At 45.8% G+C, this 72,089-nt stretch overlaps 2 long non-coding RNA genes across 2 annotated transcripts; both read left to right on the plus strand.

The window, feature by feature from the left end:
* The first annotated feature begins 1,922 nt into the window (after positions 1-1,922).
* On the plus strand, positions 1,923-13,942 carry LOC130295968 (uncharacterized). The gene is made up of 3 exons (XR_008849078.1): positions 1,923-2,093; positions 5,710-5,757; positions 13,814-13,942. It is a non-coding gene; the product is annotated as an uncharacterized LOC130295968 (long non-coding RNA).
* A 2,356-nt stretch (positions 13,943-16,298) lies between these two features.
* On the plus strand, positions 16,299-44,676 carry LOC130295500 (uncharacterized). The gene is made up of 3 exons (XR_008848856.1): positions 16,299-16,432; positions 40,883-40,996; positions 43,683-44,676. It is a non-coding gene; the product is annotated as an uncharacterized LOC130295500 (long non-coding RNA).
* The last annotated feature ends 27,413 nt before the right edge of the window (positions 44,677-72,089 follow it).

A 72,089-nucleotide genomic window follows, 5' to 3' on the forward strand; every position in this document is an offset into this window, starting at 1 on the left:
ATATTCAATAGCCCTTCTTGCTGTCAAAGAAAAACCACCATCAGACATACCTTGTTCTGTTACTTTCAGAGAACTGATACGGGTGCACGGTTTTTATACATTGTAACAAGTCCTGCAACGATGTCAGCTGATTGGGGCTAAACAACAGAGTACTAAAGGGGTATTCCAGTAAAAAAAAATCATTTTTTTTTTCATATCAACTGGTTCCAGAAAGTTAAACAAACAAATAAATAAATAAATAAACAAATTATATGCCAAATTCCAAGATAGAAATGTAGGGAGAGCACACATAGAGAACTATATCACCTAATGATGCGTATAGCAAGGTCCTCGGCGACCTCCGGTGGGAGTCTCCTGCGGGGTGCACGAACACAGATATAAAGCATCAAATACAACAACCAAAGAACATGTAGGTGCAGAGCTGAGACTATCGCGTCTGGATGTCCGGTAATGGGTAGCCGGGTCACGGCATAGGCGCTGGTATCGTGTGGTGCTCAGAGGCTACGGCGGCAGTTTCGCACGTGAGTGCATGCTTCTTCCGGCCTCCGATAGTCTCAGCTCTGCGGTGAGTGCACCTTCGTTTTCTTTGGTTGTTAGATTTGTAAATTACTTCTATGGAAAAAAAAAAAAGCTTAATCCTTCAAGTACTTGTTAGTTGCAAAAGTTGAGTTGTTCTTTTCTGTCTGACAACAGTGCTCTCTGCTGACACCTCTGTCTGTCTCAGGAACTGTCCAGAGTAGGAGCAAATCCCCATAACCAACCTCTCCTGCTCTGGACAGTTCCTGAAACAGACAGAGGTGTCAGCAGAGAGCACTGTGGTCAGACAGAAAAGAACAACTCAACTTTAGCAGCTGATAAGTACAGAAAGGATTACGATGTCTTAATAGAAGTAATTTACAAATCTGTTTAATTTTCTGGAATATCCCTTTAAGTCTATTTTATTGCCTGAACCAAGCTAAACTGCTTGCACAATGTCAATAGTGTTTATTAATAGTTATTTTAAGAGTCAAGTGAGCTTTTCAAAATTTCAGCTATCCCCGAAAAAGTGTTTGTGAAAACGGCTGTGCAAGAATTAAGTTGTGCTGCTATGCAGTGCAACTTGACTATTTTGATACATTAACCCCAGCTAATCCGCTGGTTTACTGTAACATCTTGCTAGACTGAGCACTATGTGCTGGCCCAGCAAGGAAGGGGTTAAGTAGTGCTGCTGAGAAGCGCTAGTTAATTCCTTTGTAATTCCTTTAGTGTGAGGAGTATACATTATACAGCCATCTTTATGGTTTATAATGTATACAGTAAAGAGAGTGATATTTACTATCTCGTCACTGGTCCGGGCCTCTTTTTGTGTTGCCCCGCCTACAGCTTTGATGTAACGAAGGAGGGTGGGGGCAGCATTAGTTAATTCCTTCCTTTCTGGGCTGAGCTGTTCCCGCGGCTGTCAGCTGCGAGCAGATCAGCCTATACATTGACAAGCAACATTCGAAAGTTCAACAAGCAGGGAACCCCCTTGAAGTTCAGAATGAATCTGGGATTGGGGGGCTTGGCTCGTTCAACTCTGCAAGGGTATTTTGGCAAGACTTGTGATATCACAGAGTAAAGGTGAAGGGTTATATAGGAAAGGCTGACAATGTCACAGGGTGAGGGGGTGGAGTTCTATGGGAAATGTTGGTGATGTCACAGAGGGAAGGGGCAGGGTTATATAAATAAGGCTGGTGATGTCAGAGAGTGAAGGGGCAGGGTTATATGAGAAAGGCTGGTGATGTCACAGAGTGAAGGGTGGGGTTATATAGGTAAGGCTGGTGATGTCACAGAGTGAAGGGGCGGGATTATATAGGGAAGGCTGGTGATGTCATAGAGTGAAGGGGCAGGGTTAGGAAATGCTATAATGTAGCATAGTGTAAAGTGACTCATATAGAGAAGATTGATGATGTCACAGTGAGGGGGCAAAATTATTTAGAAGTTCTAGAAGTTTCTTCATACAACCTGGCTGGGAAGCATCATGTGACCACGTTATGGAGGCGTGATTAAAGCCCAAGTAGACTGCAATAGCAGATGATGGCTTCTCGCCCAGAGGACTACATATGGGCAGATTGGTATGTTTTTCAAACTTCATATCTTCACCATTGATGCTGGTCAAGGTAATGAAGAAGATTTTAACGTAGATAACACGTTACGAATGGTAAGATCTGATGTCAGGTCCCTTTAAGGACAGAAAAAATCTTTATTAAAAGTCCAAGTGTAATGTGTTTCTGCTAGACAATACCCCTTCCTCAGACACAAGGACATGCTCTTGATGTCATTGTGTCCTTGATGTCCTCGTGTCTGAGAAAGGGGTATTGTCTAGCTGGAAACATGGAACACTTGGATTTTTTATAAAGATTTTTTTTTTTAAATGTTAAATGGTCAGCATAGAGGGATTATTTTCATTTCTTATGAACTAATAGTTTTCCCTGAAGGTTATTTAGTTATATTCAATGCTTGGGACCTAATGCAAAATCTGCAATAGGGACCTAAATCTATCATACAACAGTTCTAGCATCAGTATCTTTAAAGGGGCATTCCAACCAAATACATCTTATCCCCTATCCAAAGTATAGGGGATAAGATGTCTTATCGCGGGGGGCCCACCACTGGGACCCCACGCAATCTCCGTGCAGCCCCTGAATTCAGGGCCGGCTCTGCCTAAAGGCAAAATAGGCAGCCGCCTAGGGCACCCCCTTGATGGGGGGCGGCGCTCTGCCTGCCCCAAGGAAGTTAAACAACCAGCATCCGAACTACTCACTCAGCCAGCAGCATGAGGAGGTTTGTTACAGTGTGTCAGCCCAGTAGGAAATTGGGGCGTGCCAAAGGGTTGGAAAATGGGCGGAGTCAAGGGGCGGCAAAATTAGCTTTTGCCTAGGGTGGCAAAAATGTTTGCACCAGCCCTGCCCGCATTATATGCTGGGATGCTTCTCCAGTCTCAGAAACTTCTGTGGTTCTGGGACTGGAGACTTGACATCACGCCACGCCGCCTCGTGATGTCACACCACGCCCCCTCCATTCATGTCTATGGGAGGGGGCGTGACTGTGTCCAGTCCAGATGTTATGCCTCCAGTCACGGAAACACGGGGGATAAGATGTATTTGGCCAGTATACCCCTTTAGATGTGGCATGATAGACCTACTGGGTATTCCAAGTCCAGATGTGAGACTGACCTCTGCACCTGCTATAGTCAGGACTCTGACATGCAAAATGGTGGCCTCCAAAAGACCATTCTATGTCCTACATTTGTCAAGGCAGCCGGTTGTTCTGGAAGGTGGGTTTATCATACACAGGGTCTCTTCTCTGCACAGGATTTCTTCTCTGTACAAGGTTTTTTCTCTGTACAGGGTTTCTTCTCTGCAAAGGGTCTCATCTCTGCACAGGGATTCTTCTCTGCACAAGGTCTCTTATCTGCACAAGGTCTCTTCTCTGCACATGGTCTCTTCTCTGCACAGGGTCTCTTCTCTGCACAGGGTCTCTTCTCTGCACAGGGTCTCTTCTCTGCACAAGGTCTCTTCTCTGTACAGGGTTTCTTCTCTGCACAGGGTTTCTTCTCTGCACAGGGTCTCTTCTCTGCACAGGGTATTTTCTCTGCACAGGGTCTCTTCTCTGCACAGGGTCTCTTCTCTGTACAGGGTCTCTTCTCTGCACATTGTCTCTTCTCTGTACAGGGTCTCTTCTCTGCACATTGTCTCTTCTCTGCACAGGGTCTCTTCTCTGCACAGGGTTTCTTCTCTGTACAGGGTCTCTTCTCTGCCCATGGTCTTTTCTCTGCACAGGGTCTCTTCTCTGTACAGGGATTCTTCTCTGCACATGGTCTCTTCTCTGCACAGGGTCTCTTCTCTACAGGGTCTCTTCTCTGCACATTGTCTCTTCTCTGCAGAGGGTCTCTTCTCTGCAAAGGGTCTCTTCTCTGTACAGGGTTTCTTCTCTGCACATGGTCTCTTCTCTGCACAGGGTTTCTTCTCTGCACAGGGTCTCTTCTCTGCACAGGGTCTGTTCTCTGCACAGGGTCTCTTCTCTGCACAGGGTCTTTTCTCTGCACAGGGTCTCTTCTCTGCACAATGTCTCTTCTCTGTACAGGGTTTCTTCTCTGCACAGGGTTTCTTCTCTGCACAGGGTCTCTTCTCTGCACAGGGTTTCTTCTCTGCACAGGGTCTCTTCTCTGTACAGGGTCTCTTCTCTGTACAGGGTTTCTTCTCTGCACAGGGTTTCTTCTCTGCACAGGGTCTCTTCTCTGCACAGGGTATTTTCTCTGCACAGGGTCTCTTCTCTGCACAGGGTCTCTTCTCTGTACAGGGTCTCTTCTCTGCACATTGTCTCTTCTCTGTACAGGGTCTCTTCTCTGCACATTGTCTCTTCTCTGCACAGGGTCTCTTCTCTGCACAGGGTTTCTTCTCTGTACAGGGTCTCTTCTCTGCCCATGGTCTTTTCTCTGCACAGGGTCTCTTCTCTGTACAGGGATTCTTCTCTGCACATGGTCTCTTCTATGCACAGGGTCTCTTCTCTACAGGGTCTCTTCTCTGCACATTGTCTCTTCTCTGCAGAGGGTCTCTTCTCTGCAAAGGGTCTCTTCTCTGTACAGGGTTTCTTCTCTGCACATGGTCTCTTCTCTGCACAGGGTTTCTTCTCTGCACAGGGTCTCTTCTCTGCACAGGGTCTGTTCTCTGCACAGGGTCTCTTCTCTGCACAGGGTCTTTTCTCTGCACAGGGTCTCTTCTCTGCACAATGTCTCTTCTCTGTACAGGGTTTCTTCTCTGCACAGGGTTTCTTCTCTGCACAGGGTCTCTTCTCTGCACAGGGTTTCTTCTCTGCACAGGGTCTCTTCTCTGTACAGGGTCTCTTCTCTGTACAGGGTTTCTTCTCTGCACAGGGTTTCTTCTCTGCACAGGGTCTCTTCTCTGTACAGGGTATTTTCTCTGCACAGGGTCTCTTCTCTGCACAGGGTCTCTTCTCTGTACAGGGTCTCTTCTCTGCACATTGTCTCTTCTCTGTACAGGGTCTCTTCTCTGCACATTGTCTCTTCTCTGCACAGGGTCTCTTCTCTGCACAGGGTTTCTTCTCTGTACAGGGTCTCTTCTCTGCCCATGGTCTTTTCTCTGCACAGGGTCTCTTCTCTGTACAGGGATTCTTCTCTGCACATGGTCTCTTCTCTGCACAGGGTCTCTTCTCTACAGGGTCTCTTCTCTGCACATTGTCTCTTCTCTGCAGAGGGTCTCTTCTCTGCAAAGGGTCTCTTCTCTGTACAGGGTTTCTTCTCTGCACATGGTCTCTTCTCTGCACAGGGTTTCTTCTCTGCACAGGGTCTCTTCTCTGCACAGGGTCTGTTCTCTGCACAGGGTCTCTTCTCTGCACAGGGTCTTTTCTCTGCACAGGGTCTCTTCTCTGCACAATGTCTCTTCTCTGTACAGGGTTTCTTCTCTGCACAGGGTTTCTTCTCTGCACAGGGTCTCTTCTCTGCACAGAGACCCTTCTCTGAACATGATCTCTTCTCTGCACATTGTCTCTTCTCTGCACAGGGTCACTTCTCTGCACAGGGTCTCTTCTCTGCACAGGGTCTCTTCTCTGCACAGGGTCACTTCTCTGCACAGGGTCTCTTCTCTGCACAGTCCTCCAGGATATTATTGATACAGGAAAGGAAACAATGGAGCTGATTATATACCGCCCCTCCTGCTTCTGTATTCACAGCACCGGTACATCTGCCACATCGAACTCTATGGAATTCTTTATTGCTCGGTAAGTAAAACATCATTCATTTTTAAACTGCAATTTCTGGAACGTGTTTGAAAAGTCTGAATGCTTTGTCAGAACAGAGGCCGAGATCATAAGTGAAATGTGTTTTCCCAAGTGGATTACGCCACAATTTAATTTCATCGCGCCGCTCTTGTCATCTTCATTTTTCGTACCAATCAGTGAGTCTGACACTTCTATTCCAGGATATCAAGTGGAGTTTACCAGGAGTTTTACCATTTACATTCTTTGTGCCTGCCCTACTTTTTTGCTTGGAGCAAAGGAGCAGTAAAAAAACATAGAAAATAACGGACTCCAAACTGACTTGAAATGTAAAAATGTTGACATGACCCGCTAAAATAAGTCAACCTGAAAGTCCAATGCATTAAAGGGGTACCCCGGTGGAAAAGAAAATGTTTTCAAATCCACTTGTGCTAGAAAGTAATACAGATTTGTAGATTACTTATATTAAAAAATCTTAATCCTTCCAGTACTTATCTGCTGCTGTATGCTCCACAGGAAGTTGTATAGTTCTTTCCAGTTTGACCATAGTGCTCTCTGCTGCCACCTCTGTTTTTGTCAGGAGCCGTCCAGAGCAGGAGAGGTTTGCTATTGGGATCTGCTCCTGCTCTGGACAGTTCCTGACATGGACAGAGGTGTCAGCGGAGAGCACTGTGTCAGACTGGAAAGAACTACACAACTTTCCTTGGAGCATACAGCAGCTGATAAGTACTGGAAGGTTTAAAATTTTTATATAGAAGTAATTTACAAATCTGTATAACTTTACGGCACCAGTTGATTTAAAACTTTATTTTCCCCTCCGGAGTATTGCTTTAAGTCAGTTGTCTTCAAACTGTGGCCCTCCAGATGTTGCAAAACTACAATTCCCAGAATGCCCGGACAGCTGTTGGTGTCAAAGTGATCCCAAGAACGGTGGGCAAAAATCCCAGAACCACACAGGGGACCTAGTGAATGACCTGCAGAGAGCTGGGACCAAAATAACAAAGGCTACCATCAGTAACACACTACGCCACCAGGGACTCAAATCATGCAGTGCCAGACGTGTCCCCCTGCTTAATCCAGTACATGTTCGGGCCCGTCTGAAGTTTGCTAGAGAGCATTTAGATGACCCAGAAGAGTATTGGGAGAATGTCATATGGTCAGATGAAATCAAAGTAGAACTTTTTGGTAAAAACTCAACTCATCGTGTTTGGAGGAGAAAGAATGCTGAGTTGCATCCAAAGAACACCGTACCTACTGTGAAGCTTGGGGGGGGGGGGGGGGGGCGCAAACATCATGCTTTGGGGCTATTTTTCTGCAAAGGGACCAGGACGGCTGATCCATGTAAAGGAAAGAACGACAGGGGCCATGTATTGTGAGATTTGGAGTGAAAATCTCCTTCCATTAGCAAGGGCATTGAGGATGAAACATGGCTGGGTCTTTCAGCATGACAATGATCCCAAACACACTGCCCGGGCAACAAAGGAGTGGCTTCGTAAGACACATTTCAAGGTCCTGGAGTGGCTAGCCAGTCTTCAGATCTCAACTCCAAAGAAAACCTTTGGAGGGAGTTGAAAGTCCGTGTTGCCCAGCAACAGCCCCAAAACATCACTGCTCTAGAGGAGATCTGCATGGAGGAATGGGCCAAAATACCAGCAACAGTGTGTGAAAACCTTGTGAAGACTTACAGAAAACGTTTGACCTCTGTCATTGGTTAAAGGGGATATAACAAAGTATTGAGATGAACTTTTATTATTGATCAAATACTTATTTTCCACCATAATTTGCAAATAAATTCTTTAGAAATCAGACAATGTGATTTTATGGATTTTTTTTCTCATTCTGTCTCTCATAGTTCAGGTTATAACCTATGATGGAAATTACAGCCTTATCTTTATAAGTGGGAGAACTTGCACAATCTGTGGCTGACTAAATACTTCCCCCCCCACTGTGTGTGTGTGTGTATATATATATATATATATATATATATATATATATATATATATATATACAATTTTGGGAAGTCACTAATCCTCAAGGGTGTTAATATCTTTACTGTCCCCTGTCAATATTTCCCAGCATTTATATTGAAAATGAAGATGATGAATATACAAAGGGACCCAAATGTCTATTAAACATGATAAAGACGTCTATGGCTCATTGAAAAAAATACATTGAAAGAACATCTCAGTTGGATGCCACAAAGGGACATGAGTCTCGCTCAGATCTGACGGTTCTATACAGCACTAGTTAATACCTGTAAAACTATCAAAGAATCATAAATGTTAACCATAGGAGCCATTTACTTTTCACTAACTGTTTTGTTATAAACCTTCCCGATCCCCCAGGGAAATTATTCTACATCAAAAACATAATTACATTTTGTATTCCTGCCGAGCAGGTCACTTGGCAATGAGCAATTCCACCGACGCCGTAAAGTTTAGAGAACTATAACAATCGGCTCCACAAGCAGTTTAATTAATTGGAACAGCACTTATGGGGTTAAATGGGATCTTCATCATGTTTTACTTTGTTTATAATTAACAAGTTTTAATTGCTTCAAATTTTTTCAGTTCTTTCCTTCTATTTTTCATAACAAATTGGCTTAAAATGTTTATGATTAAGAAAAGATTAGTGTGAAAACTTTTGCGCTTTAGGCTGAAGTCGTATATATAGCAAGAGTATTTATTGTGATCAAGGCAAGTGGGAGTCCATTGTACACAGCCCATACATGGTCCACTTACTAAAATATATCACTTCATGGCTGAAGATTATTACTATAATATCATTACCATGTACAAGAATACAATAATACTGTCCCTATGTACAAAAATGTTACTACTATAATACTGCTCCTATGTACAAGAATATAACTACTATAATGTGGAGGGGAGATAGAGAGATAGGACCGCACCGCGGTCACCCACAATATCCGGGAGTGTGTACACTGTGACAGGGGAAGTCGGAGGTATGGAGCGGGGTGGTGCAAAAAAGCAGGAGAGAACAATGTCCAAAATAGCAAAGTGAGAAAAAAAGGTTGCTTCTGCACTCACCCTTCTTGCGCTGTGTCACTGAGTTAGTCCATGTACGGCCGGCCGCTGTACGGGAGATGATACGGAGAGATCGCTGCAGCCGGAGCTGAGCGGTGACAGCTACGAGCTCGTTTCGCGGTTAAAACCGCTTCTTCGGGCCTCACCTCGTGTCTGTCTAAGCGCATCCTTTATCTGGGCGCTCCTATGACGTCATCCTCGGTAGGAGGAGACTAGTGTTACCTGTTCAGGTACGTGATTGACATTCACAAAAAATGTTATCAAAGTGGATAAAAACGAAGAAGTTGCAATAAGAATATAAAATGTGTTAGGGGGGAGTGAGATAAATTCAAACAAAAGGGGAAGTCTATATGTACACGTGGATTGTAGAATTAGTTCATGTCAGTGTACGGGGCGTCATACACTTGAGCTCACAGAAATACTGTAAGCTCGTTGCGATCATTAAGCCCCAAAATGCCCATGGCATCGGTCTTAATGATCCAATGTGCCTCTCGCTGTCGGAGGACTTTCTCTCTGGCTGTGCCCCCGGTGGCTATTTTTTCTATGCCGCAGAAAATCAGTGTTTTTTCATCACTGTTGTGGTGAGCCTTCATATGCTCGATTAGTCTGGCCGAGCCGATCCCTGTTTTAAGGGACCGTTTGTGCTCCCTGAATCTAGAAAAAAGCCAGCGTTTGGTGGATCCTATGTAGTACCTTTTACAGGGACATAGGATCGCATATATGACCCATTCTGATCTGCAGAAAATAAAGTCATGTATAGAAATGTCACAGTTACCCAATTTTATGTAGGCGCCTCTGTACATCTGGGGGCAGTGAATACATGTCCCACATTTGTAGTTTCCTTTTAATTCATTTTTCGCCATCCAGTTCTCGCCAAGTTTTTTGCTGGAGAAAGAGGAGGAGACTAATTGGTTTTTCAGACTTTCACTCCTGCGGAAAGTGACCAGCGGTTTTTTCATTGCGGCTTTTTGTAGGACAGGATCTCTTTCGAGAATGTGCCAATTATTGAGGAGAGCTTTTCTGATGACAGTGGCAAGAGGGTTATATTGAAAGGAAAAAACAAATCTATGCTCTTCAATGTCTTTTTCCGTTTTAGCAGACGTGGCATGTTTTTCATTTTTCTTGTATTTTTTGTTGATCATGTCACTGCGGGGAATCTTTTTCACTCTCTCCAGAGCTTCTTTAAGTAACCTGGGAGGATAACCTCTTTCTTGGAATCTGCTGGTGAGTTCGTCAGCTTGTTTTATGAAACCTTCTTCTGTACTATTAATCTTTTTTATCCGGAGATATTGGCTGTATGGTAGAGCATTTTTTGTGTGCTGAGGATGATAGCTTTGGTAGTGGAGATACGAGTTGGTGGCTGTCTCCTTTCTGTATCCTGTGGTTGTTATGTTGCCATCTCTAATGTGGATCTCTACGTCCAGAAATTCAATTTTTTCGGCTGAAAATTTACTGGTGAAGAACATGTTCATCCTGTTATGATTATTAAGGTATTGCACAAACTCGTTGAATTCGCATTCTTCGCCTTCCCATGCAATAAACACATCGTCCACAAAGCGACTGTACAATTTAATATGCCCGATATAAGGATTTTGTGAACTGTAGATGATCTTCTGCTCAAGTGCTGCCAAAAAAAGGTTTGCGAAGGTACATGCGACCGGGGTCCCCATCGCCGTACCTGTACGCTGGGAGTACCAATCCCCATCAAATGTGAAGCAATTGTTGGTGAGAATTAACTCCAAGCCCTCTTTCACAAAGTTAGTGTAAGCTTCACTTTTGCCGGCGGTGATCAGGAAATCACCTATTACCCGGATCCCCAATTCTTGTGGGATCCGGGTATAGAGGCTCTCTACATCAATGGTAGCCAGTCTGTATGAGTCAGACCATTGGGTGCTGTCTAGAGTTTTTAGGAAGCTGTCTGTGTCCTTCAGGTAAGAAGGTACACTTACCAGTAAAGGTCTCAATAGCCAGTCCAGATACTGGGAGAGGTATTCCAAGGGCGCCCCAATTCCTGCAACAATGGGTCTCCCCGGGGGAGATTCCAGGCTTTTGTGAACCTTAGGTAAAAAATACCAGTGCGGTTTTTTTGCGCATTCTGGTATAAGCTTTTCAGCTTTCTTCTTGTCCAGAAGTTCTTTCTCCACATTCTTGTGCAAGTATGTGGAGAAAGGACTTCTGGACAAGAAGAAAGCTGAAAAGCTTATACCAGAATGCGCAAAAAAACCGCACTGGTATTTTTTACCTAAGGTTCACAAAAGCCTGGAATCTCCCCCGGGGAGACCCATTGTTGCAGGAATTGGGGCGCCCTTGGAATACCTCTCCCAGTATCTGGACTGGCTATTGAGACCTTTACTGGTAAGTGTACCTTCTTACCTGAAGGACACAGACAGCTTCCTAAAAACTCTAGACAGCACCCAATGGTCTGACTCATACAGACTGGCTACCATTGATGTAGAGAGCCTCTATACCCGGATCCCACAAGAATTGGGGATCCGGGTAATAGGTGATTTCCTGATCACCGCCGGCAAAAGTGAAGCTTACACTAACTTTGTGAAAGAGGGCTTGGAGTTAATTCTCACCAACAATTGCTTCACATTTGATGGGGATTGGTACTCCCAGCGTACAGGTACGGCGATGGGGACTCCGGTCGCATGTACCTTCGCAAACCTTTTTTTGGCAGCACTTGAGCAGAAGATCATCTACAGTTCACAAAATCCTTATATCGGGCATATTAAATTGTACAGTCGCTTTGTGGACGATGTGTTTATTGCATGGGAAGGCGAAGAATGCGAATTCAACGAGTTTGTGCAGTACCTTAATAATCATAACAGGATGAACATGTTCTTCACCAGTAAATTTTCAGCCGAAAAAATTGAATTTCTGGACGTAGAGATCCACATTAGAGATGGCAACATAACAACCACAGGATACAGAAAGGAGACAGCCACCAACTCGTATCTCCACTACCAAAGCTATCATCCTCAGCACACAAAAAATGCTCTACCATACAGCCAATATCTCCGGATAAAAAAGATTAATAGTACAGAAGAAGGTTTCATAAAACAAGCTGACGAACTCACCAGCAGATTCCAAGAAAGAGGTTATCCTCCCAGGTTACTTAAAGAAGCTCTGGAGAGAGTGAAAAAGATTCCCCGCAGTGACATGATCAACAAAAAATACAAGAAAAATGAAAAACATGCCACGTCTGCTAAAACGGAAAAAGACATTGAAGAGCATAGATTTGTTTTTTCCTTTCAATATAACCCTCTTGCCACTGTCATCAGAAAAGCTCTCCTGAATAATTGGCACATTCTCGAAAGAGATCCTGTCCTACAAAAAGCCGCAATGAAAAAACCGCTGGTCACTTTCCGCAGGAGTGAAAGTCTGAAAAACCAATTAGTCTCCTCCTCTTTCTCCAGCAAAAAACTTGGCGAGAACTGGATGGCGAAAAATGAATTAAAAGGAAACTACAAATGTGGGACATGTATTCACTGCCCCCAGATGTACAGAGGCGCCTACATAAAATTGGGTAACTGTGACATTTCTATACATGACTTTATTTTCTGCAGATCAGAATGGGTCATATATGCGATCCTATGTCCCTGTAAAAGGTACTACATAGGATCCACCAAACGCTGCCTTTTTTCTAGATTCAGGGAGCACAAACGGTCCCTTAAAACAGGGATCGGCTCGGCCAGACTAATCGAGCATATGAAGGCTCACCACAACAGTGATGAAAAAACACTGATTTTCTGCGGCATAGAAAAAATAGCCACCGGGGGCACAGCCAGAGAGAAAGTCCTCCGACAGCGAGAGGCACATTGGATCATTAAGACCGATGCCATGGGCATTTTGGGGCTTAATGATCGCAACGAGCTTACAGTATTTCTGTGAGCTCAAGTGTATGACGCCCCGTACACTGACATGAACTAATTCTACAATCCACGTGTACATATAGACTTCCCCTTTTGTTTGAATTTATCTCACTCCCCCCTAACACATTTTATATTCTTATTGCAACTTCTTCGTTTTTATCCACTTTGATAACATTTTTTGTGAATGTCAATCACGTACCTGAACAGGTAACACTAGTCTCCTCCTACCGAGGATGACGTCATAGGAGCGCCCAGATAAAGGATGCGCTTAGACAGACACGAGGTGAGGCCCGAAGAAGCGGTTTTAACCGCGAAACGAGCTCGTAGCTGTCACCGCTCAGCTCCGGCTGCAGCGATCTCTCCGTATCATCTCCCGTACAGCGGCCGGCCGTACATGGACTAACTCAGTGACACAGCGCAAGAAGGGTGAGTGCAGAAGCAACCTTTTTTTCTCACTTTGCTATAACTACTATAATACTGCTCCTATATACAAAAATATAACTACTATAATACTGCTCCTATATACAAGAATATAAGTACTATAATACTGCCACCTATATACAAGAATATATCTACTATAATACTGCCTCCTATATACAAGAATATATCTACTATAATACTGCTCCTATATACAAGAATATAACTACTATAATACTGCTCCTATATACAAGAATATAACTACTATAATACTGCTCCTATATACAAGAATATAACTACTATAATACTGCTCCTATATACAAGAATATAATTACTATAATACTGCTCCTATATACAAGAATATAACTACTATAATACTGCCCCTATATATAAGAATATAACTACTATAATACAGCTCCTATGTACTAGAATGTTGACTTGCAAAACAAGTAAATACTTGTTAAAGAGAGAGAACACATGGAGATTTCCTCACTGACGCCATTTGCTCTATAATTTATATAGACCTTTTATTTATCATATTTTATCCCACAATTCCGCAGTAATAATAAATATCCTTTTATCTTCTTTTTTATAAGAATTCAAGTCATGTAGCCGAAAAAAAAAAGGTGGAATTCTTGTTTGTGAGAGAATGTATTGTTTCGCTTCAGAGATTTGCGGTATTTTTCATTCTCTGTAAATTACCAATAATTGTTCTGTCAGGATTTTTTGGAGCCGGAGTCTTTCTGTAGGGACGGAGCCGACACATCAAGGCGTCAGGAATAAACTGAGAGCAATCCTCACGTGGATCCTACCAGCTGTCATCCATTTCCTCATATTAAAGATATTCCCTTTGGCCACTGTTTGCCAGTACAAAGTGAGTGCGGCATCTTCAAGTTCCCTCTTATTATTGGCATAGTAAGTAGATCAACTATTTGTGGGTTGGATGCGGCATCGAGATGATGGGCTCCGAATTTATTGATATGAAGAAGCCATCGAGTTAGTTATTTCCCAGGGGAGTCGGTTTGATGATGCACAAATTATCCTTCATTTACTAACATGGCTTTAATTGTTACCTCTTCCTTTTGGATGTTCCTTAACTCTTTCTGACTACACAACTGTCTCTAAAATCAGATAAGATATGTGATCGCAGCGGGTCCTGCAGCTTGGACATCACACCCCCTCCCATAGACATGGATTGAGGGGGCGTGACCTCACGACCACGGCCATCCAAAATCACTGAAACCCCCCTTTCCCCGCGATCAGTAATTTTATCCCCTATCCAATGGATAGGGGATAAGAAGTCTAGGGGCGGAGTACCCCTTTAATTTACATCCAAGTATTCACCATGCATGGAAAGTAGGAGAGAAGATCCAGGAGGAATCCCGATCATCAGAAAAGGAAACAGACGTTGTCCTCTTCTGATCATGGGGATTCCTCCTGGATCTTCTCTCGAGTTTGACATGCCGCCCTAGGCCTTGGGGCAGGGTTGGACGTTGCCAGTCCCAGATACATATACATGACGCGACCACAACCGTCACGCCCCCTGCCATAGACATGAATGGAGGGGGGTATGACATCCCGACCAACATGAATGTTCAGAATGCCGGGGGGGGGGGCTGTCTGAAGATTGTCTGGGCCCCCTACAATTAGGCATCTTATCCCCTATCCTTTAGACAGGGGATAAGATGTCTAGGGGTGGATTACCCATATAATTTACATCCAAGTAAGAAAGTTTTGTGACGTCACCTTGCATGGAAAGCAGGAGACAAGATCCAGGAGAATTCCTGTTCATCAGAAGAGGAAACGGACATTGTCTTCTTCTGATGATGGATCTTCCTACTTGATTTTCGCTCCAGTTTGATGTGCAGCCCCCGGCTTTTAGGAGTGTTCGGACTTTGGCACCCCCTAGGTACATATACAGACAGGTGCAAAGTGGTGTTGTGTCCAGAGCGCAATGCAAGAAGGTGAGTGCATCGCTTGTATCACCTATCCTGCAGTGAAGCTAAGAGGTAATGGCACATAGAGCGCCTTATTGTGTTTTTTTTTTTTCATATTTGCTTTGATGTATGAAAGGAAATACCTACGTAGAGGATGGGTAGGATTACATTTTTGGGCATAGCTACAAGGTCCTGCACACTGAATAGACATGACATGTAATAGCAAAACTTGGACGGGGCCCTACTCCTCCATGACCACAGGCGGTGAGATGGTTGAGGACCATTTGCCCATTTACTTCTTTTTTCTAGTATAATTGTGTTCTACACTCTATAAGGCTTGACTTTTTCACTTTCTCCTTTTTTCCAGAAAAAATAGCCTCACCTCCAAGACTGCTAGGCTGCCATCACAAATGTATGCTAAGCCGACTCAGTTTCCCTCCGTTGTTGTAGAAAAACGCCAGAGAGAAATTGAACATGAATAAGACCGTTCAGATTAATCTGACATCTTAATAGGGACACCAGATCATTAGTCACTATAAGTGGGAACAGATCCTGCAGTGCTTTACCACACAACCTTCAAAAATAACTGGGTGCCAGACCATGTCACAACTGATGCACTTTGCCATCATTTGCAGCATCAGTTGTGGCCGGTGATCTGAGCCGGATCAGTGGACATATGTGACAGTGTGACACTCACCGGAGGAGACTGGAGGTGGACCCGCTGGACCCGCGTGGCAGGTGTAGAGAGTCGCCCCAGGGAGCGGAGTCTAAGATGCCGCTGGTCTTCGCCAGAGCCCGCCGCAAAGCAGGTTGGTCCAGGTCACTACCGCTGGCACGACTCGACCACGCGGGCTGCCGAGGTGATACTTGGCACTAGGAGATGGCACCGAGGTAGTAGGCAGGCAACCGGCCAGGTGGATGGACGGAGCAGGAGGATAGCCTGGGAGTAAGTCAGGTGGCACAGGTAAGTAGTCAGGAACGTAAGGTAGGTCAAGGGCAGGCGGCAAGGTAAGTAGTCAAGGCGTAGCAATAGGTCAAGGGCAGGCAGCACAAATTCGTAGTCAGGGACGTAGCAAAGGTCAGATAGCACGGTTAGTCAGAACAGTATAATGAGTACGCTTTCTCTAGGGCAATAGCACAAAGATCCGTCAGGGAACAAAGGAAATGACACACTTAAATAGGGTTGGGCATAAACAGGTGATGAATAGAAAATGATTACTGTCCCTTTAAATCATACTGAGAGGTGCGCGCGCGCCCTAGGGGAGAGACGCGCGCACACCAGCACTGCTGCAGGAAGCTCAGGAGGCGCGCAGAGAGGAGCCCAGGGACGTGGCACCCGTGCGAGAGGGACGAGGTGGCAACCCAGCGGTGAGGACTCGGGAAAAGGAGCCAGAAGTAGAAGGTAAGTGGCGGGGAGGAGAGCGCTGAGACCCGGGGACACGAGAGTGGGGGAGAAGCCGCAGGCGGCCCCGTTCATGCCACTGTTCATGCCTACTTGACAATCTGCCCTAGGTAGCGGACTCTCAACTAGGCAATGGTCCCTGCGCTGGACTAAAGTGCAGGGGTTTCACAAGTCGAAACAACAAACAAATGAGTGAAAGTCAGGGAAACAGGTCAGAACATGAACGGTTAACCAAGTGTAATGTCAGTTCTCTGTGTTTTTATTTATTTATTTTTCTGTTTTTTGGGTCTAGGTTTGTATCTGAACAGTTTTCTGTGCTATTCTCCCTGGCTAGGGATGAGTTAATGCTCAGATAGGGTCATGTATACCTGAGCTCTGCTCAAACCAGGGGGTCTTCCTTTAGAAGCAGACATCAGCTGACCTGATTCAGAAGGCTGAATGGGGGGTCAATAAGGGGTCAGAAAGGTAAGTGTCAGTGTCACGATGCCGGCTGGCAGGAGGTGGATCCTCTGTGCCAGAGAGGGATGGCGAGGACCGTGCTAGTGGACCGGTTCTAAGACACTACTGGTTTTCACCAGAGCCCGCCGCAAAGCGGGATGGTCTTGCTGCGGCGGTAGTGACCAGGTCGTATCCACTAGCAACGGCACCTCTCTGGCTGCTGAAGATAGGCGAGGTACAAGGGAGTAGGCAGAAGCAAAGTCGGACGTAGCAGAAGGTCGGGGGCAGGCGGCAAGGTTCGTAGTCAGGGGAGATAGCAATAGTTCTGGTACACAGGGTATAAACACACAAAGAACGCTTTCACTGGCACTAAGGCAACAAGATCCGGCAAGGGAGTGCAAGGGAGGAGACTAGATATAAGCAGGGAACAGGTGGGAACCAATTAAGCTAATTGGGCCAGGCACCAATCATTGGTGCACTGGCCCTTTAAGTCTCAGGGAGCTGGCGCGCGCGCGCCCTAGAGAGCGGAGCCGCGCGCGCCAGCACATGACCGCAGGAGACGGGAACGGGTAAGCGACCTGGGATGCGACTCGCAAGCGGGCGCGTCCCGCTGTGCGAATCGCATCCCCAACGGCCATGGCAGAGCAGCGCTCCCGGTCAGCGCTGACCGGGGAGCTGCAGGAAGAAGGGCGCCGTGAGCGCTCCGGGGAGGAGCGGGGACCCGGAGCGCTAGGCGTAACAGTACCCCCCCCCTTAGGTCTCCCCTTCTCTTTATCGGGAAACTGCCTCCCCTGGGATGAGGACACCGGGAAAGGATGGGGGGATTCCTCAACGGCAGGCAGAACCGCAGGAGTAGGAATGGGGAGAGAGGGCAGAGGGCGGGACCTGGCACGGGGCAGTGTGACACCAGGACGAGGGCCATGAGGGGACACAGAAGCTTGCCTGATGGAACTGGGAGGGGGGAGGGGCATTTCCTGTGGCAGGCAGAGTCCTTAATGACCTTAGGGGGACCAGATACAGGAGGAACCACAGAGTTACGGCAAGGGTTACTGGGAACCGGTTTTAGACAGTTCTTGGAACAAGAGGACCCCCAACTCTTGATCTCCCCAGTGGACCAATCCAGGGTTGGGGAATGAAGTTGAAGCCAGGGAAGTCCAAGGAGAATTTCCGAGGTGCAATTGGGGAGGACCAAAAGTTCAATCCTCTCGTGGTGAGATCCGATGCTCATAAGAAGGGGCTCCGTGCGGAAACGTATGGTACAGTCCACCCTGGCTCCGTTGACCGCGGAAATGTGGAGTGGCTTGACAAGACGGGTCACCGGAATCCGGAATTTATTCACAAAGGAGTCCCGAATAAAGTTCCCAGAAGCTCCAGAGTCCAGGCAGGCCACGGCTGAGAGGGGAGAGCTGGCTGAAGTGGAAATCCGAACAGGTACCGTGAGACGTGGAGAAGCCGACTTGGCATCAAGAGACGCCACACCCACGAGAGCTGAGTGCGAGCGTGCGTTTCCCAGACGTGGAGGACGGATTGGGCAATCCACCAGAAAATGTTCAGTACTGGCACAGTACAAACAAAGATTCTCTTCCTTACGGCGATTCCTCTCTTCCAGGGTCAGGCGAGACCGATCCACTTGCATGGCCTCCTCGGCGGGAGGCCTAGGCGCAGATTGCAGTGGAGACTGTGGGAGAGGTGTCCAGAGATCTAAGTCCTTTTCCTGGCGGAGCTCTTGATGCCTCTCAGAAAAACGCATGTCAATGCGAGTGGCTAGATGAATGAGTTCATGCAGGTTAGCAGGAGTCTCTCGTGCGGCCAGAACATCCTTAATGTTGCTGGATAGGCCTTTTTTAAAGGTCGCGCAGAGAGCCTCATTATTCCAGGATAGTTCAGAAGCAAGAGTACGGAATTGTATGGCGTACTCGCCAACGGAGGAATTACCCTGGACCAGGTTCAGCAGGGCAGTCTCAGCAGAAGAGGCTCGGGCAGGTTCCTCAAAGACACTTCGAATTTCCGAGAAGAAGGAGTGTACAGAGGCAGTGACAGGGTCATCGCGGTCCCAGAGCGGTGTGGCCCATGACAGGGCTTTTCCAGACAGAAGGCTGACTACGAAAGCCACCTTAGACCTTTCAGTAGGAAACTGATCCGACATCATCTCCAGATGCAGGGAACATTGGGAAAGGAAGCCACGGCAAAACTTAGAGTCCCCATTAAATTTGTCCGGCAAAGACAGGCGGAGGCTAGGAGTGGCCACTCGCTGCGGAAGAGGTGCAGGAGCTGGCGGAGGAGATGGTTGCTGCTGCTGTAGCTGAGACTGAATCTGCTGTAGCTGCGACTGGAGTTGCTGAGTCATGGTGGTCAAGTACGACAGCTGGTGATCTTGTTGGGCAATCTGTCGGGCTTGCTGGGCGACCAGTGTGGGGAGGTCGGCGACAACAGGCAGAGGAACTTCAGCGGGATCCATGGCCGGATCTACTGTCACGATGCCGGCTGGCAGGAGGTGGATCCTCTGTGCCAGAGAGGGATGGCGAGGACCGTGCTAGTGGACCGGTTCTAAGACACTACTGGTTTTCACCAGAGCCCGCCGCAAAGCGGGATGGTCTTGCTGCGGCGGTAGTGACCAGGTCGTATCCACTAGCAACGGCACCTCTCTGGCTGCTGAAGATAGGCGAGGTACAAGGGAGTAGGCAGAAGCAAAGTCGGACGTAGCAGAAGGTCGGGGGCAGGCGGCAAGGTTCGTAGTCAGGGGAGATAGCAATAGTTCTGGTACACAGGGTATAAACACACAAAGAACGCTTTCACTGGCACTAAGGCAACAAGATCCGGCAAGGGAGTGCAAGGGAGGAGACTAGATATAAGCAGGGAACAGGTGGGAACCAATTAAGCTAATTGGGCCAGGCACCAATCATTGGTGCACTGGCCCTTTAAGTCTCAGGGAGCTGGCGCGCGCGCGCCCTAGAGAGCGGAGCCGCGCGCGCCAGCACATGACCGCAGGAGACGGGAACGGGTAAGCGACCTGGGATGCGACTCGCAAGCGGGCGCGTCCCGCTGTGCGAATCGCATCCCCAACGGCCATGGCAGAGCAGCGCTCCCGGTCAGCGCTGACCGGGGAGCTGCAGGAAGAAGGGCGCCGTGAGCGCTCCGGGGAGGAGCGGGGACCCGGAGCGCTAGGCGTAACAGTCAGCAGTGTCAGTGACCTTGGCGGTCACGTTTTGTATTCCTGGTATCAAGGCCCTATCAACTGAGCATTGATGCCATTAGTACTGAGGGTAAATGCCATGGCCACATGCGGTTACATGACCTCTGCGACCAAAGTAAGACTGGGGTGCCCATTGGAAGCTGATCAGTGCAGAATCGGGCACGTGAATAACTGTTTGGTTGTTTGCTTCAATATGTTATTGGCCTTTCACAATTGAAAATAATTAAATCTGAATAAACTCTATAACAACTGTATAAGGAGCAGGCTCAGCTCCTCAGCCTGCTCCATACTCCACTAACAAATACATAGCATAATAATAATTCACAGGTAGAGTTAAGCGTTAACTTTGGGAGAGCGTTGATTCGTAACCAACTTGTTCATCGGCAGTGAAAGGGTTAAGTTAACCATTTTGGGGGGAGAGGAGGAGGTTGATGTATACTTATACAGCCATCTACTGTATATAGCTATATTATGAATACCGTGAAGAGAGTGATATTTATCATCTCTTTGCTGGTCTGGGCCTCTTCTTGTGTAAACCCGCCTCCTGCAATGACATCATGAGGGGGCGAGGCTACACAAGAAGAAGCTGGCCTGGACCAGCGACGAGATGGTAAGTACCACTCTCTTCATTGTATACATTAGACAGACAGCCATATATATATATATATATATATATATATGTGGCTGTATAGTGCATACACCCCCTCCAAGGAGTTAAGTAGTGCTGTAAAGCAGATATAATTAACTCCTTCCTTGCTGGGCTGTGTTAGACTCACGGTGGTCAAATGCGAGCACAGCTCAGCCCCGACATTGCCAGTTTCACGCGAGGTGTACCTAGCAATGTTCAGCGAGACCCACTGTAGTTCGGATCGAGTCCAGGTTCAGGGAACTCGGCTCGCTTAACTCTAGTCATACATTGTAAAAACAAAAACAAAAAAATATATATTTGTATGTACAAAAGTAACAAACTAAAACATATCACTAAACTGCTTTGTGGAAAATGCTATGAAAACATAAAAAATTAAAAAAATATTTAAAAAAATATGAAAAAGCCCTAAGGCTGATCTTTACAGTTCTAATTTTGATAAATTAATACAATAGGTGTTCAATCCCATCACATTACTGGTAAAGGGAAAAACACTTTGTGATCTTGAGAGTTCAATAAATGTTAAAGACCAGACACTATTCCTCGCCACTAACAAACGCAATTATCCGCTAAAGTCTTCTCCCCGGTTATGATGGAACGGAACATTTTCGCTTTCATCTCTGCTGTTTGCACAAATTGAATGTAAAGTCTTTTTTTTATTATTCCCCTTAACCTGAATAGTGTAACATTCGTCTCCGGTTTGCATCTTATTAAAATGAAATTAACATTATTTTCCTTAGTATATAATATGCCTGTGGGACGGTGGAGTAGAAATAAAATGGAAAGTCAATCAGAGCGCTCGTTCTTCTGCTGGGAGATTAAAGGCAGCTGGAGGCTTTGTAGAGCTGAAGATAGTCCTCCACAGGGAATCACAGCACGGATTATAGCATGTTGCATGTGTGTGCCGATATTTGACCACAGGATTTTCCTTTTAATCTTAAGGTATAGAACCTACTTCCTGTAATAATGCACATCCCTTCATCTGCCGTTACTGAACCATTGGTGACAACTGTGGTGGAAAATATCACTTAAAATTCAAATTTTTCTACCATTCCTCTTCTGCTATTTCATGTAGTGTGTTTAGGGTTAATGCATTTTGCCACAGAAAATCGGCAGTAAAATCCTCAACAGCAATCATCAACAAATTGGCAAATATTTACAAAAATAATAATAATAAAAATAAGATGAATAATAATAATAAGAAAAGATGACTACGTGTTTCGAAGGTATTGCAACCTTCTTCCTCAGGTCCGTTGGACCTGAGGAAGAAGGTTGCAATACCTTCGAAACACGTAGTCCATTTTATTTGTTCATTTTTATTCTTTTATTATTAAATTTGCTGTGTTTTTTTTTGTCTAACGATCCACATTTCTGTCTGGAGGCGTCGGACGCGCTGATTCCAGTAATTCTTAGAACAATCGACCGACAGACAGACTTTGAATGCCCCAGATTGACCACAGTGTATCATGTTGATTGATAAATCTGCTGCATCAGAATACCGTCTAGTTGAAGCCTGGACCAACTATTAGTCGGCTCAAACATGTGCAAAACCCCACCCCTTTTACTAAGGCCACACCCTCTTTTTTGGACCCGATGGGGCAGATTTATCAACAATGTGGGGGAAATGGGTCATGAAAGTGATGACAATGTATAGTAAATATGGCTGAATTCTTATAACAGCTTTTTCACAGCTATACTCATCAGTTTACCAAGAAATATCCTTAAAAGCAATCCTTAACAAATTGGCCAATATTTACTAAAATAAAAGAAATGGACTACGCATTTCGAAGTTATTGCAACCTTCTTCCTCAGGACCTGAGGAAGAAGATTGCAATACCTTCGAAATGCGTAGTCTGTTTTGTTTATTTTTAATCTTTTATTATTTAACTTGCTGTTTGTCTGACTATCCATCTTTTGGTCCAGAGGCTTCGGACTAGTTGATTCCAGTAATTCTTGTACAGAATGTAGGAATGCACCAGATTGAGCACAGTGTATCATGTTGGTTGATAAATTTGCTGCATCAAAAGATCGTCTATTTAAAGTTTAGACCAACTAATAGTCATCTTAAACAGATTCCATGATTTCCTGCAAAACCAAACCCACACCGGTTTTACTAAGGTCACACCCCCTTTTTTTTGACCCAACGGAAATCTGACGAGAATGTATAGTAAATGTGACCGTTCTCCAATAAGGGCAGGTTCACATTTATATACTCAATAGTACATCAGGTGATACATTTAAAGGGTAATCCAGTTTTTTTCTCCCCAGCCTTTAAAGGGGCACTCCACTGGAAAATAGATATATATTTTTTAAATCAACTGGGGCCAGATTTGTAAATTACTTCTATTAAAAAATCTTAATCATTGCAGTACTTATCAGCATGTTCTATGCTCCACATAAAGTTCGTTTCTTTTTGAATATCCTTTCTGTCTGACCACAGTGCTCTCTGCTGACACCTCTGTCCATTTTAGGTACTGTCCAGAGTAGTAGAAAATCCCCATAGCAAACCTATCCTTCTCCGTGTAATGCTGGTGGTTTGCATCTGCTGACGTGTACCTCGATCCACTGTCTTCTGGGGACGTGCAGCACACACGACTCAGTTTTCTCTCTGCAGACTGAGAACTGTGACTTCTGCATCTGCTTCTGTTCCTGATGCTTACAGCAAAGGTCGCACTGGGTCAGTTGCTCTGAAGATCCGTGCATGCCCATGATCCAGCCCTCTCACCAATCACACACAGGTTCCTGACATATAAGGAGCCTCTGAACTTCCTGTCTTTGCCTGATCTTTTAGTGTTTATTCCTTGAGCTAAGGCACCTGCTATCTGACCTTGGCTTGTTACATAGTTACATAGTTACATAGTTACATAGTTAGTACGGTCGAAAAAAGACACATGTCCATCAAGTTCAACCAGGGAATTAAGGGGTAGGGGTGTGGCGCGATATTGGGGAAGGGATGAGATTTTATATTTCTTCATAAGCATTAATGTTATTTTGTTCCAGGAATGTATCTAATCCTGTTTTAAAGCTGTTAATTGTTCCTGCTGTGACCAGTTCCTGAGGTAGACCGTTCCATAAATTCACAGTCCTCACGGTAAAGAAGGCGTGTCGCCCCTTGAGACTAAACTTTTTCTTCTCCAGACGGAGGGTGTGCCCCCTTGTCCTTTGGGGGGGTTTAACCTGGAACAGTTTTTCTCCATATTTTTTGTATGGGCCATTAATATACTTATATACGTTTATCATATCCCCCCTTAAACGTCTCTTCTCAAGACTAAACAATTGTAACTCCTTTAATCGCTCCTCATAGCTAAGATGTTCCATGCCCCATATTAGTTTAGTCGCGCATCTCTGCACCCTTTCCAACTCCGCAGTGTCCCTTTTATGGACAGGTGCCCAAAACTGAACAGCATATTCCAGGTAAGGCCGTACCAATTGTCACGATGCCGGCTGGCAGGTAGTGGATCCTCTGTGCCAGAGAGGGATTGGCGTGGACCGTGCTAGTGGATCGGTTCTAAGTCACTACTGGTTTTCACCAGAGCCCGCCGCAAAGCGGGATGGTCTTGCTGCGGCGGTAGTGACCAGGTCGTATCCACTAGCAACGGCTCAACCTCTCTGACTGCTGAAGATAGGCGCGGTACAAGGGAGTAGACAGAAGCAAGGTCGGACGTAGCAGAAGGTCGGGGCAGGCAGCAAGGATCGTAGTCGGGGGCAATGGCAGGAGGTCTGGAACACAGGCTAGGAACACACAAGGAAACGCTTTCACTGGCACAATGGCAACAAGATCCGGCGAGGGAGTGAAGGGGAAGTGAGGTAAAAATAGGGAGTGCACAGGTGAACACACTAATTGGAACCACTGCGCCAATCAGCGGCGCAGTGGCCCTTTAAATCGCAGAGACCCGGCGCGCGCGCGCCCTAGGGAGCGGGGCCACGCGCGCCGGGACAGGACAGACGGAGAGCGAGTCAGGTACGGGAGCCGGGATGCGCATCGCGAGCGGGTGCTACCCGCATCGCGAATCGCATCCCGGCTGGAGACGGTATCGCAGCGCACCGGGTCAGTGGAGCTGCCCGGAGCGCTGCGGTAGCGAGAGAGAAGCGAGCGCTCCGGGGAGGAGCGGGGACCCGGAGCGCTCGGCGTAACAGTACCCCCCCCTTGGGTCTCCCCCTCTTCTTAGAGCCTGAGAACCTGAGGAGCAGACTTTTGTCTAGGATGTTGTCCTCAGGTTCCCAGGATCTCTCTTCAGGTCCACAGCCCTCCCAATCCACCAAAAAGAACCTTTTTCCTCTGACCGTCTTGGAGGCCAGTATCTCTTTCACTGAGAAGACGTCAGAAGAACCGGAGACAGGAGTGGGAGAAACTAACTTGGGAGAGAAACGGTTGATGATGAGTGGTTTAAGAAGAGAGACATGAAAGGCATTAGGAATACGGAGAGAAGGAGGAAGAAGAAGTTTGTAAGAGACAGGATTAATTTGGCACAAGACTTTGAAAGGACCAAGATAGCGTGGACCCAGTTTGTAACTGGGGACACGAAAGCGGACATATTTAGCGGAGAGCCATACCTTGTCTCCGGGAGCAAAAATGGGGGGAGCTCTTCTTTTCTTATCGGCAAACTTTTTCATGCGAGATGAAGCCTGTAAAAGAGAATCTTGGGTCTCTTTCCATATGGTGGAAAGATCACGAGTCACTTCATCTACAGCGGGCAAACCAGAGGGCAAGGGAGTAGGGAGGGGGGGAAGAGGGTGACGGCCGTACACCACGAAAAATGGGGATTTGGAGGAAGATTCAGAGACTCTAAAGTTATAAGAGAATTCGGCCCATGGTAGAAGATCTGCCCAATCATCCTGGCGGGAGGAAACAAAATGTCGTAAATAATCACCCAAGACCTGGTTAATTCTTTCTACTTGTCCATTGGATTGAGGATGATATGCAGAAGAAAAGTTTAATTTAATCTTGAGTTGTTTACAGAGAGCCCTCCAGAATTTTGACACGAATTGGACGCCTCTATCCGAGACTATCTGTGTGGGCAACCCGTGAAGACGAAAAATGTGTACAAAAAATTGTTTAGCCAACTGAGGCGCTGAAGGAAGACCAGGAAGAGGGATGAAATGTGCCATCTTGGAGAATCGATCAACGACCACCCAAACAACAGTGTTGCCACGGGATGGGGGTAGGTCTGTAATAAAATCCATACCAATCAGAGACCAAGGCTGTTCGGGGACAGGCAGAGGATGAAGAAAACCAGCGGGCTTCTGGCGAGGAGTCTTATCCCGGGCACAGACAGTGCAGGCTCGCACAAAGTCCACGACATCCGTCTCCAGAGTCGGCCACCAATAGAAGCGAGAGATGAGTTGCACAGATTTCTTGATGCCTGCATGACCTGCGAGATGGGAGGAGTGACCCCATTTGAGGATTCCGAGGCGTTGGCGTGGAGAGACGAAGGTCTTTCCTGGAGGAGTTTGCCTGATGGAGGCTGGAGAAGTGGAAATCAGGCAGTCAGGAGGAATGATGTGTTGCGGAGAGAGTTCAACTTCCGAGGCATCCGAGGAACGAGAGAGAGCATCGTACCTAATGTTCTTATCGGCAGGCCGAAAGTGAATTTCAAAATTAAATCGGGCAAAGAACAGAGACCACCTGGCCTGGCGAGGATTCAGCCGTTGGGCGGACTGGAGATAGGAGAGGTTCTTGTGATCGGTGTAAATAATAACTGGAAATCTTGATCCCTCCAGCAGATGCCTCCATTCCTCAAGTGCTAATTTAATGGCTAGAAGCTCTCGATCCCCGATGGAGTAGTTCCTCTCCGCCGGAGAGAAGGTCCTAGAAAAAAAACAACAAGTAACAGCATGCCCGGAAGAATTTTTTTGTAGAAGGACCGCTCCAGCTCCTACAGAGGAGGCATCAACCTCCAATAGGAAGGGTTTAGATGGGTCAGGTCTGGAGAGCACGGGAGCCGAGGAAAAGGCAGACTTGAGCCGTTTAAAGGCGTCTTCCGCTTGAGGAGGCCAAGACTTGGGATTGGCATTTTTTTTGGTTAAAGCCACGATAGGGGCCACAACGGTAGAAAAATGTGGAATAAATTGCCTGTAATAATTGGCGAAGCCCAAAAAACGTTGGATAGCACGGAGTCCGGAGGGGCGTGGCCAATCTAAGACGGCAGAGAGTTTGTCTGGATCCATTTGTAGTCCCTGGCCAGAGACCAAGTATCCTAGGAAAGGAAGAGATTGGCATTCAAACAGACATTTCTCTATCTTGGCATAAAGTTGATTGTCACGAAGTCTCTGAAGAACCATACGGACATGCTGGCGGTGTTCTTCTAGATTGGCAGAAAAAATCAGGATATCGTCCAGATATACAACAACACAGGAGTATAAGAGATCACGAAAAATTTCATTAACAAAGTCTTGGAAGACGGCAGGAGCGTTGCACAGGCCAAAGGGCATGACCAGATACTCAAAGTGTCCATCTCTAGTGTTAAATGCCGTTTTCCATTCATCCCCCTCTCTGATGCGGATGAGATTATAAGCACCTCTTAAGTCCAGTTTGGTAAAGATGTGGGCACCTTGGAGGCGATCAAAGAGTTCAGAGATGAGGGGTAGGGGGTAGCGGTTCTTTACCGTGATTTTATTAAGACCGCGGTAGTCAATGCAAGGACGTAGAGAGCCATCTTTTTTGGACACAAAAAAAAATCCGGCTCCGGCAGGAGAGGAGGATTTACGGATAAAGCCTTTTTTTAAATTTTCCTGGATGTACTCCGACATAGCAAGAGTCTCTGGGGCGGACAGAGGATAGATTCTGCCCCGGGGTGGAGTAGTGCCCGGGAGGAGGTCAATAGGACAATCATAAGGCCTGTGAGGAGGTAGAGTCTCAGCTTGTTTTTTGCAAAAAACATCCGCAAAGTCCATATAGGCCTTAGGGAGACTGGTTACAGGGGGAACCACAGAGTCACGGCAAGGGGTACTGGGAACCGGTTTTAGGCAGTCCTTGAAACAAGAGGGCCCCCAACTCTTGATCTCCCCAGTGGACCAATCCAGGGTTGGGGAATGGAGTTGAAGCCAGGGTAGTCCAAGGAGGATTTCGGAAGTGCAATTGGGGAGGACCAAAAATTCAATCTTCTCGTGATGAGGTCCGATGCACATTAGAAGGGGCTCCGTGCGGAAACGTATGGTACAGTCCAATCTTTCATTGTTTACACAATTGATGTAGAGGGGTCTGGCGAGACTGGTCACTGGGATGTTGAACCTGTTGACGAGAGAGGCCAAAATAAAATTTCCTGCAGATCCGGAATCCAAGAAGGCCATAGTAGAGAAGGAGAAGGCAGAGGCAGATATCCGCACAGGCACAGTAAGACGTGGAGAAGCAGAGTAGACATCAAGGACTGTCTCACCTTTGTGCGGAGTCAGCGTACGTCTTTCCAGGCGGGGAGGACGGATAGGACAATCCTTCAGGAAGTGTTCGGTACTGGCACAGTACAGGCAGAGATTCTCCATGCGGCGTCGTGTCCTCTCTTGAGGTGTCAGGCGAGACCGGTCGACCTGCATAGCCTCCACGGCGGGAGGCACAGGAACGGATTGCAGGGGACCAGAGGAGAGAGGAGCCGGGGAGAAAAAACGCCTTGTGCGAACAAAGTCCATATCCTGGCGGAGCTCCTGACGCCTTTCGGAAAAACGCATGTCAATGCGAGTGGCAAGATGGATGAGTTCATGTAGGTTAGCAGGGATTTCTCGTGCGGCCAGAACATCTTTAATGTTGCTGGATAGGCCTTTTTTAAAGGTCGCGCAGAGGGCCTCATTATTCCAGGATAATTCTGAAGCAAGAGTACGGAATTGTACGGCGTACTCGCCAACGGAAGAATTACCCTGGACCAGGTTCAACAGGGCAGTCTCAGCAGAAGAGGCTCGGGCAGGTTCCTCAAAGACACTTCGAATTTCCGAGAAGAAGGAGTGTATAGAGGCAGTGACGGGGTCATTGCGGTCCCAGAGCGGTGTGGCCCATGACAGAGCTTTTCCAGACAGAAGGCTGACTACGAAAGCCACCTTAGACCTTTCAGTAGGAAACTGGTCCGACATCATCTCCAAGTGCAGGGAACATTGGGAAAGAAAGCCACGGCAGAATTTAGAGTCCCCATCAAATTTATCCGGCAAGGATAGTCGTAGACCAGAAGCGGCCACTCGCTGCGGAGGAGGTGCAGGAGCTGGCGGAGGAGATGATTGCTGAAGCTGTGGTAGTAGCTGCTGTAGCATCACGGTCAGTTGAGACAGCTGTTGGCCTTGTTGCGCTATCTGTTGTGACTGCTGGGCGACCACCGTGGTGAGGTCGGCGACAACTGGCAGAGGAACTTCAGCGGGATCCATGGCCGGATCTACTGTCACGATGCCGGCTGGCAGGTAGTGGATCCTCTGTGCCAGAGAGGGATTGGCGTGCACCGTGCTAGTGGATCGGTTCTAAGTCACTACTGGTTTTCACCAGAGCCCGCCGCAAAGCGGGATGGTCTTGCTGCGGCGGTAGTGACCAGGTCGTATCCACTAGCAACGGCTCAACCTCTCTGACTGCTGAAGATAGGCGCGGTACAAGGGAGTAGACAGAAGCAAGGTCGGACGTAGCAGAAGGTCGGGGCAGGCAGCAAGGATCGTAGTCGGGGGCAACGGCAGGAGGTCTGGAACACAGGCTAGGAACACACAAGGAAACGCTTTCACTGGCACAATGGCAACAAGATCCGGCGAGGGAGTGAAGGGGAAGTGAGGTAAAAATAGGGAGTGCACAGGTGAACACACTAATTGGAACCACTGCGCCAATCAGCGGCGCAGTGGCCCTTTAAATCGCAGAGACCCGGCGCGCGCGCGCCCTAGGGAGCGGGGCCGCGCGCGCCGGGACAGGACAGACGGAGAGCGAGTCAGGTACGGGAGCCGGGATGCGCATCGCGAGCGGGTGCTACCCGCATCGCGAATCGCATCCCGGCTGGAGACGGTATCGCAGCGCACCGGGTCAGTGGAGCTGCCCGGAGCGCTGCGGTAGCGAGAGAGAAGCGAGCGCTCCGGGGAGGAGCGGGGACCCGGAGCGCTCGGCGTAACACCAATGATTTATAAAGGGGGAGTATTATGTCCCTGTCCCTTGAGTCCATGCCTCTTTTTATACATGACAATATCCTGCCGGCTTTGGAAGCAGCAGCCTGACATTGCATGCTATTCTGTAGTCTGTGATCTACAAGTACACCCAGATCCTTCTCTACCAGTGACTCTGCCAGTTTAATCCCCCCTAAGACATACGATGCATGCAGGTTATTAGTACCCAGATGCATAACTTTACATTTATCCACATTGAACCTCATTTGCCAAGTGGATGCTCAGACACTTAGTCTATCCAAGTCATCTTGTAACTTATGCACATCCTCTATAGACTGTACTGTGCTACAAAGCTTAGTGTCATCTGCAAAGATAGAAACAGAGCTGTTAATACCATCCTCTATATCATTGATAAATAAATTAAACAACAGCGGGCCCAGTACAGAACCTTGGGGTACACCACTAATAACCGGGGACCAATCAGAGTACGAATCATTGACCACCACTCTCTGGATACGATCCATGAGTCAGTGTTCAATCCAGTTACAAACTAAAATTTCCAAACCCAAAGACCTTAACTTACCTGTCAGACGTCTATGAGGGACAGTATCAAATGCTTTAGCAAAATCCAGAAACACTATATCCACAGCCATTCCTCTGTATACAGAGCCCCCCCTCTATATACACAGCCCCCCTCTATATACACAGCCCCCTCTATATACACAGCCATTCCTCTGTCAAGGCTTCTACTCACCTCTTCATGAAAGCAAATTAGATTGGTGACAACTTCTATCCTTAGTAAACCCATGCTGGTTATCACTTATAATACAATTATCCCCTATGTATTCCTGTATGTAATCCCTTATAAGTCCTTCAAACAATTTACCCACAATGCACGTTAAACTTACCGGTCTATAATTGCCTGGCGAAGACCTAGAGCCCTTTTTGAAGATTGGCACCACATTTGCCTTGCGCCAGTCCCTTGGCACAATACCAGACACCAGAGAATCTCTAAATATCATGAACAGGGGTACAGATATTACTGAACTTACCTCTCTAAGAACTCGGGTGTAGTCCATCCGGCCCTGGAGATTTGCTTACATTTATATCACTTAACTTACCTTGTACCATCTCTACATTAAGCCAGTTCAGTACATTATATGATGTGTTACCAGCACTGACCTGTGCATGATGTGTTACCAGCACTGACCTGTACATGATGTTTTACCAGCACTGACCTGTACATGATGTGTTACCAGCACTGACCTGGCCAATGTCAGCTCCTTCTTCCATAGTGTATACAGAACTAAAGAACCCATTCAGTAGCTTCGCCTTCTCTTGATCGCCTGTGACAACCTCCCCATTATCATTATTAAGGGGTCCTACATGCTCTGTCCTTGGTTTTTTTGCATTTATATATCTAAAAAAATATTTAGGATTAGTTTTGCTTTCTTTGGCCACCTGTCTCTCATTTTGAATTTTTGCTGTTTTTATTACATTTTTACAGATTTTATTAAGCTCCTTGTACTGTTTAAATGTTATAGTTGACCCATCAGATTTGTATTTTTTGAAGGCTATTTTTTTGTTGTTTATTGCTCTTTTAACATCATGTGTCAGCCATGTAGGATTTAGTTTTAATCGTTTATATTTGTTCCCCTTTGGTATATATTTAGCTGTATAGTTATTTAGAGTTGATTTAAAGATGTCCCATTAACCTTCTGTATCAGTATTTGACAACACCTCCCCCCAGTCTATGTCCTGTAGTGCAGCTCTCAGCCCAGGGAAATTTGCCTTTTTAAAGTTATATGTTTTTGCCTTCCCCGCCTGTCTTTGTTTTCTACATTTTAAGTCAAAAGTAACTATATTGTGGTCGCTATTCCCAAGGTTTTCCCGCACAGTTACATTCCCAACCAGCTCTGCGTTGTTGGAAATGATCAGATCCAACAAGGCATCACTTCTTGTTGGGTCCTCCACAAACTGGCCCATAAAATTATCCTGCAATAAATTTAGGAATTGTCACCCCTTTGTAGTTTTAGCCAACCCCGGACCCCAATCTATATCTGGATAGTTAAAATCTCCCATTATTACCACTGTACCTGCCCGGGCGGCCCTCTCTATTTGTTTATGAAGCCGAACTTCTATCTCTTCAGTGATATTAGGGGGTCTGTAGATTACACCAAATACTATTTTTTCAGTATTTCCCTCCTTTTGTAATTCTACCCACAAGGATTCCACATCCTCAGAATCATCACACACTATGGCATCGTTCACACTGACTTTCATACCACTTCTTACATACAGACAGACTCCACCACCTTTTCTGTTCATTCTATCCTTGCGAAACAATGTAAACCCCTGCAGATTGACAGCCCAGTCATGTGAGGAGTCCAGCCATGTCTCAGTGACCCCAACTATATCAATATGTTCCTCCAGTATCAAGGCCTCAAGCTCCCCCATTTTATTTGCTAGGCTTCTGGCATTTGTGAACATACACTTTACATTTCCATCCTTTATGTTATTGGGGTTAATGGGATTCAAGGGTGTGAGTTTTATTTTCCTATGAAGCTTATTCCTATTAACTATTCTAACCCCTCCCTCCGCTCCACCCCCAGGTACATTTATAATTCCCACCTCTCTATCTACACTATCTTCCCCCTCTTTGCTGTAGGTTCCCTCCCCCCAAGTCCCTAGTTTAAACACTCCTCCACCCTTCTAGCCATCTTCTCCCCAAGCAAAGCTGCACCCTCCCCATTGAGGTGCAGCCCGTCCCTACGGTAGAGCCGGTAACCGACAGCGAAGTCAGCCCAGTTCTCCATGAACCCAAACCCTTCCTTCCTACACCATCTTCTGAGCCACTTGTTTACCTCCCTGATCTCCCGCTGCCTCTCTGGTGCGGCTCGTGGTACTGATAGTATTTCAGAAAAGACTACCTTGGAGGTCCTTGCCTTAAGCTTGCGGCCTAAGTCCCTGAAATCATTTTTAAGGACACTCCACCTACCTCTTACTTTGTCATTGGTGCCAATATGTACCATGACTGCTGGGTCCTCTCCAGCCCCGCCCAACAACCTGTCAACCCGATCCGCGATGTGCCGAACTCGTGCGCCAGGCAGACAACACACTGTTCGGCGATCCCGGTCTTTGTGACAGATTGCTCTGTCTGTCCCCCTAATAATTGAGTCCCCCACCACTAGTACCTGTCTGGCCTGCCCTGTACTCCTCCCTCCCTCCTTACTGGAGCAGACACCCCCCTGGCGGTCAGAGGCGGTATCCTGCTGCAGTTCTGCTAGCTCTGTAATGGCATCCCCCTCATCTGCCAAGCGGGCAAACTTGTTGGGGTGTGCCAGTTCAGGACTAGCCTCCCTGACACTTTTTCCCCTACCCCTCTTTCTAACTGTAACCCAGCTAACTGCCTGACTGTCCTGCAACTCCGTCCCACTGTCCTCCCCCACCTCTATTCCCGAGAGTGCCTGCTCAGTGAGCAGGAGACTCCTCTCCATGTTGTTAATGCTTCTCATTGTTGCCAGTCGCCCCTCTAGATGCAGGATCTGGGCTTCCAAACGGACAACTAGCACACATCTCGCACAACAATATGCACCCTCAAACTGTTGTTCAAGGATTGCATACATTGAACAGGATGTACATTGGACTGCATTTTCCAACATGGAGGCCATCTAGTTATGGGGATTTCACAAATGTATAGGAAAAAACAGACAGTCAAAATTACACTTAAAATTTTTTGTAGACCTTGTGCGTTCAAAAATTAAAACTCACAGCGATCTCAACCTCCTGCTTTCAAACTCCAGTTTTTGAAACTCCTCTTTCACGCCCCCTCTTACACAGCAACACTCAGAAAGAGCAAGCACATCTGGTCAGGCAGTTCCTGACTTCATTCTTGCTTTATCCTCTGTTCCTGTTTTGCCTCTCCTGGATTGATTCGGACTGCCTGACCATTCTATTGCTGTTTGGAGCTGCTACTTCTCCAACCCCTGAACACTTACAACTCTGCTACATCTTGCTGTTTCAATTTACCAGGCCTGGCGCTCACCAGCGCTATCTGGTGTCAGCCGGCTCCTTCTGCGGTGATCTCTACTTCCAAGTTCCTGATCTGCTAAAGCCAGCATCACAACCGAGGCTGTTCCACCATCTTGGTCTGGCTGAAAAGAACTCAGTAAGTGACAGAGGGTTCACACCCTGTGCAGCGTTACACTCTGGACAGTTTCTAAAAGGGACAGATGTGTCAGCAGAGAGCACTGTCGTCAGACTGAAAGGAAATACAAAACGAAAATAACTTCCTGTGGAGCATACAGCAGCTGATAAGTACTGGAAGGATTATGATTTTTAAATTGAAATAATTTACAGATCTGTTCAACTTTCTGGCACCAGTTGATTTAAAAAAATATGTTTTCCAGTGGAGTACCCCTTTAAGCACACAATACAAGTTATAATACTGTGTAATTTTCTTCTATTACCTCCGTACGACACTTTCTACCATTTTCATGCACAGGACCACACTCGGAAGGTTTGTGGTGCAAGACTTTTTATTCTTCTGTTGTCTCTGATCTTTCCTAGAATTCCATGTCACATGGTCTCCAGGAGGCATGGCTATGCTGCAGTGGGTGGATAGCAGGGTGGAAGGGATTTACTGAAGTAATGCCATCCACCCACTGACTGCAGCATAGCGAAACTTCCTGGAGACCATGTGACTTCTCAAAAAAAAATACACTAGATAACACATCCTAGATCTGAATGAATGAACTAATCGTATGAAATACTTTCCTCTTTACATAGTTGAATGCGCTGACAACAAAATCACACAAAAATTATCAATGGAAATCAAATGTATCAACCCCTGGAGGTCTGGATATGGAGTCACACTCAAAATCACAGTGGAAAACCCCACTACAGACTGATCCTACTTTATGTAATGTCCTTAAAACAAGTCACAATGAGGCTCAGTAGTGTGTGTGGCCTCCACGTGCCCGTATGACCTCCCTACAACGCCTGGGCATGGTCCTGATGAGGTGGAGGATGGTCTCTTGAGGGATGTCCTCCCAGACCTGGACTAAAGCATCTGCCAACTCCTGGACAGTCTGTGGTGGATGGAGCGAGACGTCCCAGATGTGCTCAATCGGATTCAGGTCTGGGGAACGGGCGGGCCAGTCCACAGCATCAATGCCTTCCTCTTGCAGGAACTGCTGACACACTCCAGCCACATGAGGTCTAGCATTGTCTTGTATTAGGAGGAACCCAGGGCCAACTGCACCAGCATATGGTCTCACAAGGGGTCTGAGGATCTCATCTTGGTATCTAATGGCAGTCAGGCTACCTCTGGCAAGCACATGGAGGGCTGTGCAGCCCCCCCAAAGAAATGCCACCCCACGCCATTACTGACCTACGGTCACGCTGGAGGATGTTGCAGGCAGCAGAACATTTTCCACGGCGTCTCCAGACTCTGTCATGTCTGTCACATGTGCTCAGTGTGAACCTGCTTTCATCTGTGAAGAGCACAGGGCGCCAGTGGCGAATTTGCCAATCTTGATGTTCTCTGGCAAATGCCAAGCACCCTGCACGGTGTTGGGCTGCAAGCACATCCCCCACCTGTGGACGTCGGGACCTTATACCACCCTCATGGAGTCTGTTTCTGAGTGGACACTTGTGGCCTGCTGATGGTCATTTTGCAGGGCTCTGGCAGTGCTCCTCCTGCTCCTGCTTGCACAAAGGCGGAGGTAGCGGTCCTGCTGCTGGGTTGTTGCCCTCCTACGGCCTCCTCCACGTCTCCTGATGTACTGGCCTGTCTCCTGGTAGCGCCTCCATGCTCTGGACACTACGCTGACAGACACAGCAAACCTTCTTGCCACAGCTCGCATTGATGTGCCATCCTGGATGAGCTGCACTACCTGAGTCACTTGTGTGGGTTGTAGACTCCGTGTATGACATATTGGGGTTTATTTACTAACGTGATCCCGACTCTTTTTTTGTCGGGTTTTGCGCCCAAATTGTGTTGCTTGTTCCAGCTACAGCTACAAATTGGCGTGTTTGTGACTATGAAGGTCCAGGTATGTTCAGTAGCTGTGAAGCAGCACAACACAGTGTTTACAACCTATAGTCATACCCAAGTCATGGGGGAGGAGAAGACCTTGCATGACGGAAAAAAGAGGAGCATGTGGTGCTTATCTACAATATACCCATCTGCATTGTAATTCTGCACCTCACAAGGCAAATCCTAATGGCAGAATGGTGAAAATGATGAAAGGAGTTCTTCCAGAACGTTACTAAACTCATTTCAATTCTAGACTTTCCAGCCACCTGTTCCATGTTCGCATTGACTCCAGTTGCCATGGCAACCGATGAAATATTTTGCGTACCGAATTTTCATTAACAGTTCATCATTTTCAGAGACTTACATCAAATGTCAGATAAAATTAACCAGTTACGAAGTAAGAAATTTAATGTGGATAAATGTCAACATTTCCTGGCACTTAGATTGTCTATCTCTCACTTGGAATCCTGGTTGCATCTCGTACATGATCTTCTGAGATCCTTACGTCATTCAGAGACGACCCGCTGATAGAATTATCAGGAAAGTAAATCATACGAGCTCGCTGCAATATAAATAGCCTTTATAGATCACCTGATAAGACAGATTACAGCCAGGATACTCCATAGACAATGAAGAACATCTGTTAGCCTTGTCTTACATTTAGATAGCTATAGCTGAAATATGTCTCAATTAGATGCGCCAAATTCATCAAAATGTCTGATACCTAACTTTGTCATGTATTACGTGTTAATTGTCTTAACGTAGACAAATTGTGTATGCCTAAATCTTGGAGAAACAGGGTATAACGGTGTCCCAAAATGAGGCCCCCATCCATGCTATCTCATATTTTCCTAGTAGCTTATAAGACAGTTTATTTTTAAACATGATACAATGACAGATTACAATGGGGCACAGCAGACTTGACTTGGGGTCCATTGGTGTTCATTTGAGGCTCCTTTTTACCACAAGTGAAGGAACATTCTGTGGTGCCTCTCAGAGAGCAAATGGTTTCAACTGGAGTGTGGATAAAGCATTAAAGGAGTATTCCAGCCTCTAAAAAATATGTCTGATCGTGTGTGTGGGGGTCCATCCTCTGGGACCACCAGTGATCTCCATAACCGGGCTTCAAATCTTCTGGCTGCATGGGGCAGTGGGTCGGCGTGTCCTCCATGCATCCTGTATGGGAGCATTGAGTCCACCCACAGCCGGTGATAACATAAGGCTGTTTAGGAAGCTGTCTTGGGGAGCTGAGGTTGGTGGGGGTGGAAAGCTACCTGTCTGTGCCCCTAGCTAGGTGTAGGGACCAAAACACTGCGTCAAAGTGAAGAAAAGGTGCCCAGCGCAGCGTTCAGATAATTCCCTCAGGAGGGGAGGTGCTTTCCTTCTGCACCCTCATCTTCTCATGGAGGGGGGGGGGGTAGAGAGATTGGTGCAGGTTTACTCATACAGATGTGCTAGTTTTAAGGTACAATTTGACGGACGCGCCACAAACTTACATTAGACTCCCAGCAAATAAGTCTGTTAATCTTCTTAGTCTCTGGCTCTGAAGTTGCTGAAAAATTGTAATAGATATTCTGATGCTTGGACCATCATCGGTGGTGGGCCTTGTGGGGGCTTTAGTATTCCTTGTTTATAATTCAATTAATTGACTAGTAGTTCCCTAGGAAGCTAAATGAGAAATATTCACCCCTGTGGGCTTGGTGTCGTGGAGGCGGTGGTCGCCGCCCAGCGCTACGCCAGTGTTAGGTTAATGACCCACTCTAACTGACTGGGCTTGTACTTTTTGATCAAAATGTATAATGACAACCTGTTAGTTCTTGAATTTATTCTGAGAAAGAAATAGATCAAAATACAAATGGAGGATGTGTGGCCATGTTTCCGCTTCTCTATCTTTGTTATACTAAATGCGAAATGACTTGAAGAAAAACAAAACAAAAAAACCTTAATATATAAATATATCTATCTATCTATCTATATATATATATATATATATATATATATATATATATATATCCTAAGTAAATAAAAAAATACACTTAAAATATAATAGTAAAAAAATATATATATATATATATATATATATATATATATATTATAATACATATATATATATATATATATATATATATATATATATGTATATAAAGAAACTCTGAAATTTTTGTTGTGTTTTCAGTTTCCTTCCTCCTGATTTTAATTCCGTCTGCTCAGTGTTTTGCCGGCTCGGAGTAGCCGCTGTCTCCTTTGCTATCTAACTGTCCCCTCTGGCAAAAACAGAAATGAACAACAAGCGCTTCACCCAGCATCACAAAACTCGTGTCGATCAAATTCTCTAAAGCGCTCAACAGTCATTTTTTTCCCCCTCCGTTTTTTTTTTTTTTTAAATGCCCATTATTGAGGATGGAAACAAATGTTACCTGAAATGCCACAACAGCCCCGAGCGCCCAGCGCCAGCAACAAACAGATTGGCAGGAAGTTAAAGTGTAAAATGTAAATAGATTCCGTTAATTCAATATGCTCTTCACTGACCCCGGTTCTTTCTGCGCATATTGTTGGCACGTCTGATACAAATTAACTACATCTATCTTTTTCCCCTGTGTAGTATAATCACCTAAATGAAAAGTAAAAAAATAAATAAAAAAAAAGGGAGAAATGTACGGCTTACAGGGGTGTAATTCACACTCAGGTAAGTAGACCACAGGGGGGCTGGAAATACCTTGCAGCAGTCATGAGTGAAAGGTAGAACTTTTTAATAGCGAACAATATACCCCTAAGGCAATAAAAGTTACCCAAATTTTATAGGAGAATTGTGATATAATATTCTATTCAATTTCCCAAATACAATGCACAGTTAAAGTGAACTAAATAGGTCGATGTTTCTGTGATTAGTAAAGTCTCTTATATATCGGGGAAGAGCTCTAATTTTTTCAATATATAGAAAGCATCAGCCCCCCCCCCCCCCCCCCTGAAGAGACATAAAGGAAAATTACCCTGATTCTCTTCTCACAGTAAAAGTAATATAATAATTTTCTGGCTACTTGTGGCCACCTCTAGGGGGAGCTTAGGAGCCAGCTGAATACTGATAATATAATAACTCGAATAATAAACCTGTAATTAATAAGCTCAGAGCTTCTCCTTGTGGTGACTGTAAAGAGAAGAATGAGATTAAGAGCTTTGGGTAGGAGAAACTGCCACAGATTCTTTTACTTTGATACTATTGCCCCCCAATGTACAAGAATATAACTATTATAAATCTGCCCCAATGTACAATAATATACCTACTATAATACTGCTCTTATATACAAGAATATAACTACTATAATACTGCTCTTATATACAAGAATATAACTACTATAATACTGCTCCTATATACAAGAATATAACTACTATAATACTGCTCCTATATACAAGAATATAACTACTATAATACTGCACCTACATACGAGAATATAACTACTATAATACTGTTCCTATATACAAGAATATAACTACTATAATATTGCTCCTATATACAAGAATATAACTACTATAATACTGCTCCTATATACAAGAATATAACTACTATAATACTGCACCTGTATACAAGAATATAACTACTATAATACTGCTCATATGTACAAGAATATAACTGCAATGATACTGCTCCTATATATAAGAATATAACTGCAATGATACTGCTCCTATATATAAGAATATAACTATTATAATACTGCTCCTATATACAAGAATATAACTACTATAATACTGCTCCTATATACAAGAATATAACTACTATAATACTGCCCCTATATATAAGAATATAACTACTATAATACTGCTCCTATATACAAGAATATAACTACTATAATACTGCTCTTATATACAAGAATATAACTACTATAATACTGCTCCTATATACAAGAATATAACTACTACAATACCGCTCCTATATACAAGAATATAACTACTATAATACTGCTCCTGTATACAAGAATATAACTACTATAATACTACTCCTATATACAAGAATATAACTACTATAATACCGCTCCTATATATAAGAATATAACTACTATAATACTGCCTCCTATATACAACACTATAACTACTATAATACTGCTCCTATGTACAAGAATATAACTACTAAAATACTGCTCTTATATACAAGAATATAACTACTATAATACTTCTCCTATATACAAGAATATAACTACTATAATACTGCTCCTATATACAAGAATATAACTACTATAATACTGCTCCTATATACAAGAATATAACTACTATAATACTGCTCCTATATGCAAGAATATAACTACTATAATACTGCTCCTATATACAAGAATATAACTGCTATAATACTGCCTCCTATATACAAGAATATAACTACTATAATACTGCTCTTATGTACAAGAATACAACTACTATAATACTGCCTCTTTTATACAAGAATATAGCTGCTATAATACTGTTTCCTATATACAAGAATATAACTACTATAATACTGCTCCTATATACAAGAATATAACTACTATAATACTGCTCATATATACAAGAATATAACTACTATAATACTGCTCCTATATACAAGAATATAACTACTATAATACTGCTCCTATATACAAGAATATAACTACTATAATACTGCTCCTATATACAAGAATATAACTACTATAATATTGCTCCCTATATACAAGAATATAACTACTATAATACTGCTCCTATATACAAGAATATAACTACTATAATACTGCTCCTATATACAAGAATATAACTACTATAATACTGCTCCTATATACAAGAATATAACTACTATAATACTGCTCCTATATACAAGAATATAACTACTATAATACTGCTCCTATATACAAGAATATGACTACTATAATACTGCTCCTATATACAAGAATATAACTACTATAATACTGGCTCCTATATACAAGAATATAACTACTATAATACTGCCCCCTATATACAAGAATATAACTACTATAATACTGCTCCTATATACAAGAATATAACTACTATAATACTGCCCCCTATGTTTAAGGACTGTGTATATGGTCATTAGAAGTGACGTCATTCTCATGTTCTTTAATACAGAATTCCGATGACTGAATATAAATAAACCGCCATCTCCTGTGTCAGTGTGTTGCAGATCTGATCTGAATATGAAGCAGGAGACGTATAAATTCTACTTTACAGCTGTAATAGACGGTAAGAGAACATTTTGCTCGCTCAGGATTGTAAACATGTTTTTCTGTACGGGAGCTGATAGGAAATATTGTGCTATAAACTCCCAGCAATCCGAGCGGCGGCTCAGCCTGGATATTATGGGATGGGGTGGAGGAACAGACTGCGGTTCACATTCTTTTGTACGGTTTTATATCACAGTAGGAAAACAGAACAACATGTTCTAATTACTATTTATATGTGAAACGCTGAACCGGAGGAACTTCCATAATTTTCATCTTTGCAAGTAAGTCAAAGAGGAAAATTCAGGCTGAAGCGACGGTAATGATGCTGGGGCCGAGGACTCCACTATGGCGCCAGACAATGACATGTTCTTTGCTGACGTACATCTTTATAGTATGTTCTCTGTCCCACTGTGAGTGTTAAAGGGATAGTCCGGCCCTAAGACATTGTATCCCTTATCCAAAGTATAGGGGATAAGATGTCTGATCACGGGGGGCCCGCCGCTGCATCCCTCATGCAGCACTCACCCGTCTCAGCTGCACACAATGCTGGAGGCTCCATGTCTAAAGCCTCACGACCACGGGGCCGGGGTATTGTGATATCCCGACTCCGCCCCCTTGTGACATCATGCCCCGCCCCTTCAATGTGAGTCTCTGGGATGGCGCGTGACGGCCTCCAGCGATGCAGTGGAGACAGGTGGATGCTGCATGAGAGATTGTGGGGTCTCCAGCAGCAGGACCCCAGTGATCAGACATCTTACCCCCTATCCTTTGGATAGGGGATAAGATGTCTTAGGGCCGGAGTACCCCTTTAAATGCTGAAAGAAAGAGATAGTATAACAGGAAAAATACTGGGACCATTGGTGCTGGGAAAGATGTATGAAAACCGTATTGTTTATCTTCAATATCAGATTCAGTATTTTGATTTAAAGTGATGGCTTAAAGGAGTAATCTGGTGCAGAGTATTCCTGCTCCGTCCTGCCCGGGCTGCAAAAAAATAGAAAATAAACCATCTCTCGCCTTCCGGGGTTCCCACGGAGCGTCACTACCGCTCATCGGTCCTCTGGTCCATCCTCTTCATACTTCCGTGTGTAACGAAGCGTCACATGGTGCTCAGCCTATCGCCGGCTGCCGCGATGTTCAACCTCGGCCCATGATAGGCTGAGCGCCATGTGACGCTTCGTTACACACAGAAGTATGAAGAGGATGGACCAGAGGACCGATCAGCTGTTGTGATGCTCCGCGGGAACCTACGAAGGTGAGAGATGGTCTATTTTCATTTTTTTTTGCAGCCCGGGCAGGGCGGAGCAGGAATACTCTGCACCAGATTACTCCTTTAAAGGCACTCTAGTTTTTTTTTGTGTTTTTGCCCATATAATGCACACTCACCTTTACTAGTTAAACAGCTTAATCTGTTTTATTTCAGCACAGCTGCATCCATGTGTTTAATTACTGTAACTAGGTCAAGTGCTAATAGTCTGACTGTCCAAACCATTCAATGCTTACTGTGTCAGAACAGGATGACATCATCACCTACCAGATCCCTCCTCCTAGCTCTCAGATCCTTCCTTCACCTCCCCTCCCCTCTCTCCCAGCTCGGTCTGCTATCTCTATGGGATCAGGATATAGTTATACACCTCCCCTTCAGCTCTATCTATATACTGCTGCTATCTCTATGGGAACAGGATATATAGTAGTTATACACCTCCACTTCAGCTTCATCTCTATTCTGCTGGTATCTCTATGTAATCAGAATATATAGTGGTAATACCCCTCTTCTCCAGTTCTGTCTGTATACTGCCTTCTGGTATCTCTATGGGATCAGGATATATAGTAGTTATACCCCTCCCCTCCAGCTCTATCTGTATACTGCTGCTGCTATTTCTTTGGGACCAGGATATATAGTAGTTATACACCTCCCCTTCAGTTCCATCTGTATACTGCTGCTATCTCTATGGGATCAGGTTATATAGTATTTATACAACTCTCCTCCAGCTCTATCGTATACTGCTGCTGCTATTTCTATGTGGTCACGATATAAAGTAGGTATACCCTCCCCTCCAGCTCTATCTGTATACTGCTGCTGCTACATCTATGTGATCATGATATAAAGTAGTTATACCCCTCCCCTCTAGCTCTATCTGTATACTACTGCTGCTATCTCTTTGGGATCAATATATAGTAGTAGTAGCAGTTATTGGTAACTGACCTCTGGGACTTCCTGTGCTCTCCAAAAGGGGCATCTCTCCCTGTGCATGGTGTGGCATGTCAGCATCTGCTCCCTGCACTGTCTATGGAAGCACCGGAGACACCCTTGTACAGTGCTCGTGTATCTCTGGCGCTCTCATGGAGAATTCAAGTAGGCAAGTAGTGTGTGCCGACATGCTTCTGAATGCACAGGAAGAGATGGGACCCCATTCTGGAGATCATGGAGGGTCCCAGAAATCAGCCCCCCTGCAATCATGCACTTACCCTCATTCGCAAGTTTTAAAATAGTTGAGTACCCCTTTTAAGCAGTACGTATTTTGCTTTCATTAATATGAGACAGTTCTTATTTTTTCCCTTCTGGGAGCTAATTTGCATATCATTGACAAAAATATTCAATTTCTGTTCCTCTGATGAAAAATAAAAATATCACAGGCTTTAATGTTCCTTCACCCCCCGCTGCTAAATTGCGTCTGTCATTTCACATTTCCCCCATATTACAGGCGAGGACGCAGAGCGTTACGCAACCTTTTAATTCCACCGAAAGACCATGAAATCAACAAATCGGAGGATTCCGAAAACTATGCGTCCCCATGTTTATCTGTGATCCGGTATTGTGCCGCAAAGCAGATGGTTTTCTTTAAGTCTGACAGCGTGATTCTCGTTCTTCGTAAATCTGTGTGAAATTGGAAAAAAAAGAAGATTTTTCTGTTACTTTAGGAAAGTGGTTTATTTGCTTGTCTGGCTCTGGATGTCACGGAGAATGCCCAATAAAAAAAAAAAGCAAAAAAAATTAAATAAATAAATGAATAAAATAAAAAATTCTCTCCCGCTGCCAAACACATTCTCTTGTCACGGGATTTTGTCCAGAAGATGATGTGCGAGGAATCAGAAAGTGGCTAAAGGAATTCAGCCGAGAGACTTGTTCTGCCGCGAGTATTACCCTTGTTGAGGATTTAAGTGAACATGAAGTTATTCAAATGGATCTCTGGATCCTTTACAGGGGATGTGGCATCGGCAATGTGCAGCGGGATGTGAAGCAGAGCGATAATCTGGAGTCCTGGAGGAACAAAGCGACTCTCCGCTGCCATTCGTGTCATATATCCAGCCATTGTATTCTAAAAATATGTACATGCTACACAGAGGGCAACCGTGCATGTGGAAGTGGATACAGAAAAACAAATAATAGGGGGTTTACTCAAAACATTGTTACGAATAGAGTCGAGCCAGCTGAGCGCCCGCCCCCCTGAACCCAGATTCGATCCAAGTTTCAGGGGGTTCGCAGCAGAGGGATCCATCCATTTTTCTGCATAGACGTCTATGCAGCAAAATGACAGATCTTTCTGTTGGCCGGGGAGTGTAGAGCAGTACCGCCTGCTTCTCCGGCGCAAAACTCACAATTGCAGCGGGTCTCAGAAGTGAGCCTCAATGCGGTCAACAACTTTTGACACAACTGATTGAGATGTCAAAAGTATAGATAGCTGGTTTGCTTTTAAATCTTTCTGGGCTGAGCGATATGCACCAGCTCAGTAAGGAAAGAGTTAACTAGCACTGCTGAGCAGTGCTACTGTTACGCCGAGCGCTCCGGGTCCCCGTTCCTCCCCGGAGCGCTCGCCTCATCCTCGTTGCTGCAGCGCCCCGGTCAGATCCACTGACCGGGTGCGCTGCGGTACCACCTCCAGCCGGGATGCGATTCGCGATGCGGGTGGCGCCCGCTCGCGATGCGCACCCCGGTCCCCGTACCTGACTCGCTCTCCGTCGGTCCTGTCCCGGCGCGTGCGGCCCCGCTCCCTAGGGCGCGCGCGCGCCGGGTCTCTGCAATTTAAAGGGCCAGTGCACCAATGTTGGTGCCTGGCCCAATCTTCCCAATTACCAATTAGTGTGATCACCTGTGTACTTCCCTATATTACCTCACTTCCCCTGCACTCCCTTGCCGGATCTTGTTGCCTTAGTGCCTAGTGAAAGCATTCCTAGTGTTCCTAGCCCGTGTTCCTGACCTCCTGCCGTTGCCCCTGACTACGATCCTTGCTGCCTGCCTCGACCTTCTGCTACGTCCGACCTTGCTTCTGCCTACTCCCTTGTACCTCGCCTATCTTCAATATCTTCAGCAGTCAGAGAGGTGAGCCGTTGCTAGTGGATACGACCTGGTCACTACCGCCGCAGCAAGACCATCCCGCTTTGCGGCGGGCTCTGGTGAAAACCTGTAGTGGCTTAGAACCGGTCCACTAGCGCGGTCCTCGCCAATCCCTCTCTGGCACAGAGGATCCACCTCCTGCCAGCCGGCATCGTGACAGTAGATCCGGCCATGGATCCCGCTGAAGATCCTACATTGGTCGCCCAGCTAGCCCTAAAGATCGCCCAACGAGATCAACAGCTGGCATACTTGACCTCCGAGGCACTGCGTATTCAGTCACAGATACAGCAGCTGCAGATACAGCAACAGCTACAGCTGCAACTACCATCTCCTCCGCCGGCTCCTGCAACTCCTCCGCAGCAACCGGCCGTTCCTAACCCCTGCTTGTCCCTGCCGGACAAATTTGGCGTAAAGATCGCCCAACGAGATCAACAGCTGGCATACTTGATCTCCGAGACACAGCGTCTTCAGTCACAGTTACAGCAGCTGCTGCCGCAGATACAGCAACTTCAGTCACAGCAGCTGCTGCCGCAGATACAGCAACTTCAGTCACAGCTACAGCTGCAACAACCATCTCCTCCGCCGGCTCCTGCAACTCCTCCGCAGCAACCGGCCGTTCTTAACCCCTGCTTGTCCCTGCCGGACAAGTTTGATGGGGACCGCAATGATTCTGCCACAGCCACAGTCCAGTCCTTCTTCGCTGAGGTCCGTGGTGTCTTCGAGGAGCCTGCCCGAGCTTCTTCTGCCGAGATTGCCCTGCTGAACCTGGAACAGGGTGTTTCTTCCATTGGCGAGTACGCCATTCAGTTCCGTGCTCTTGCTTACGAGTTGTCCTGGAATAGTGAGGTTCTCTGCGCGACCTTTAAAAAAGGCCTATCCAGCAACATTAAAGATGTTCTGGCCACATGAGAGACTCCTGCTGACCTACATGAACTCATTCATCTTGCCACTCGCATTGACATGCGTTCTTCCGGATGGCGTCTGGAGCTCCGCCTGGATATGGACTTTGTTCGCACGAAGCGTTTTTTCTCCCCGGCTCCTCTCTCCTCTGGTCCTCTGCAATCCGTTCCTGTGCTTCCCGCCGCGGAGGCTATGCAAGTTGACCGGTCTCGCTTGACACCTCAAGAGAGGACACGACGCCGCATGGAGAATCTTTGCCTGTACTATGCCGGTACCGAACACTTCCTGAAGGATTGTCCTATCCGTCCTCCCCGCCTAGAAAGACGTACGCTGACTCCGCACAAAGGTGACACAGTTCTTGATGTCAACTCTGCTTCTCCACGCCTTTCTGTGCCTGTGCGGATATCTGCCTCTACCTTCTCCTTCTCTACTATGGTCTCCTTGGATTCCGGATCTGCAGGAAAAATTTTTTTGGCCTCTCTTATCAACAGGTTCTACGTCCCTGTGACCAGTCTCGCCAGACCCCTCTACATCTTTTGTATTAACAATAAAAGATTGGACTGTCTCATGCGTTTCCGCACAGAACCCCTCCTAATGTGCATCGGACCTCATCACGGAAAAATTGACTTTTTTTTCCTCAGGTTCTTTGGCCCCAAGAAGAGGGGGAGACCCAAGGGGGGGGGGTACTGTTACGCCGAGCGCTCCGGGTCCCCGTTCCTCCCCGGAGCGCTCGCCTCATCCTCGTTGCTGCAGCGCCCCGGTCAGATCCACTGACCGGGTGCGCTGCGGTACCACCTCCAGCCGGGATGCGATTCGCGATGCGGGTGGCGCCCGCTCGCGATGCGCACCCCGGTCCCCGTACCTGACTCGCTCTCCGTCGGTCCTGTCCCGGCGCGCGCGGCCCCGCTCCCTAGGGCGCGCGCGCGCCGGGTCTCTGCAATTTAAAGGGCCAGTGCACCAATGTTGGTGCCTGGCCCAATCTTCCCAATTACCAATTAGTGTGATCACCTGTGTACTTCCCTATATTACCTCACTTCCCCTGCACTCCCTTGCCGGATCTTGTTGCCTTAGTGCCTAGTGAAAGCGTTCCCTTGTCTGTTCCTAGCCCGTGTTCCTGACCTCCTGCCGTTGCCCCTGACTACGATCCTTGCTGCCTGCCTCGACCTTCTGCTACGTCCGACCTTGCTTCTGCCTACTCCCTTGTACCTCGCCTATCTTCAGTATCTTCAGCAGTCAGAGAGGTGAGCCGTTGCTAGTGGATACGACCTGGTCACTACCGCCGCAGCAAGACCATCCCGCTTTGCGGCGGGCTCTGGTGAAAACCTGTAGTGGCTTAGAACCGGTCCACTAGCGCGGTCCTCGCCAATCCCTCTCTGGCACAGAGGATCCACCTCCTGCCAGCCGGCATCGTGACAGCTACTTTACTCTTTCCTTGCTAAGCTGCGGCATAGTGCACAGCCCAGCAAGATTTTACAGTAAAACACTGATCTTTATAGATCGTTGGTTTACTGTTAAATCTTGCTGGGCTGCGCACTCTGCGCCAGCTCAGCAAAGAAGAGTTAACTAGAGTTGTGGTGGTGGTGGGGGTTGTATACAGCACACAGCCTTTGCTTTATACTGTGTGCCGAAGATCCCTTACCAATCTCCTTCTGGGCCTCTTCTTTTGTAGCCCTGCCTCTAATGACAGCGTCACTAGAGGTAGAGCTAAAGAAGGAGATCAGATGGGAACGAGATTGGTAAGTATGGGTCTGTTAAAAATGCATAATGTGTCCAAATTTAATATATGAAGAGACCTTTTCTGTCAGTGTGTTCTTGTAACAGGGAGCCTCCAGCTGTTGCTAAACTACAACCTCCAACATTCCCAGACTGGGAATGATGGGGGTTGTAGTATAGCAACAGGGAGCCCGACTGATCACTACAACTAATAGGGATAAGTGCACCCTTAGAGGGTTCTCTCACATCGCTGTGTCACCTGACGGACAGAGTTTGGAGAGCAGCATGCGGTTGCCCATTTCTCTCCCTGCTTGTTTTTGCCATTGGTCAGTGTCTATATAATCAGACAATATCAATAAAACTTTTGGCATGACTCTAGGACACTTCAAAAAAATTTTTAAGATTGACAAGTATGCTTTAAAGATCAGAGGATTTTGCAGTATGGTGCGGATTATAGTGTGTGCTCTATGCATTAGTTTCCAGGATTCTAGTGGATTGTTCTCGTCAAGTAATGTTCCTAGTTTTTCAGTAAGTTCTTGGCTCACCCTTGTTCAGTCCCTGTGTCTGTATATTGAATTTATCTTGCTGCTTAGTTCCTTGATTCCATTTCTGTTCAGATTTGCTTTTGCCTCTGGGACCTAGTGCCTGCTTGTTGCTTTGCTAGGGTTAGTTCTCAGATCTTGTTCCTTTTTGTATTGTTGTCACCTTCCATCATTCATTAAATTTTTTATTTTTTTTTGTGAATGCCTGCTTGTCATACAGTTCGGGTCTACTGTAAGTCCTGGGGGTATCTGAGTACTAGGAGCTCCAATTAGGACCCAGAAGAAATCTATTTCTGCCATCTATTGATGACCAAAATGCATCTTTACAGCCACACATGATGGGGGATCTCAAAGTCCTGATCATATCATAGGCATCATTTGATTGGAATGGGTGACTTGGGTTCAGGGCCAGCCCAAAACAAAATGCTGCCCCCAAGAAAAAAAAAAACAATTCCAAATCCTTTTTATTTTTTAAATTATTATTATGTTTACATGTTTTTTAAATGAAAAATCAGAAAAGGGGGGTTATTTGAACTTTTAATATGGAAGGGGTTAATGTGTGTTTTAAAAAAAAAACTTTTAAACTTTTTGTTTTTTTACACTTTATTTGTCCCCTGGGGGACAGTAGATTCCTCATACAGATCAATGAAGTTCCATTCATCTGTGATCATTTGGTAGAGCTTGGTCCACCCAGGCCGTATCAAATGCAGAGCCATGGACCAAAGGGAAGCAGAGGTAAGCCCTCTGCGGGGGGGGGGTTTAGACCACCAGGGATGGTTTAAAGCTCACTTTAGATGCTGCTGTCAGCTTTGACAACGATCTAAAGGGTTAATAGGCAGATGCGGCGATCACGCATGCCAGCTATTTGCGGTGGCCCCCAGCTACTGAAACCAGCTGGGGGTCACAGAGTATGGAGTGGGCTCGAGTGTGGATCCCCTGTGAAGGTGCCACCTGTGGGACCCATTGTAGGGCCGGCCCTGTTTGGGTTAGAATAAGGTTGACCCCTTTGATATATATGTCTTTTCATGCAACATATAAACTTCATATGCACAATGAATATTAGATTTTATTAGATGTAAACTCGCCCCTTCAAACAGCTGATTAGCCATGGGGGAGGAGAGTTAAACTGGGAGGCGGACCCCCAATAATCTAATATTGATGGTCTAATGGTCGAACCTGTGGATTAACCATGAATTTTAAAAGACTAGATAGGGTTAAGTTCCCATTCTGCATTGGAGATCTGTTCAGGGAGCTCCACAAATGAATACGTTTATTTAGCAGGACTTGAGTGGCCCAAAAATGCTGCAAGCCATAACTTTTTGTCTGGTCCGATTCTGCTTAATAAACAAACACTAGACAAAGACCAGACAAACGCCATCAAAGTCAATGGGATCCACCTGAAACCATCAGTGCAACAGACCATCCATTTCCTGGTCCCGACTGGAGTCGGAGGTGTGAATGAGGCCTAACAATTTAAAATTGAAAAAAAAAATCGCTTTACTTTAAAACAATAAATAGGCTTATAAAATGTCACCCCAAATTAATCCCTATTTCTTGTCACGAATAGGAAATTTTTCAATGCAGGGTTCTTGCAAAATCTGGGCCATGAACATTAAGGTCACATGCTTTCACAAAATGGCGACCCCAATGGCCATGTGCCTGACCTGAAGTGACTCCATCTGTCTGTCATTCATAATGACGAAGAATAGATCTTTGTCACATGATATCTGTTGCTATGGATGGGTATTCAAGATGCTAAAACTTCTAAGATTACCTTTGGGAAATACCATAGCACCCTAAAGGGGATTCTAATTCAGAGAACCCTACAATTCTATCGTAATTCACATATAACCAGACTGGTATTTCTAACCATTGCATTTTCTATAGTAACAGATGTAACAGTTTTCGTTGTAAACATTAGATTATTTCCTAAGTGAACTTGTACTTTCCAACAAGCTTAACTTTGGGTTGATGAATTTTGTCCTTGTGTTCGTAACCCAAGTTCTGTGAAAAAATGCTATAAAGCGAATGCATAAAATCACTTGTTTCCAAAGCATTTTAGCGACTGAGCGATACTGAGCTCGGGTACAGAATTATGGCTGGTGCTCCTCCCTTAATTACCACAAGAATCGCTGGTATTGACAAATAGCGCCATTAGGACCATTTTCATTGGCAGCCTCACTAATCTCTTTGTGGATACAGGATGTGCTTTGGGTACAGGCTCACTGGCTGCAGTAAATTGGCCTCCTAAAAATGTGCAGCCTTTGAGATAATTCTAGTAAGTTTACAAAATGTTGAGTAAATCAAATGCAGCTGGAAATCCTTAAGTCTGGCTGGAAACCAAGATTCATATTTGCTACAATTAGGTTTTAATTAACATTACGAATTCTGCATGTTGATTGTTTGTGGTTGCGGTATGAGGCTGCAATGTTATAGCTTGGGACGTCTCTTGGCAAGGGAACCATTCGTTTAAATTGGAATGTTTTTACATAATTTCATTGGGTTTCTGAGCTGAACATAGCAAATCATAGGAAATGGGTGATATATTTCATTCTTAGAATATTAATATTACTTGGGTTATTAAAAAGTTATCTAGTTAGTAGCATTATTTATAGATTTATATTATGGGAATGAAAAGGAGAGAGAGATGGAGAGAAAGATATGGAGAAGAAAACAAAAAGGAAGGAAAGGGAAAATTGAAAAGGAGAAGACAAAGATGAAAAATGAGAAGAAGAAGAAGAATGAAAAGGACAGGAATGAGGAGAAGGAGAAAGGGGAGGAGGAGGAAGAGGAGGATGTGCAGGAAGGAGGAGAAAGAGAAAGAAGAGGAGGATGAGTGTCACGATGCCGGCTGGCAGGTAGTGGATCCTCTGTGCCAGAGAGGGATTGGCGTGGACCGTGCTAGAGGATCGGTTCTAAGTCACTACTGGTTTTCACCAGAGCCCGCCGCAAAGCGGGATGGTCTTGCTGCGGCGGTAGTGACCAGGTCGTATCCCCTAGCAACGGCTCAACCTCTCTGGCTGCTGAAGATAGGCGCGGTACAAGGGAGTAGACAGAAGCAAGGTCGGACGTAGCAGAAGGTCGGGGCAGGCAGCAAGGATCGTAGTCAGGGGCAACGGCAGAAGGTCTGGAACACAGGCTAGGAACACACAAGGAAACGCTTTCACTGGCACTAAGGCAACAAGATCCGGCGAGGGAGTGAAGGGGAAGTGAGGAGATATAGGGAAGTGCACAGGTGTAAACACTAATTGGAACCACTGCGCCAATCAGCGGCGCAGTGGCCCTTTAAATCGCAAAGACCCGGCGCGCGCGCGCCCTAGGGAGCGGGGCCGCGCGCGCCGGGACAGAACTGACGGAGAGCGAGTCAGGTACGGGAGCCGGGGTGCGCATCGCGAGCGGGCGCTACCCGCATCGCGAATCGCATCCCGGCCAGCGGCGGTATCGCAGCGCCCCGGGTCCGTGGAACCGACCGGGGCGCTGCAGTGAGAGGAGTGTAGCGAGCGCTCCGGGGAGGAGCGGGGACCCGGAGCGCTCGGCGTAACAGTACCCCCCCCCTTGGGTCTCCCCCTCTTCTTGGAGCCTGAGAACCTGAGGACCAGACTTTTGTCCAGGATATTGTCCTCAGGTTCCCAGGACCTCTCTTCAGGACCACAACCCTCCCAATCCACTAAAAAGAAGGTTTTCCCTCTGACCTTTTTAGATGCTAAAATTCCTTTGACGGAGAAGATGTCCGAGGAGCCGGAGACAGGAGTGGGGGGAACAGATTTGGGAGAGAAACGGTTAATGATAAGTGGTTTAAGAAGAGAAACATGAAAGGCATTAGGAATACGAAGAGAAGGAGGAAGAAGAAGTTTGTAAGAGACAGGGTTAATCTGGCGCAAAATCTTGAAAGGACCAAGATAGCGTGGTCCCAACTTATAGCTAGGGACACGGAAGCGGACATATTTGGCGGAGAGCCATACCTTGTCTCCAGGGGAAAAAATGGGAGGAGCTCTTCTTTTCTTATCCGCGAATCTCTTCATGCGTGAAGAAGCCTGTAAGAGAGAATTTTGGGTCTCTCTCCATATGATGGAAAGATCACGAGAAATTTCATCCACAGCGGGCAGACCAGAGGGCAAGGGGGTAGGGAGGGGGGGAAGAGGGTGACGGCCGTACACCACGAAAAACGGGGATTTGGAGGAAGATTCAGAGATTCTGAAATTATACGAGAATTCGGCCCAAGGTAGAAGATCTGCCCAGTCATCCTGGCGGGAGGAAACAAAATGTCGTAAATAGTCACCCAAGATCTGGTTAATTCTTTCTACTTGTCCATTGGATTGAGGATGGTATGCAGAAGAAAAATTTAATTTAATCTTGAGTTGTTTACAGAGAGCCCTCCAGAATTTAGACACAAATTGGACGCCTCTATCCGAGACGATCTGCGTAGGCAACCCGTGAAGACGAAAAATGTGTACAAAAAATTGTTTAGCCAACTGAGGCGCTGAAGGAAGACCAGGAAGAGGGATGAAATGTGCCATTTTGGAGAATCGATCAACGACCACCCAAATAACAGTGTTGCCATGGGATGGGGGTAAGTCAGTAATAAAATCCATACCAATCAGAGACCAAGGTTGTTCGGGAACAGGCAGAGGAAGAAGAAAACCAGCGGGCTTCTGGCGAGGAGTCTTATCCCGGGCACAGATAGTGCAGGCTCGCACAAAGTCCACCACATCAGTCTCTAGAGTCGGCCACCAATAGAAGCGAGAGATGAGTTGCACAGATTTCTTGATGCCCGCATGACCTGCGAGATGGGAGGAGTGACCCCATTTGAGGATTCCGAGGCGTTGGCGTGGAGAAACAAAGGTCTTTCCTGGAGGAGTTTGCCTGATGGAGGCTGGAGAAGTGGAAATCAGGCAGTCAGGAGGAATGATGTGTTGAGGAGAGAGTTCAATTTCAGAAGCATCTGAGGAACGAGAGAGAGCATCGGCCCTAATGTTCTTATCAGCAGGCCGAAAGTGAATTTCAAAATTAAATCGGGCAAAGAACAGAGACCACCTGGCCTGACGAGGATTCAGCCGTTGGGCAGACTCGAGGTATGAGAGGTTCTTGTGATCGGTGTAAATAATAACTGGAAATCTTGATCCCTCCAGCAGATGCCTCCATTCCTCAAGTGCTAATTTAATGGCTAGAAGCTCTCGATCCCCGATGGAGTAGTTCCTCTCCGCCGGAGAGAAGGTCCTAGAAAAAAACCCACAAGTAACAGCATGCCCGGAAGAGTTTTTTTGTAGAAGGACAGCTCCAGCTCCCACTGAGGAGGCATCAACCTCCAATAGGAAGGGTTTAGATGGGTCAGGTCTGGAGAGCACGGGAGCCGAAGAGAAGGCAGACTTGAGTCGTTTAAAGGCGTCTTCCGCTTGAGGAGGCCAAGACTTGGGATCGGCATTTTTTTTGGTTAAAGCCACAATAGGAGCCACAATGGTAGAAAAATGTGGAATAAATTGCCTGTAATAATTGGCGAACCCCAAAAAACGTTGGATGGCACGGAGTCCGGAGGGGCGTGGCCAATCTAAGACGGCAGAGAGTTTATCTGGATCCATTTGTAGTCCCTGGCCAGAGACCAAGTATCCTAGAAAAGGAAGAGATTGGCATTCAAACAGACATTTCTCAATTTTAGCATAGAGTTGATTGTCACGAAGTCTCTGAAGAACCATACGGACATGCTGGCGGTGTTCTTCTAGATTGGCCGAAAAAATTAGGATATCATCAAGATATACAACAACACAGGAGTATAACAGATCACGAAAAATTTCATTAACAAAGTCTTGGAAGACAGCAGGGGCGTTGCACAGGCCAAAGGGCATGACCAGATACTCAAAGTGTCCATCTCTGGTGTTAAATGCTGTTTTCCACTCATCCCCCTCTCTGATGCGGATGAGGTTATAGGCGCCTCTTAAGTCCAATTTAGTAAAGATGTGGGCACCTTGGAGGCGATCAAAGAGTTCAGAGATGAGGGGTAAGGGGTAGCGGTTCTTAACCGTGATTTTATTAAGTCCGCGGTAGTCAATGCAAGGACGTAGAGAGCCATCTTTTTTGGACACAAAGAAAAATCCGGCTCCGGCAGGAGAGGAGGATTTACGGATAAAGCCCTTTTTTAGATTCTCCTGGACGTATTCAGACATGGCAAGAGTCTCTGGGGCAGAGAGAGGATAAATTCTGCCCCGGGGTGGAGTAGTGCCCGGGAGGAGGTCGATAGGACAATCATAAGGCCTGTGAGGAGGTAGAGTCTCCGCTTGTTTTTTGCAGAAAACATCCGCGAAGTCCATATAGGCCTTAGGGAGACCGGTTACTGGAGGAAGCAGAGAGTTACGGCAAGGGTTACTGGGAACCGGTTTTAGACAGTCCTTGGAACAAGAGGGCCCCCAACTCTTGATCTCCCCAGTGGACCAATCCAGGGTTGGGGAATGAAGTTGAAGCCAGGGAAGTCCAAGGAGAATTTCCGAGGTGCAATTGGGGAGGACCAAAAGTTCAATCCTCTCGTGATGAGATCCGATGCTCATTAGAAGGGGCTCCGTGCGGAAACGTATGGAACAGTCCAATCTTTCATTGTTTATACAATTGATGTAAAGGGGTCTGGTGAGACTGGTCACTGGGATGTTGAACCTGTTGACGAGAGAGGCCAAAATAAAATTTCCTGCAGATCCAGAGTCCAAGAAGGCCACAGAAGAGAAGGAGAAGGCAGAGGCAGACATCCGCACAGGCACAGTAAGACGTGGAGAAGCAGAGTGGACATCAAGGATTGTCTCACCTTTGTGCGGAGTCAGGGTACGTCTTTCCAGGCGGGGAGGGCGGATAGGACAATCCCTCAGGAAGTGTTCGGTACTAGCACAGTACAGGCAGAGGTTCTCCATGCGGCGTCGTGTCCTCTCTTGAGATGTCAGGCGAGACCGGTCGACCTGCATAGCCTCCACGGCGGGAGGCACAGGAACAGATTGCAGGGAACCAGAGGAGAGAGGAGCCGAGGAGAAGAAACGCCTCGTGCGAACAGAGTCCATATCTTGGCGGAGCTCCTGACGCCTTTCGGAAAAACGCATGTCAATGCGAGTGGCTAGGTGAATAAGTTCATGAAGATTAGCAGGCATTTCTCGTGCGGCCAGAACATCTTTAATGTTGCTGGATAGGCCTTTTTTAAAGGTCGCGCAGAGGGCCTCATTGTTCCAGGATAATTCAGAAGCAAGAGTACGGAATTGTACGGCATACTCGCCAACGGAAGAATTACCCTGGACCAGGTTCAACAGGGCAGTCTCAGCAGAAGAGGCTCGGGCAGGTTCCTCAAAGACACTTCGAATTTCCGAGAAGAAGGAGTGTACAGAGGCAGTGACGGGGTCATTGCGGTCCCAGAGCGGTGTGGCCCAAGCCAGGGCTTTTCCAGACAGCAGGCTGACTACGAAAGCCACCTTAGACCTTTCAGTGGGGAACTGGTCCGACATCATCTCCAAGTGTAATGAACATTGGGAAAGGAAGCCACGGCAAAACTTAGAGTCCCCATCAAATTTATCCGGCAAGGATAGTCGTAGTCCAGAAGCGGCCACTCGCTGCGGGGGAGGTACAGGAGCTGGCGGAGGAGATGGTTGCTGGAGCTGTGGTAGTAACTGTTGTAGCATAACAGTCAGTTGAGACAGCTGTTGGCCTTGTTGCGCAATCTGTTGTGACTGCTGGGCGACCACCGTGGTGAGGTCAGCGACAACTGGCAGAGGAACTTCAGCGGGATCCATGGCCGGATCTACTGTCACGATGCCGGCTGGCAGGTAGTGGATCCTCTGTGCCAGAGAGGGATTGGCGTGGACCGTGCTAGAGGATCGGTTCTAAGTCACTACTGGTTTTCACCAGAGCCCGCCGCAAAGCGGGATGGTCTTGCTGCGGCGGTAGTGACCAGGTCGTATCCCCTAGCAACGGCTCAACCTCTCTGGCTGCTGAAGATAGGCGCGGTACAAGGGAGTAGACAGAAGCAAGGTCGGACGTAGCAGAAGGTCGGGGCAGGCAGCAAGGATCGTAGTCAGGGGCAACGGCAGAAGGTCTGGAACACAGGCTAGGAACACACAAGGAAACGCTTTCACTGGCACTAAGGCAACAAGATCCGGCGAGGGAGTGAAGGGGAAGTGAGGAGATATAGGGAAGTGCACAGGTGTAAACACTAATTGGAACCACTGCGCCAATCAGCGGCGCAGTGGCCCTTTAAATCGCAAAGACCCGGCGCGCGCGCGCCCTAGGGAGCGGGGCCGCGCGCGCCGGGACAGAACTGACGGAGAGCGAGTCAGGTACGGGAGCCGGGGTGCGCATCGCGAGCGGGCGCTACCCGCATCGCGAATCGCATCCCGGCCAGCGGCGGTATCGCAGCGCCCCGGGTCCGTGGAACCGACCGGGGCGCTGCAGTGAGAGGAGTGTAGCGAGCGCTCCGGGGAGGAGCGGGGACCCGGAGCGCTCGGCGTAACAATGAGAAGGAGGAGAAGAAGGAAGAAGAGAAGGAAGAGGAAGAGGAAGAAGAGAGGAAAGAGGAAGTGCAGGCGGAACAGGAAGAGGAGGAGGAAGAGAAGGAGGAAAAGGAGGAGGAAGACAATCAGAAAAGGGAAGAAGTTGAAAAGTTAGACAAAAAAGTGAATTAATAGACAAAGATGAAAAATCAGTAGGAAAAAAGGAAATGAAGAAGGTGAAGTAAAATAAGAATAAAAAGGAAAATTAGGTAATACATTGAAAAGAGGAAGAAAAAGTGTATAAATATGGAAAATAAGGAGAAGAAGAAAAAAACAATATGATAAAAAGGAATAGTAAGAGAGAAAAAGGATATGGAGGATACAAACCAGAAAAGGGGAAAACAAGAAGGACAAAAAAGTAAAAGAAGATAAAAATAAGAAATGAGAAGAAGAAATAGAAGAAAATAATGAAACAAAGAAGAAGAGTAAAGAGAAAGATAAAAAGAAAAGAAAAGAAAAGAAGTATATAAGACTGAAAGGAGGAGAAAAGGAAGAAAAGAAAATAATCTGAAGAAGAATCTAAAAAGGAAGAAAGAGAAGAAGAACAATCGGAAAATAGAAGAAGAAAAGTGAAAGAAAATTAGAGGAAGATAAACTAAACAAAGAAGAGAAATGAGAATAAAAAGAATAAAACGAGGAAGAGGATGAGATGAAGAAGATGAGGTAATTGAAAAATAAAGAAAAAGGTTTCAAATATGGAAAATAATAATAAGAAGGGGCAGAAGGAGGAAAAAAAACAGATGAGAAAAAGGTGAAGAGGGAACAAGAGAGGAAGAGGAGATGGAGGAGAAAAACCAGAAAAGGGAAAGATAAAGAAGATAAAGTAGACAATGATAGGGAATGAGAAGGAGAAAAAGAAGGAGGAGAAAGAGAAGGTGACACGATCAAACAAAGGAAGAAATGGATAAAAAAGTAGAGATAGAAAATAAGAACAGAAAAAGGAGAAACAAACAACTGAAATATAAGGATATACAGATTTGTTTGTTACTTGTTGTTCATGGCCTCCATTGACTTCTATCGCTTGTGTTGACCATGTTGGAGCTACAGGATACAATTTGCCATGGTTGCTGTCTTGTAGACATATTAGGAGAAGATAAATCAAAACTAATGGAAAGAAAAGATAGAGGTGCTGGTCATAACAACAAATCTAATCGTTTCCTGATTATCCCCTATGGCAGATGTCAAGAGGAAAGGCGGATTGTCAATGGTAGATTTCAGAATCCTTGATTCTTTGCTCTCTTGGGTAATACGTGCTGCCAGGGTTGTCTCAAAGCTGCTTATTCTCCTCATCCCATTGACATAATCATGCATGTTTATGGAAGAGTTGGTATAAATAGCTGTCAGTGGAATAAACATATGCAAATTGACGTGTGCATGTATATGACCAGCTTTAGAACAGATTTTATTAACCAATTTTGATTGACTTTGCTTATTTCGCTTGTCTACAAATATCTTCGTTTTGATGACATAATCCTGCAGTCCCAGCTTTGAGTTTAACTTGTGTTTTATCCTGTTTGTACTGAGTTCTCATCACTCGTATTACAGATGAGATGCCAGTGGAAACACAGTCAATCCCAAACCAAGGGAAAGAATCGGAGCCGGTTTAGAGAATTTGACAGAGTTCCTGAGCTTGGCTGACTCGCTGTCTGTAATTATGCTAAATAACATTACATTGAAGAAGCCGGTCACACATTTCGGTATCTCTGTGCTGTGGGCCAAACACCTGCTGTTCCGACTTGAAAGATTTACAGGATTTGGCTTGTTCCGCGACAAGTGAAATGTGGAATAAATATACGGAGCCACTTTTTTTTTGTTTTGTTCATAGACCAAGTGTCCAGTTAAATAAATTCTAGTATCGGAAACAATTCTATTTGAAACCATAAAAGTTATTAACATGTTAGGAACTTAAAGGGGTACTCCGGTGAAAACCTTTTTTCTTTTAAATCAACTGGTGGCAGAAATGTAAACATATTTGTAAATTACTTCTATTAAAAAAATCTTAATCCTTCCTGTACTTATTAGCTGGTGAATACTACAGAGGAAATTCTTTTCTTTTTGGAATGCTCTCTGATGACATCACGAGCACAGTTCTCTCTGTTGACGTTATTATAAAAATGCTTTATTTATTGTTGTCCTTAGTGGGATTTGAACCCAAGTCCCCAGCACTGCAAGGCAGCAGTGCTAACCACAGAGCCACCATGCTGCCCTTAGCATACATCTGCTCTGCATGGTTGCTAAAATGGACAGAAATGTCAGCAGAGAGCACTGTGTTCGTGATGTCATCAGTGTTCCAAAAAGAAAGGGATTTCCTCTGTAGCATTCAGCAGCTAATAACTACTGGAAGGATTAAGATTTTTTAATAGAAATAATTTACAAATATGTTTAACTTTCTACCACCGGTTGATTTAAAAGAAAAAAGGTTTTCACCGGAGGACCCCTTTAAAAGGAACCTGTCATCATTTTTATGCTGCCCAAACTGCAGACAGCCCTAAAACTGGTGCAGCCATCATTGTGGGAGACACTTTGAATTACTCGAAGATTTCTAGGTAATTCAGAGTAATTATTCATGGAAAAGAAGGAATAAGTGCACTCACCACAATTGCTGCTTCGTCCGAACGTTTATTGGAAGTCCATAAAACAAAACAGTGCAGGGAGGTTGCGGGGGAGGAGGTGTGTTGAGGCTACGGTCCCGTCTCGCGCTACATGCGCTTCATAAGGCCGCTAAGCGGCCTTATGAAGCGCATGTAGCGCGAGACGGGAGTGCACTGTGGTGAGTGCACTTATTCCTTCTTTTGCATGAATCGTTTTGCTGAACTGTGCTTTCAACGTTAATAAGTTTGCACCGCTACCACGCTGCGGTCGCATCTAGACTGCATAGAAGTTCCTATTAAACAGACGTCCTACAGGTGTGCACATCGGCAGTGCCAGACCGTCTTTCTTCTCCATACCACTGATCACAGTGATTATTGTTTGTAAGGGACCGGGATCCAGGTAACTTGTCCTCAGGACAGGTCCCGGCGGCGGCACCCCACCCCACCCCACCCCACCCCACCAGTGCTTCTTTCTCTATACATTGCTTGAGAGAAACACATCAATGTAACTGACCAGTTGGGGAGCAGCAACAAGGACCTGCCCCAAGGACTAATTACCCAGGTCATGGCGATATTTTGAAACTATATTTATTCTGAAACGCTCGTGTTATTCAGCGTGCCAGGATCACGTCGCCTACACCTGTTTTTGCTGCCTGAGGTTAGGGCAGAATACTTCTCATGCCAGGTTGCCTTTAATAGGTTACTCTAGAGGATTTTTTTTTTATCAACTGGTGCCAAAAAGATAAGCAGACATGTAAATTACTTCTATTTAAAAATCTTAATCTTTCCAGTACTTATCAGCTGCTGTATGCTCCAGAGGAAGTTGTGTAGTTCTTTCCTGTCTGACCACATTGCTCTCTGCTGACACCTTTGTCCGTGTCAGGAACTGTCCAGAGCAGGAGAGGTTTCCTATGGGGATTTGCAGTTCCTGACATGGGCAGAGGTGTCAGCAGAGAGCACTGTGGTCAGACTGGAAAGAACTAAACAACTTCCTCTGGAGCATACAGCAGCTGATAAGCACTGGAAGAATTAAGATTTAAAAATAGAAGTAATTTATAAATCTCTTTAACTTTCTGGCTGGCGCCAGTTGATTTAAATATTTTTTTTCCACTGGAGTACCCCTTTAAAAGGAAACCTTTCACCTGTTTTATGCTGCTCAATACCACAAGCTGGTGCAGAGAGCGGGGTCCAGGATCACTATGATTTGTTTCTCTGAAACTCTTGGGCATTTTAGAGAACCGATAGTTTAAATAAGCTGCTGGGACCCGGCTGAGGAGTCACAGGGGGCAGTTTCCACCGAACTGGGGCTGAGTGACGCATCACCCTTGGCCGATGGGGCCGAGAACAGCCGTGGAGACCACCCCCTGTGACTTACCTGGGTTCAGGACTAGTGTTGCTCGCGAATATTCGCAATACGAATTTTAATCGCGAATATCGCATATTCGCGAATGTTCGCGAATATAGCGCTATATATTCGTAATTACGAATATTCGTTTTTTGTTTTGTTTTTTCCACAGTACACATCACAGTGATCATCCCTCTCTGCTTCCAGCTTGTGTGGTGTAAAGAAGGCTCTAATACTACTGTGTGAGACTGGTGTGCGAATTTTCGCATATACGAAAATTAGCATATGCTAATTTGCGCATATGCGAATGTTTGCTTATGTTAATTTTCGCATATGCGAAAATAAAACGAGAATATTACGAATATGCGAATATTCGCGAATATATGACGAATATTCGTCCATATATTCGCGAATATTCGCGAATTCGAATATGGCCTATGCCGCTCAACACTATTCAGGACACTTTTTTTAAACTTTGATTTCTCTGAGATGCCCAAGTTTTCAGCAACCTGCTCCCTGTACCTGTTTCATGTGGCCCATGGTTTGGACAAAAAAAACTGGGAAAAGGTTCCCTTTGAAGCGTTACTGTCACTTAAAAACTTTTGACATGCCACGTGGACAAGCCAAAAGTTTTCATCAGCTAGGGTCTCAGGGGTGAGACCCTGACAGATCACCAGATAGATTGGTGAGAGCAGGGCCGGCTCTGCCTATAGGCAAAATCGGCAGCTGCCTAGAGTACCCTCTTGATGGGGTGCGCCGCTCTGCCTGCTGCAAGAAAGTTAGCCAGCATCTGAATCACTCTCTCAGCCAGCAGCATGAGGAGGAGGTTTGTTACAGTGTGTCACCCTAGTAGTAAGGAGATTACATGCGGAGGAGGTTTGTTACAGTGTGTCACCCCAGTAGTAAGGAGATTACATGAGGAGGAGGTTTGTTACAGTGTGTCACCCCAGTAGTAAGGAGATTACATGAGGAGGTTTGTTACAGTGTGTTACCCCAGTAGTAAGGAGATTACATGAGGAGGAGGTTTGTTACAGTGTGTCACCCCAGTAGTAAGGAGATTACATGAGGAGGAGGATTGTTACAGTGTGTCACCCCAGTAGTAAGGAGATTACATGAGGAGGAGGTTTGTTACAGTGTGTTACCCCAGTAGTAAGGAGATTACATGAGGAGGAGGTTTGTTACAGTGTGTCACCCCAGTTGTAAGGAGATTACATGAGGAGGAGGTTTGTTACAGTGTGCTACCCCAGTAGTAAGAAGATTACATGAGGAGGAGGTTTGTTACAGTGTGTCACCCCAGTAGTAAGGAGAATACATGAGGAGGAGGTTTGTTACAGTGTGTTACCTCAGTAGTAAGGAGATTACATGAGGAGGAGGTTTGTTACAGTGTGTCTCCCCAGTAGTAAGGAGAATACATGAGGAGGAGGTTTGTTACAGTGTGTTACCTCAGTAGTAAGGAGATTACATGAGGAGGAGGTTTGTTACAGTGTGTCACCCCAGTAGTAAGGAGATTACATGAGGAGGGAATTTGTTACAGTGTGTCACCCCAGTAGTAAGGAGAATACATGAGGAGGAGGTTTGTTACAGTGTGTCACCCCAGTAGTAAGGAGATTACATGAGGAGGAGGATTGCTACAGTGTGTCACCCCAGTAGTAAGGAGATTACATGAGAAGGAGGTTTGTTACAGTGTGTCACCCCAGTAGTAAGGAGATTGCACCAGCCCTGGGTGAGAGGAACATGGTTGTGGGCTTCACTCTTCCATTTAATCCAACTTGTTTCAGAAGATAGACTTCATTGTAAAGTCATGTTCACACGTCCGGAATTTCCATACAGAATTCGCATTGGAATTCCGACGGAGATTCGGCAGCCGCAGAGTCCGGTTGTATTCTTTGGGAATCTGCTGAGCTGTGCGCACGGAGGAATTTCCGGGCCAGATGTTTCTGGAACAGAAATTCCAATTTCCATCTCCGCAGAAAGAATGAACCTGTCCATTCCTTCTGCGGAATCCGCATGGAATGCATGAGACAGAGCATTCCTCAGCAGTCCTAGGACCGGCATAATATGCCGGCGCTAGGACCGCTCAGAAATGCTCTGTCTGCACAATGTCCGCACGGAGATTTTAACAATCTTAAGAATAAATGAGGAATTCATTACAGGTATTAATGTAAAAACATTGTATGAAAAACACGAAACAACGGCAAAAGGAAAAGCAAACAATGTGTATAAATATATATATATATATATATATATATATATATATATATATATATGCCCCTTTTGTTCAGGGACTTCTTTTTGGTGGATCTTATGCATTTTTATGCTGCCTGATTTGCATCGACACATGCGGACAGGTACATCATCTGCACAATATGTCTTCTTTACACCTGTCAGATATAATTGTTCCTGAAAGCGTTGAACAATCCGTGGCACTTGCTCTCCTACCTTCTCCAGCTTCAGAACGCTGCACCTTAGTCACTTTTGAAGTTCATGATGTGTTTTGAACGGCTATAAAAAATTCACGAAAATATCTAGTACAATGTATATTGCTGCATGTGGGTCAGGAGGGGGGGGCAGGATGCACAGGAGCAACATATGAAACGACTACATCAGAAATCATTCCGTGTTTTTCATATTTGTTGTAAAAATTTTAAACTGTTAAACTAAAAAAGTTAAACTGATAATATAAATATATATATATATATATATATATATACATACAGTGTCCCCCCGACCTACGATGGCCCCGACATACGATAATTTCAACATGCGATGGCCACTCAGAGGCCATCGCATGTTGAAGGCAGCATCAACATACGATGCTTTTTTATGTCGGGGCCATCGCATAAACGGCTATCCGGCAGCGCAGACTGCTTCAGCTGCCACCGGATAGCCGTTTACAATGCCCCGTGAGCTCCGGTGATGTCTCTTACCTGTCCTCGGGGCTCCGGTGCGTCCTCTTCAGGATCTTCGGGATCCCCTGCATTGTCGGCGCTCTCCATCAACGTCATCACTGCGCACGCCGTCCCGTCATCCAATAGGAGCGGCGTGCGTAGCAACGTGATGGCGGCGACGGAGAGCGAGGATGCCGGGGAAACAGAGGCCTTACCGGAGCGTCGGGGACACCTCAGGGACGCAGTGACAGCTATGGATGGCGACATCCCGGGCAGCGGTGACGATCCAGAGCGGCGGGGACAGGTGAGTACAACTTCCTCTAACAGTGGTCTTCAACCTGCGGACCTCCAGATGTTGCAAAACGACAACACCCAGCATGCCCGGACAGCCAACGGCTGTCCGGGCATGCTGGGTGTTGTAGTTTTGCAACATCTGGAGGTCTGCAGGTTGTAGACCACTGTCCTATACTTTACATTGCACGGATCCCTCAACATGCGATGGTTTCAACAAACGATGGTCCGTTTGGAACGGATTACCATCGTATGATGCGGGACCACTGTATATATATATATGTATATATATATATATATATATATATATATATATATATATATATATATATATATATATACAAAATGTTTGACTGGCCCTGGAGAATCAGTAAAGTCTCACCCCTGAAACAGTAATGGGGCCAAAAAGTTCCGGAAGATTATATGGAGATGACTATGGAGCCAATCACTTTTATGGGATGAATCATAAATAAATAAATGTATAATGAATCTTATTGGTGACATGTGTATGCAATGATGGCGACAAAGATTAAAGGGGTACTCTAGAGGGAAAAAAAAAATATTTTCAAATCAACTGGTGCCAGAAAATTAAACAGATTTGTAAATTACTTCTATATAAAAATCTTCCAGTACTTATCAGTTGCTGTATGCTCCACAGGAATTTCTTTAATTTTTTAAAATTCCTTTCTGTCTGACCACAGTGCTCTCTGCTGACATCTCTGTCCATGTCAGGTCTGGGGACCCCGACACCGAAGGAGCAGAGGTCGGAACACTGAAGATGACGTGCCGTTGGTAACTTACCATGCGCGCGCGTTCTCCTCAATGCTCCACTCCGCTCCGCTACCTCTCGGCGGCCCCTGCATTTTTAAAGTTGACGCGGGGGCTGCCGCCGAGAGGTAACCAATGGGACATCCTTGTGTCCTGAAAAGATTTTTAGGGACACAGGGATGTCCCGAATGTGACGGGGGGCCCCTGCGGGCACAGGGCCCGGAGCAGGCGCTCCATGAGCGCCAATGATGATCCGGCCCTGCTCCTGCGCTAGACGGTTCCTGACATGGACAGAGGTGTCAGCAGAGAGCACTGTGGTCAGACTGAAAGGAAATTCAAAAGGAAAATAACTTCCTCTGTAGTATTCAGCAGCAGATAAGTACTGGAAGGATTAAGATTTTTAAATAGAAGTCATTTACAGATTTGTTTAACTTTCTGGCACCAGTTGATTTAAAAAAAAAAATAATAATAATTTCAGTGGAGTACCCCTTTAAGGAGTTGTTAGAGGAGAGGGCGGGCAGCCGTATTGGTGGGGTAAAGGAAAGCCCCCCTGTGCACTGAACAGCCTCATTGTCATATCGAGAAAACTGATATAAGAGATAACAAAGAAACTGGAAATCGGCGCTGGTTCAGTCTGTTGTGCAGGCGGTCGTCTGGATTGCCAAACCGGATGCAATACAAAGAAAAGGAGGAGGTCGCAGCATCAAACAGGAATTTTGGAGCCTTGTGCAAAAAGAGCTTTTGAAATTTATTGTTTCAACGTTTTTCTTGGGAAGCAATATATTTTAAAAGATTTCAGAGGTTCCTGTTTGGTGCTGTGGCCTCCTCCTTTTCTTGTTATAAGAGATAGATGGTCACCAGGGTACCATATTAAAGGCACTATAAAGCTCATGGTAATGGCCTTGACCAGCATGTTAGGGTGTCCTAACCTGAACTACAAGTCCCATGATTCCTTATTTGTAAGTGTGAGGTCGCTTTGGTCCCCCACACACATCAGCTACCCCACCCATTGAAACACACTAGTGATCCTTTCCACACAATAGACCAGAGTTTTCTGACCAGGGTGCCTCCAGCTTTTGCAAAATTACAATTCCCTGTAGGATTATCTCCCTCCCACCCAGCGGTCGCTCCACCCATTGAAGCACAGACAGGCTCTTCTGAACACCTGACTAGTGATGTAATGTCTCGGGCCGCACTGCAAACTGGGAAAACCTGAGATGACAGTCATTTTGTATGCTGTTAAAAATAAACAATGGGGCAAAAATCACAGAAGAATTGTGAGATCATTATCAAACACAGGTACAGACACTATACAGCCCCTGTAGCATAGTCAAATAAAAAAAAAATAAAAAAAAACAGAATACCCCTTTAATAATACAACGCGTGAAGCAGGCATCAATGTTTGGGATGGATTTGACATTAAAGGGGTACTCCGCTGCTCAGCATTTGGAACAAAATGTTCCGAATGCTTAGAGCCGGCGACGGGAGCTCTTGACGTCATAACCCCACCACTCATGATGTCAGGCCCCGCCCCCTCAATGCAAGTCTATGGGAGGGGGCGTGACAGTCGTCACGCCCCCTCCCATAGACTTGCATTGATGGGGGGGGGGGGCGTGATGTCATGAGGGGCGGGGCTATGACATCATGAACTCCCGGCACCGGCTCGGCTCTAAACATTCGGAACACATTCCAAACGGTGAGCAGCGGAGTACCCCTTTAACAGAGAAACAAAAAAAAGAAAAGAATAAAGAAACCCAATGAAGACGTTTGTCTTTGTGACAGTGCTGGCAGCTCCTCAGCATTCAGGTCATGTGTACGGCCAGATGTAGAGGATCAGGTCTCACCGCTACCTTCCCAGACTTGTGTCATTATTCATTTACTCTGAAGCATCAGGAATTGCCATCATGAGTGCGGATGGTGAAATCCTGGTGGGTGGTGGTGCTCGGAGGGGCGAAGACTTTTAAATCAATTTGCACATATAATTAAAAGCTCGGCCTTGATTACATTTTAATTCGCTCATTGGTGCCTCGGAGTTTTCTCAGGGGAAAAATACATAATAACATTCTACCTTATCCAAAAACTCAGAAAATGTGGAATATAAAGGATGCCGAGGTCGATCTATGACGCCTCCCATAATGTTGTTTTCTCTTCCTTTTTTATTGCACATACAGTGCAGTGCCTCACACCAGCTGCCTCGTGATCTCACTTCTTATTGCCTATGGACATAGACTAATCCAGACATCATTTTAAACCTCTAGAAAATGTAAAGTAGTTCTCCTTTGCATCTTATATTAGTCAAGCCAGTCTTCTCCATGTAATGCTGCCGGTTGTCAACCACCAGTGTATCATGTGCCCAGGTTCTCACCAGCGTTGGCGACATTGTCTGTACCATGTGTCTGCTGTATTTCCTGGTCTTCCTGCTCTTGTGTGTCTCTTGCTGCAGTTTCCACTCAGTCCACTAGGGGCAGTGCACGAGCACTAGCTGAGTTTTATAGAGCCAGCGTGCACTCGCTAATGGATCCTCCTCCAATCCCAGCCAGGGACTGGATATATAGATTTGCCACACCTGCTGTTCCAGGCCTCAGCAGGGTTTCATTTTGGTTGCATTTTCTGCATTGCTAGGTCTCTGAAGCTTGTCTGTCTGCTGATCATGTGTTTCTGGTCCCTATCTATATACTGGACTTTACCTTTGCCTTATCCCTTGGACTCTGACCCGCATCTCCTGTGAATGAACTTGGACCATGTACCACGATTCCTGTCTGCTTGCAGCTTGTTCCAGCCAGCCTGCACCTGTAGCCATCTTGGCTAGTTGTTCTCACAGCTTCTGCTATAAACACCTGTTCAGCTCTGCTTCGTCTGACGCTATCTTTATTGTCAGTTTGCCCCTTCTGCTTGCCTGGCCGGCTGCCACTTGTGGCACAGTGGGTCCACACCGATAGGGCATTACACTCCATAGGAAGAGTCATTCATTTGCGGAGAATTGTCTAAAAATACGGCTCCATACACCAATATGCCAGTGCCATGTTCTATGCTGACAATTTGGCAAGAACTCTTATTGTGGTTATTGTGAAATAGTTTTGTCTTTTTGGGGGGCAGCTACTTTGAATATGTTTTTCCCAAGAAACATTGTGTGAAAATAAGTCTCCATACACAGCTGGATCTTCTCATTGAGAATCAGTATCCGCTGAGCTGTATCAAAGACATCTCCAGCAGCCAACCAGCACCCTGTTCTGCACTAATAAGGGCAAGAACCCCAAAACAGCTGTCTATAGATGGGTGATGCCTCAGGTTTGGCGACATAACTAATTACACGTTCTAGAGTACTTTAGGATGGCTAGTTCCAGATACTTTTCATCCTTTAATAGAACAGTTCATTTGCATGCTCTTTTCCCAATGGATGTCTATACAACACTGTGTCCAATGAGAGTCAATACTCTAGACGCAAGAGAAGATGAGCACGAGGCCTATGGAAAGTACCAGGTGATATACAGGATGTCACTTTAGGCCTTTTGAAAGGAGACAAAAAATTAGGCCCATTCAGAAAATATTTCAAAACATGAATATAAATCCATTTACCCAGTGTTCATGGAGAGTTGAGGGGTTTCCCCGCAGCAAGTGTCCAAAACACCTTTTAACCTGGCAAGCGTGTTGTTCAATCTCTCTCATCTATCGTTATGGTGCCTGCACAAACAGGTGGAGGGCGCTAGTGTTCCCCACATCTAATATATATTTGACCCAGATATAGACAACAATGTAAGGGAAAAAGTACACGAATATTCGTCATATGTTCGCAAAATTCGCATATTCGTAATATTCGCGTTTTATTTTCGCATTTACGAAAATTAGCATATACGAAAATTAGCATACACAAAAATTAGCATAAGCGAAAATTTGCGTATGCGAAAATTAGCATATACAAAAATTAGCATAAGCGAAAATTCGCAAATGCGAAAATTAGCATGTGCAACTTTTCGCATATGCGAAAATCTGCGCACCAGTCTCACACAGTAGTATTAGAGCCTTCTTTACACCACACAAGCTGGAAGCAGAGAGGGATGATCACTGTGATGTGTACTGTGAAAAAAAAACTAAAAAAAAAAAAAAAAACGAATATTCGTAATTACGAATATATAGTGCTATATTCGCGAATATTTGCGAATTCGCGAATATGCGATATTCGCAAATAAAATTTGCATTGCGAATATTCGCGAGCAACACTAATCACCAGGAGTCATCTATTGCAGAGTTAGTTATGGTGAACTGGTATGGAGGTATGGAGTACTGGTGGACTTTATTCTATGGGCATTTTGGTTAAGATCAAGTGTAGTATCTGTTCTTATCGGTAACTAGTTCTACAGTGGAGCTGCACACGCAGAGGAGGGGAGTGGCAGGTATTCTGGGGCTAGCCAAAAGCTACCCAGAGGTGACCTGGCCATAAGGCCCATGTTGGGTAGAAGCCAAGGTACAAACCCTGGGTTGGCAGAACATGGGATCCCTTACAAAAAAGAGGTGATTCCCCTGGAAACGCATTGTCCGAGTATAACAAAATAAAATTATTATTTTATAAATTTTCCAGTTTCAGTTGTTTTCCATTGCTGCCAGTCAGCGCAAATTAGTATCCCCATTTGTTCCTTAGGAAAATTGTGTCCATGATTCTTGAACCTCAGAGGGTTTTGGCTGGACATTAGCCAGCTTTATTTGAATTTTTCAGATTGATCTGGGATCCTCCCAACCTTATAGGGGTTCTCCGCCCCTAGACATTTTATCCCCCCCCCTCCCTAGATGTCTGATCGCAGAGGTCCCCCTTTCCGGTGCTGGACTAAGACAGCTTCATTGCTGACATGCGGACGCTCACCCCCTACCATTGGTTCCTGGAGGGCTGGGGGGGGGGGGGGGTGCACGTGTCACATGACCACAAATATGCTGTCTCAAACACCGTTCCCTTCAGTGTGAGTTCGGCTACCACAGCAAGAGGAAGTCTCCTGCTGTGATAGCAGAAGCGCTGCGGCTGTAATGTAATTGATTCCCCGCTATGGGGACTGTGCGGTCGCGGGGGGATCTGTATGAGATGCCAGCCACTGTGGTCCGCTTATGACACCCGTGGGTGCATGGTCTCCATAGCGGGGACTGTATGAGATGCCAGCCACTGTGTTCAGCTTATGACACCCGCGGGCGCACGGTCCCCTTAGCTGGGAATGAATATGTTATGTCAGCCGCAGTGCTGAGATCCCCCCCGCGGGTGCACGGTCCCCATAGCAGGGAGTCAATGACATTACAGCCATAGAGCGGATAACATTGCAGCCGCAGCGCTTCGGCTATCACAGCAGGAGACATCCTCTTGCTGTGGTAGCCAAACTCATACTGAAGGGAACAGTGTTTGAGATCGCATATTTGTGGTCACGTAACAAACGCACACCCCAGGAACCCATGGTAGGGGGCGGGTGTGCATGTTTCTGCCAATGGAGGGGTCTTAGCCCAGCACTGGAAAGTGCTGAGTCACGTAACACATTCCATGGCAAAACACAAGATGTTCGTTTAGAGCGTTGGGTGCAGCGTCGGAGACTCGTGACGTCACGGTCACGCCACTTGTGACTTCACAGCCACACCCCTTCAATGCAAGTCAATAGAGGGGGCGAGGTCGTGGTGTCACGAGCTGGACGTGACAGTGACATTACAAGCCCCGCATCCCTAGTCATCCGGCACCGAGCAAAGTTCGCTCCGTGCACCGGATGTCTGGGGTGCCGCAGCCAAGATCCTTTAGATAGGGGATAAGATGTCTAGGGTGGAGTACCCCTTTAAAGGAGTATTCCGGCCATAGACCTCTTATGTCCTATCCCTGCGGTCTCTGTGCAGCACCAGCATTCTATGCGGGGATGCTTCTCCAGTCACGGAAACCTATGTGTTTAAGGGTAAATTGGCCCAATTGACTTGAGTTGCACTTGACTTTCTCTGGGCTAATTGTAACATATAATCAATGTATGGATTTGCAGCTTTGCCCATTGTATTCTACTGGGCTGACAAGAAGGGTGGAACGAATCGGTAAATGAGGCGATCGGAGTTCACGCTCACGTCTTCTACTTACTTTATCACGGGGGGAGCGGGAGACAGTTTCTCATTGCATGTAAACTGTTTAGACATATAACCTTCCCATCACCATTGCTATAGAGAAAAAGGCTTTGACACAGTTAGAAACAATGGGAGCCGACAAACTTCTGCTGGGCTTTTAAATGGATAAATACAATTATTCCACAGGGTTTCCATGTAAATGCTTTAAGAAATCTAATCTACATTGTAAGCTCCAAGAACAAAGCTGCAGATGTTTTTGGCACCCGGCTTCGGGTAGGAGCTGTCGGCTGCGATAATTGACAGTTTTCTGTTGACATCGCTCGGGAATTTATCATTTGCGTCCACATGTTTCATTAAATCTTTATGTGGCAGAAGTACAGAGAATTGTTCTCCGACCATTATGTTTCTGGATTTAGAACTTCATTGAACCCTCTCAATGTGGATTCCCTTGGTACCGCGCGTATTATGAGAAGAGTGAAAGGTGCTGTTAGTTCACATCATGGATCTGTTATTGATGTTCTCCAGGCAGGTCATAAAACTGAGCTATTGTGTTGTATAGGACTTGGAGAAGTAAAAGGGCTGCAATGGTAGCAAATCTTAACTTAGTCGTACATTGGAGGGTCTCTGGACACCGCATGTCAAGGGATAAAGTAGCAGAAGTGGGTGCAATAATCCAAGCGTCTACTAAAGGTCCTCGAAGGACGTAATGAGTTTACTGTATAATGAGAAACAAACTCACTCAAAATTACAAAATGTACACAGAGTGTCAACTCATTATTTTTCAGAACCTGTGTTTTGAAGTTGCTTTACACTTGTAGCCAACTAGCCATTGATAGATGAGCCTATAGACACAAGGCATGAAACGTGTAGGCTACATTTTACAGCGTGACTGCCATTGATTTTTTTAAATTTTTTTATATGTCCTAAGGACATGGCAAGACTTTTTATTGGTCAGGATCTGAGCACGAATTACTGCTTCTCACCCCACACTGACTTTATGACATTATATGGCCATCCTTGACTCATTTTTATGATCGTGCCAGGGTGTGCAATAAGGACAAATAGAGTCATCACAAGACCTGGCTACAAGTACCAGTAGTCCACCAATGCCTGCTGTACGCTTGTTACCACTAGAACTATTCCACCACTGCCTGCTGTCTGCCGG

This window comes from Hyla sarda, chromosome 11, assembly GCF_029499605.1.
Source record: "Hyla sarda isolate aHylSar1 chromosome 11, aHylSar1.hap1, whole genome shotgun sequence".
Lineage (NCBI taxonomy): Eukaryota > Metazoa > Chordata > Amphibia > Anura > Hylidae > Hyla > Hyla sarda.